At 35.0% G+C, this 72,089-nt stretch overlaps 2 protein-coding genes across 2 annotated transcripts; both read left to right on the top strand.

Moving 5' to 3' along the window:
* The first annotated feature begins 292 nt into the window (after nucleotides 1–292).
* LOC149784775 (uncharacterized) lies at nucleotides 293–21,386 on the top strand. The gene is made up of 7 exons (XM_089933050.1): nucleotides 293–440; nucleotides 8,026–8,095; nucleotides 9,161–9,293; nucleotides 10,395–10,646; nucleotides 13,895–14,016; nucleotides 18,914–19,113; nucleotides 21,319–21,386. Exons 1-7 carry the CDS (start codon nucleotides 293–295, stop codon nucleotides 21,384–21,386), a joined length of 993 nt encoding a protein of 330 aa, XP_089789176.1.
* A 1,413-nt stretch (nucleotides 21,387–22,799) lies between these two features.
* Nucleotides 22,800–50,056, top strand: LOC149784776 (uncharacterized). Its single transcript, XM_089932792.1, has 4 exons — nucleotides 22,800–22,906; nucleotides 37,054–37,566; nucleotides 42,557–43,174; nucleotides 47,889–50,056. Exons 1-3 carry the CDS (start codon nucleotides 22,850–22,852, stop codon nucleotides 43,133–43,135), a joined length of 1,149 nt encoding a protein of 382 aa, XP_089788918.1. The 5' UTR covers nucleotides 22,800–22,849; the 3' UTR covers nucleotides 43,136–43,174; nucleotides 47,889–50,056.
* The last annotated feature ends 22,033 nt before the right edge of the window (nucleotides 50,057–72,089 follow it).

Here is a 72,089-nt window from a genome sequence, read left to right on the forward strand (position 1 = left end):
GTCAGTTCCAACCATTTCTGTTATCATGCCTCTTCATCGCAAACTTATTGACAGCATTTTCCAACATAGCGATGGTGACTATCTAGTAATAGCTCAGATGAACAGGGCTTTGGTTGATGATCTTAAGGATAGATACACTCATCAAGAAGAAACTCTCACTATTGCTGCTGCCTTGGATCCACATTTTAAAGCCTTACCTTTCCTCAGCGATGCATGAAGGAATGAAATCTTTACCAAAATTTTGCAGAATACATCGGAAATCATTGTTAGAGTGAAGGCTGATCACTGATCCATGGGTGATAGTTGGCAGTCAGAACTGCCACCTTTACCACAGAAAACCAAGCAGTTTTGTGTGTCTGCCTATTCTGCTGCTAAGGATGCTCAAACAGTTTGCAAGGAGCTCAAGTCAGACATTGGTCAGAGTGATATGATAGATAAAGGTACTGTTCGGGGATGCAAGAACTTCTTGGTGATGTCTACATAACTGGTGTTGAGACTTCAAAAAACACAAATGGAAGAACTAGAAGAAGAGTTAAAGAACTATAGAGTGTTTCCATCGATTCCCTTTAATTCAAATCCTCCTCAGTAGTGGAAAAATCACTAGCAGAGATTTCCTAGATTAGCTAAGCTTGCTTAAACTTTATCTTACATGTGACCAAGCAGCAAGTGTCCCTTCTGAGAGGGTGTTATCCACTGCTAGAGATATAGTAAATGCACAGCGTTCAGCCCTAAAACAAATCATGTTTATGTTTTTATCTTCTTAAAAAAATATGAAGTAAGTTCCATCATGTGATTTTCAAGGCAGTTCAATTAAAATTAAACCACAAACTGTGAACTGTGCAGACAAAAGACTTAAATTGTAACTCTTTATTTCTGTGTTACATTGCAACTATATACTGCATTTTATTCATTTTCTATACTGTATTTTAATTATGCAATTAAATAATAAAATGCGTCATAAAAAAAAGATATAAGCCACCAAGTTTTACTATCTGCTGAAAGTGTCAGCATATATGTACATCTACCAGCTGGTGAATCATAAAATCTACTTTTGTGTGGGAACATCTCTATTCATTAACTTTATGACATGAAAAGTTGTTCTATATTTATATGGATGGCTCCAAACTGTCGATAGTCATATTTCTTTTAAAATTAAGACGAGGCTTGTTTTCATGTTTTGAAATGATATGCAAACGTTCATAAAAAAAGAAAGGTGTGTCAGTCTGAGTTGTACTCACTTTTTCATTGAAAACTATTTTTCTTTTTATGCTTTAATTGCATTGAATCAGCAACTGGAGATTTCTAAATTAATGATTAATAATAATGTCTTGATCATGCCTTTTGTATTTAAACTACCATTGGTTACTTTGTGTCAACATGTCAGGTGATAAAAATATTATTATTGAGCTTATTTTTTCTGATGGGCAACACAGACTCAAAACCATTTAAACCTGGTAACAAAGGAAAATTACAGTGGCCATGGAAATTAAACTTGAACCTTCTAACAATGAAAATAATTTTAGCAAAGATTGTAGTAAGGTCTTTACAGCTTGTATATCTCAACAGAATAAGTTATTTTATCAAATTATCATTTGCCAGAAGATGATAAAAATCCTGATGTGTGTGTGTGTGTGTGTATATATATATATATATATATATATATATACGTAGCTGTAATTAAAGTTTATAAATTGTACTTATGTTACTTTGGCAAACATTGTGTTCAAGATTATAATTTTAAATCTAATGTGCATGCCTGTAGGAATATCTCTTGCAGACCAGCTCCATTAGGGTCATACTGTTTATATTAGTCATAATGTACATGGGTTGGGTCCATTGCCAGGTTACATGTAGCCAAAGTGTTTCAATATAAATTACAAACCTAAATCTTGCTGTCAGACTGAGTTAACATATCTGGTCAGCATGTTAAATATAAATTTTGTTGCAACATTAGGCTTCGCTAAGTATGTGTATTTCTGGCTCAGAGTAAAAAAAATGGCACATTTGTGTGATGACTTGTGCTTATAAAAGTTGTCAGAGCTATGTAAAGAGTATTTAATATGCCTAGGTGTATATTGCAAAACCGTGATATGCATACAGGATTGCTAAAATGTCTACATTCTACTGTACTGTTGTATTTTTCCATAACAATGAGCACTTCTGAAATGCTATTAGCATGGACAGTCACTCCTCTGCCTTAAATGCTATTCTACAATCACTCTGTATTCCTGTTTGTAGGAAATGAAAAATGTGATGGACAAGGTCACCATATACTCATCTATTCTGCTAAATTATGCGTGATTCTGTATGCGTTATTGTTTATAGCTGGGAAGTGGTCTAAATAATAGTTCAAAACAGCATTCAATTTAACATTTTTAATTTCAAAATATATTGCCAAAATGATATCTTACATCATTGTTAAAATGTTGTGTTCTAATCTTTAACATGATAAAGAAAATAAGTTGTCCAAACTTTGCTCAAGAAATTCAAGTTTGTCAAGAATATGCATGACCACATGCAATTTGAGACCCAGTAAAGTTAACCAACAAACTTTGGACTCGATATGTTGTTCATGACAAATCCATCTGACCCGTGTATCTAAATCCACATTTATCATTTTGTACGTCACAAATACAAGCACATGTACCTGGATCATAGCAACAGGCTCGTGGCAGCAAATGTGATTTCAAAAACTGAATGCTCTGGATAATTGACATGTTGGTATTTCAGTTACATGTTTGACATTAACATGTACAACAATGACAAATGCTCAATCTGAAATTCCATAAACATCAATACATGGCATCTGTAAATGGCAGACTTTCATCTCTGAACATGTACTATGGTAATTTGAACTGCTGAAACAAAGATAACAGAAATAACAATAGAACCAATAAACCTTTTCTTCTTTCAACATTTTTCTTCTGGACAGTTTTAAGCTATTCATCATTTGTATATTCAAAGTAAGATCTTTTTAAACCTGGCAAATTTTTTAGTAAATTCCTTTCATACATCTTAATGCCTTGGGCTCAACAGATGGAGATACCTGTAAAATAAGAAAGCAACTGATAAGCATTATTAAAACTTAGAACTATATTAGATAATGCCTAAGACATACACACTTAAATCCTGAACATAGTCAATGCTTTGTAATAGCTGATAGTGTTGTAATTATGTTTCATGTTTATCTACATACAACATAATATGTCAATGTACCAAGCTAATGGCTTTTAAAACTACCTGCTGTTGAAGGAAACTCTGTCAACATCTTTGCATTATAAACATGAATCCCCTCACCAACTGGATTGGTAGTGCAACCATAGTAATATCATACGGACTTGTAGAGATGCATTCACATACCAATTTTATCGTAACATTTTTAACAGGAAATTCTTCAAAAGAAAATTTATGATATTTTGTACAATGTGGTAACATCACCTAAATAAAACAACTACTGTTTGACTTTGTACCTGTTGGCTACTTTCTGGATGATTCCATTCTGCATCAAGTACTGAACTGTATTTGGTAACCTTTTTTGAAAAGCTGCACTTGCATCGTTGATGGCAGTTTCTTTCTCGGTAACCTTAAGTTCATCTTTCGTATCATTTTTGTCAACATGAATAGAAGTTGGTTTGTAGTGGAGTCACCAGTTGGTCCACCACAGTGTTGCTTGATATAACAATACTGACACTTTCTAGGATTTCTGTCTGGGAAAAAGGCAATAATATGACATTTCGGCTACGGTACAAGGAGCAGCTATATTTTGAAACTTTAAAAAAAGTCTTTCAAAGGGAAGCACAATCTACTGACCAATACAAACTTCTAAGAATTTAAGATAAAACCATTTATTCTATTTCACTTTTGAGTGCTGAAACTACTTGTTTATTTAGTGATTTCGCACCAGGGCATTGGAATAAAGTGCCTTGTCCATGTTGGAATTGATTGGGTGGGTTGGGGATTAAAGTACTTTTAAGCTCAAGTGTGTGCATGTGTGTGTGTGTACCAGAGATATAACAGTTTAATGCGAGGACATGTCCATTTATTAAATAATTTGTGCAAGGGATTATCCATTATCAAATTTCTATTGTTACAAATGGGGCAAAATTCCTATTCAGTATTTGACAGTAGCATTTTGTACTACCTAAAATAAAATAAACTATAATAATTTGGTTACAAAATATAACTAAAATTTCATGCGGCCATTCCAATTTTGACATTAAAAAGAAGACCAAAAGATTAAAACTACTTTGTTTCATAATCATTACTGGCATAATAACAGTTATTATTTTAGGTGAGGATAAGGGGCTCTTCATTTAGTACATATGAAAACAGTAATTTCTTACTCTCCAACTTTGCAGAGTGTATTTTTTCCTAACCTCTCCCTAGTGTGTACATATGCATTTGCTTAGTACCCCCCCCCCTTCAAACACTCTCAGTTTGTTTGCATTTCAAATCAAACAGGAGTTTCTTTTGTAAATGGTCTCTATATTTGCACAAGCAGGTCCTTGTTTTCAAGCAACAGATGTGGTCATTCACTGTTTGATATTCTTACCACTTCCGTAAATTTTGGAGTTACATTTTTATTTACTCATTATTTTAAAAAATATTGAAACTGTACATTTCAAATATTGAATGCAGATGCCACAGTTTTGACGCCCATGCACCATTCATCCTGGAAACCAGTAATGGGCTTAGGGCCTAATCTACCAGTTGTTGCTTACAATTTACTTCTCAGTTATATATGTACTATGACAAAAACTACTAGGGAAGACACTTCTCACTCTTTTTGCACAACTTGTATGGCCATGATCAGACCCACTTAATATGCATGTGCAGAACAATGAATGATTGACTGCCCTTTAATTGGCCAATTGGAAATGTTGTACTGCACTCATTTATAACTTCTTTTCTTTTGTTGTTGGCTAAGGCAGATATGTTTTATTGTAACTTTAATAAAGTTCTTGTCATTACATGTGCATGTACTACGTAGTCTTATCCCCACCCACTTGCACAAATATTCAAACTTCACCCCCACCCCCACCCAGTGTGTGCATACAGAATGGACAGTCCTCAACAAAAAAAAAGTTTAATTCAAAGACAACATAAGATTCACACTGAAACTAACACATGTGAACTCAAAAAATGACCGCTAGTGCATTCATTATGAAAATTTTCAAGTGAATAAGAAATAGGCATGAAGTGTAAAGCAGCAGTTAAGTTATATGCTAGGTATATTTTGGAGATGATAAACATGCCAAACAATGTTTTACTGTCCAAATGTTTAACAACTTGACATGCACATGGACAAAATCTAAACATAAAGTCAACAATGCTTAATTCAACCTGCTACGATAGTATCATTGTGCTTAAATTTTGTGGAGAAAATGAGATGGCTGGAGACTAAGCAGAAAGTTGTAATAATCATCTACTTGTATACAAGCCACATCTGACCCATGTTAATAAATACTTGCATGGTTATGACCACTACCAATGAAAATAAGAACTGTTATCTGTTAAGAATCTGAAGCATCAATGAACCCTCCCCAACACATTTTGACTTAGATTACCCAAAAATACTTTTTAATTGGGAATGGATAGTATCATTTTTATGCAGAAATAACTGCAAGATGGATGAACAATAATTTATTACTCACCAAAGTATTTGTTTCAAAATAATATTCTTATTTTTGTTCTATAACTTTACCTTCCTTTCCATACATTACATTTCTTACAATAGTTCTGAGATTTCTTTTAAACTATCACAGTTATTAAATAATTAATGGAACTGAATTCATGAAACTAGTTAATTTAAAGTGTCACATAAGATACTTCATACCAACATACAACGGCAATGCCACTGTTATTATGCTCTGCACTTCTTCCATTCAGAATTCAGAGTGCCATCAATCAGAATTTTCCTCTGATAACCGTTAAATAGTCAAATTTTGTGAAGCTGCATTTCAAAACATCAGAATTGTCTATTCAAACTGGACTTGGAATGATTAGATGTTGGAGTTAAAATCTCCAATGTGACTCCATTACACACAAGCATTCGTTTAATTCCTTTCAACCAGTTAACACAAAGTAATGCAAAATCTGCCCCATGCCGATTCTTTGCATGTTGGTCATCTTGAGTTAATCGGATGAAGATAAATATGCATTGTTATAATGGCTTTTAAGCAACAGAAATGTGTCTATGACAACAATGTTCATAATGATCGAATGCACGGAATTTCACTAGCCTTTTAACACTTTGAGTAGCTTGCTGAAAAAATAGCAGAACTTATCTCTAAGGCTGTTAATTATTTCTCTAGGCTTTGCTTTCTCAACCAGATACCAACATCTTCCCTGGTCAAAAACATGTCTCACCTCCATTACTGTCACAATATGGCTACATTCAGTTCTTTTCACAGCGCACATTGTATCAGATCAAAACACCTATAGTGCCTCATGAGAACAATATAAACTTGTTCGATTTGGACCCAGACTAAAATATTGAGGATCTCAGAAAAGGTTGGCCTCCAGAGATGCGACATGCAAGCTCACCAGCATGTTGGCATGCCCTGACAACCAGCAACAAAGCCTCAACTATGTTTCAAATAAAACACATTGACTTAAGGATTTGGCTTGGGAGAACCGGTGACTAAGAGAATTCACACAGACAGGAACACTGACGCAGAATGCCATTAGATGGCTGGTGAACACTTTATGCATATTCCTGTAACATCCACAATAAAAAAGTCTCTAGACTCAAAACATATTTTACTTGTTTCTTTGCTGGACTCAGCCTTTGAGGTCAAGAGAGAGGCATAAATGCTAACCATCTTTGAACCTTCATACCTTTGCCCTGTCAGTGCAATAAAACATGGAGAGGACACTTAATCTTCCTTCTTACCAGGGAGGGTAGAACAAGGGACACATGAGTATTTTTTTGTTATAAATCTATCTCTATGAGCGTCTGAACTGCCTCTGATGGTTGGAACTATCATTACAACCAGGGATGGCGCTTGGCTTTGCCAGTGTCGCAAATTTTGATTATTGGCTACAAAATATAGCATCTGGAGTTTTTTTGGCAACATTTATTGGCAATTTAAACTTGTACATGTATATGGAATCTTGCGTTTGGGGTGGAGAAATTGAAAGGCACCATGAAAGAAAGCTGCAAACTTGGATATAAAATGCACTGTTACATAAGCAAATCATTTGTTCATATCGACCAACACATCTTAACAGCGCTTTTTAGATCATAATCCAATTATGCAGTCACCTGGCCTAGGTACTGTAAAAGCTCTTATAGTCTGATGTAGTCATGCTACTGGATTAGTTACAATCGATTAACCTTTGAGGACAGGAACAGGAACTACTGCAATCGACCAAGTGAGGTTATTTTTTTTTAATGTACCCTAAAAATAGTTTTGCTGAAACTTTCAAAAAAACTGATTGCCTTTGAAGCACTGATTGTTCTGTATAAATACTAAGCAAATGACACCCCCCCCGCAAAAAGAAAAAAATCGATCTCAATCAATGCTTTGCATAAAAATTTAGAATCATTTAATGTTACCGCTGAAATAACAAACCAGCATTTGTTTGGTCCTCAAACGTTTGCATTTAGTGGTTACTTCAATAACCCTTCATCAAATTAAGCCAACTAGGATCTTCAATAAAAACAAAGCACCTTCATGAAATGAAGTCAGCACGAAACTTAAATAAAAGCAATGGAAGCAGATCGATTGTTGCATTTTCTAAAGTGATTTGAATACTTGCGAGATAGATGGGAGAGTATTATTGTGACAGGAATTATGTGCGGTAGGGGTGGAATGCGAGAGAGATTATTTTGCTGTGAAAGATTTTACTTTGCTGGAAAAAATACTGAGGCTTATGATCACTACGACAGGCAGCATAAATTGGAAATTAAAGTTAGAATCTTTTGAAAGCATATATATTAGGTCACAATGATGTCTGTTAAACTTTTTATTTTGTTCACATGTTTTCATTTCACTATTAATAGCCTCATCCACTTTGCAGCCTCGGCAATATGTCAGCTGTCTCCAGCTGACCAAAATCTAGGCCATGTTGATGTGACAGGTAAACAACTGTAAAGCTACCTGCTACTGGCAACTATGAAAATCTCACTGAATTGTTTAGTTACCTATGTTTACAGTGGGATAGATCAAACAAGGACCAATTTTTTTTTTTTTTACATGTGAGCTAACATGATGTGAATGATATGTAAGCTTTCTAACATGTAATCCTGGAACAGCCTTAGCAAACGTGGGGTCGATTTGGATCATTTTGTTGGGAGCCCCTTCACTTATGTGTGGGGATCCCTGTTTGCATGGCATTAGGAAATAAACTTTTAACTTTTCAAAGTTTTATATAATATTGAACTAAAAATTTCTTCTATCACTTTAAAATTACTTTCTTTATATATACTTACAAAAATTGCTAATGCACAGGGCCCCTATGAGTGTGGGGCCTGAATGGGCCAAATTGGCGTAAAGCCAGCCCTGATGTCATTTATGCTAGAGTTTATGGATTTTTTTCATATTAAATGTACAGTACTTTATGCATTATGGATACTTCTACACAATATTAAGTTGCCAATACACATGTGTATTCAGATTAGTTTTGTCTTCAATTATTCAAAATTTGAATTATTTTCTCTCAGTGTAAAGCCTACTCACTGATGTCAGGTCACCTCTTATAAATTTCACTTGTATGTGAAATTTGACTTGTGATGCCCTCCCCCACTAATCTCTTCATCCACTTACGTCCACAATATTACCTTGGTAACAGTGATATTGAGATAAATGTGTAGTACTGTATTATGAAAACGTTGACTTTGTTTGAAAATTGGTGACAAAATATTGAAGTTGGTGATTTTTTTGGGAAACAACTTTATTAATGCCAGCAACTTCCCAGCATCCTACTGGTCAGTTATTGCCTGCCACAAAGCTGGTTAGCCTATAGCCTGCAATGTACTGGCTTACCTCGGGATGAGTGCCTCATTGTGTGCAGGATGTTGAGAGTTTCTTCTTGACAGCAGATGTCAAGAGTGTACGCAGCGAAAAGAGGTGGGACGTTTTCAGGCTCTGAATCCAGACATGAAAGCCTACTTCAAACGAATATATTTAGCATGAAAGACAATTTCAATTCTCAGCCCACTGAGCAGATTATGCCACAAGAAGGCTGATGAAGTCTCAAGTGCACTGAACTCTGTCAGGTATGAGTCAACTATCACCACAGTTTTTAAAAACAGAATGGAAAATAAAGACTGGCTTGAGACCAATTCAGTAAGAATGGTGCCAGTGATTGAGGCAAATAATGCAGCCTGCCTAGAACATAACTTTAAACTCAAGATTATACATCTGGCTCTCAGATTGGCAAAAAGTGCAGTGCTTATGAAAGCCAGTTTATGGTTAAATGTGTTTGCATAAAAAAATTCTCTACGTTTAATATTTTAACAGAAATTATAAATTGGGAGTGGAAGTGGATGTATCTTAAGTGTCTCGTCCAACCATTATGCGTGATATTTTAACATTGCATCTAATTGTAATGTATTTGTTTTATCATCATGATTTGGGAGGTATGGACTGGGAAGTGGGGCTGGGTATAATAATTTTTTACTGACCAAATATTGTACATATATATTTGAATACTGTTTATAAGTTTAGGGTGTAAATTGATTTATCTGCATTGATTTGTTTAGTAGAACTTTTGATTTACAGGGCTGGATTGGAAGGGTTTGTTTTATTTTTAGCATAGAAACAATGCTTATAACTATCTGGAAGATTTTTGTTTGTATATATATCTGTCCAGTTATTTCACTTAATTCATACAAAATTGTTGATATTAGGTAAAATCATTCTCATAAGCTAATGTTTTTTTCCACCTCTAAATATAGTTTGTCTTTATCTACATGTTTATACATGTATCATGACCTTGTCTGAGAAAGTATTCTTGATTTTTATCCATGATGTCAGGTCCATGCTGAATGGCCATGGTAGTGAATTTAGCCTTGAACGTATTGGGTCTTATGTGAAAGGACTAACAGTACAACCACCCAAACAAAATGTAGAGACTGAATCAATCAAGTTCAGTATATTCTTATTAAAGCATGTTGACACAGAAACATATTATTATTATAATTAAGAAGTATCAGTGTTTGGAAATGAATGAGACATTTTTGGTAGCTTGTAAGGTAAACAAGAAAATTGTCCAAAAGCAATGCATGTTTTTATCATCGGACAACATTCAGAAATATTTGGACAAAATGTCTTTTCGCCAATCAGGAGTTTATCATTGTATAAATGCATTATATGTAATGCTACCTGCCATTCTTATAAAGGAGATTTATTGTCTCACACTTAATGTGAATTGTCTTATATTTCTAGTATTCTTGTCGTAAACGTGGTGAGAAATACTTAAGGAAAATCCGATCTTATCTAAGAGACAAACCAGCCATCATTCACTTGGTTGATAAGGACTTTGCCATTGACAACTCAGTTGTTGACAGAACATTAGAGAAGTTGAAGAGGAAAATTGTTGATGTGGCCTCACAGCAGCCCTACTGGGGAGAGGAGATACCCACTCGGTGGTTTCTCTTGGAACACCAGCTGATAAGGCTCAGGGATGCTGGAAAGAAGGTATACATTTAAATGCATGATTACCATTTATATGAAACCCTTGGATTATATTTCCTTAACAAATGATTTTGAATTGTCATATTGTTCAAGACAACTGTAATATAATTTTGAATCAGTGTAATTGGTATCCCATTAGTCCAGTGTGGCAAGTGGCTTTAAAGTCTTGAAATATAAACCTTATTAGAGATAATCTGTCCATAACATCAGCTTTTCTAAAGCTGTTACTTCGTTATCACCACCAACAACAACAAATATATTGCCAGTTTCATCGGAGAAGTGGCAACTCTTAGGTTAATGAAATTTTGTTTTGGCTGAATGGATAAGTATTTTTAGAAGTAGGTGTCCACCCTTGTGCGTGCATACATTAAAATGTCCAGCACAGTCTTTGGTATATATGATCACTGTTCTGTCAAGCAATCTTAATTTCAAATTGGTTTGAAATGAGTATGGTTTTCCTAATGTTAATTGATTAGCAGATTTTTCTAAATAGCTGATTGCTGATCTTAGTTAATAGTATCCCAGTTCCATTATTTTCTCTATTAATTACATTTTTTAACTGAAACATATGCAGCTGTCATGTTATCCTCATATATAGGCCAAATGAATGTAACATTTTTTTGTTCATACTGTATATTCAGAAACTTACAATAATTTGTCTTCAACTTTTTCATTGTGTTGAGATGTGTGTCTGTGTCTGAAATGTTAAATCAGATGCCTTCTTCAGACATTGTTGAAACATGTAAACAAGATAAGCTCTTTCGGTATTTATTTTTTGTTTCATTTTAAGATTTAGGGTATTATAGATTCTTTGCTGCCTCTTAACACATCATATAATTCACGTTTCATCAGTTGTTTTTACCTCCATACCTCCCAACTCCAAATTTTTTATAATCTATTCTTGGACATTATGCACTTTAAGTCTTAGCTCTCCACATTATATGCTAGAAGTGCTTCTGGAATGACATATTATCTATCATCCATATGCACAAATTATCAAAATTCCTAAACTAAACAGAGGTTATACTTAAATATTCATCCCATGGTTTAGTTGGCCACAGGTGAAAATGCTACTAATTGGACATTCATTATGTCCACGACAGCCCACATCCTGAAAATATTATAACAATGGCTAAATGGATGTTCATATCACCATCAGGTTATCACCACAAGATTGTCCCTACATGAAATTGTTGGCACTTGGCCAGACAGTGGACATATTAAACATCTTGGTAACGGTATTCCTGAATGGTAGTTAGGGTCACATTAGTGAAAGAGTTTTCACTTAGAATTACTAAGTCTAGTTGGTCCTGAATGAAAATTGTGTTGATGTGACATAGGATATAGCCAGCAAAACTTTCGTTTTGAAAATCTTGTCACTACTTCTATATATACAAAGTCATATCAATATGGAGTTTTCAAAAGAAAACTTCATATGATATCTAGTTTTTGTCCAAAATGAAAATGGTGTTGCCTGGAAAGCCATTATGACAACATCATGTAAAAAGTGTGATTATTTCAGATCCTTTTGAATTGTGATATATTGTTGTTCATAATGAAAAGTCATGCTGATACTATATCAAATATGACCGTCAGAGTGACCATCTTGAAAATCTTGTTATGACTAATTATGTCCATCTAGATGAAAAATGATATCAACAAGGGTTCCTGTGGTAGACTTTGTCTGGAATCTAGTTGGTCTTGAGTGAATATTGTGCCGATCTGACATCCAGAATGGTCCCCAGTACCCGTCTAAAGAATATTATTATTGTTGCTCCTCCTAGATGGAAAGTCGTATCAACATTTTATGATGTCTTATTGCATCAAAATAAAATGGTGTCACTCTAACACTCAATATGGGCACCATGGAATCCATCTTGAAAATCATGGTATTGCTACTTCTAAAAAGAAAGTCGGTTTGATCTTGCATTGCACCAGAAGACGACTGGTAATAGTCATAAATAGTTGGTCTTACTGGTGCCAATCTGACCTCAAATGTGTATCCCTTGGCAGCAAGCTTGTTGCTACTCATTAATGGAGTATTTGCCAGAGACTACTGGCAGGAATTAATGGTGATATCAACATGGGGTATTTACCAAACAAGGGGCCAGGTTTCCATGGGGCAGGGAAAACACAAGGCTCAATGTTCATTGCATATTTTATAGTTGTTTCATTCCAAGAAATTCGATATGACATTTTAAACTTTAAAAAAAAATTTGTTTTGTCAAACAACTTATCAGTATTTTCTGTCAGAAATGTACATGAAAATTTCATTCAGTGTCAAAAGACATAAAAACTACAGGTCTTGGGAACCGAATCATGCATCCAACATTATGATATCCATCAACTCATAGAGCAAACTATGCATTTTAATAAATGTAATTTGCCACTGCTGTTTGTCATGTGTTGGCTATTCAATTTCTGTCTTATAGAAAACGCAAGTATATTTTAAAAAAAAAAAAAAAAAACACCTTCAAATGTGAAGCAACATGTTTTGACCAGCAGCTAAGTGGTGCAAGCTCTCTTTCCACTCTATGGTTTCAATGCATGAATAACTAAAATTTTGTGAATTAACTATGCTTTCTGCCATGTTATGGGGCCCCGGGTGGCCGAGTGGTCTAAAGCGCTCACCGTTCTGGATCACTGCCATCTCACCTCTGTCTGCGTGGATTTGAGTCCAAGGATTGTCTAGCATGGGTACGTGGGAAAGCCTGCCAGTAGCTTCTCGTGGGTCTGTGGTTCTTCCTTGGGTTTTCCATGGTTCTTCCTCTACCAATTATACTGGCCGCAATGTATAGCCTATCCTGTGCTCAAAAATGGCATTAAACCCGAGAACAACAACAACAACTGCCATGTTATTGCTTACATGAGTTAGGTTATCAGGCCATGTTGTAAGTTCACGTAGGTATTGGCAAGGTCATTTATGTAACCTGCAGTGTACGCATACGGTTGTTGCAGAACAAATTATTGAAGTGATAAAGCAAAGTGATCAAGCAAGCTGTAATCTCACTTGGATATAGGCAAGGTTGAATAAGAAAATCAACTTGAATATTGGCTAGGTAAAATTTTGGATATCTATGTCTTCACAATTATTGGCAAGGTCAAAATAAGATACCTTTATCTATTTGAATATTGGCAAGATCAAATTAGATTACATGCCATAATGGCAGTTTAAAGCAGATAAAAAAGAAACTATTCATAAATTCAGTAAAATTAGTCACATTAAGAGCTTTGACAACTTGTAATTGCAGGTGATTTCTCGCAGTACTGTGGAAGAGTTAAACAAGGAAGGAACTGTACAAATAAAAGACGGTGAAGAATTGGATCTGTTTCTTAAATATCTGCATGAAACAGGAACAATCATCTACTTCAGGTGAGATTATAAGAAAGGTAACAGTCTTGTAGAATTGTATTATACTTTTATGTCGTGATGGTAGTTTCAATCTTGCAGGTGCTGTGTTGACAAGTTGCAAGTATCAAACCTGCTGACCTATACAGTTACTAAAATTACCCTTGACCTATGGACTTGATGAAAAATGGCAAATTATATGAAAGTAAAATTGTTATGTAATCTGATATTTTCTTGTTTGGATTTAATCTGTATTTAGATTTTATTCGATTTTATGTGGAGTTTGCCAGGGTACCAAGTTTAATTTATAGGAATATCTAAGAAACATTTCATCGCTCCATGTTTTTCATACAAAATGTCATACAAAATGTTTGTATGATCAAACTGTTGCTTATAGCATTTTTCAAGATTTGGAATTTAATGAAAATATATTGTAAGTGAAAGGGACAATTGGACTTACAGAAAAAGATTCAAACAATCAGCACAGACTTGTAAAAGGAATACTCCAATTTCATGGGAAAACATGCAGGAAGGTCAACACTTATGTATATTGGGCATCATGCTATGTTGCCTTGAGTATGCCATATGGCAGGAGATAGAATTGTCTCTGCCATGTGAAATTTACATAACAAAACTGATTACATGAGGATGAGAGATCTAGGAAAAAACACTGAGCTTCATGGGGTTTGGAACTGCAGATTTAGAAAATATAGTGGAAGTAGCTATGGTCAAATTGTATTTTAAAAGCTTTTTTAGTTGAACATATTGTTTACCATTTCTGCATCAAATTACACTTAATGTTTCAAATATAGCTGAAAATTGATCTGACTTGTGGAGAAATGCAGAACGTCTTACAGAGTAGGTTTTGTTAGGGTTAGCAGATCTCCACAGTGCATTGATTATTTTAAACACCATTCATGTACTCAAGTGCTCTGATTGAAGAATTTAATCCCATAACACCAACATAACATCCTTAATGAGTGTTGTAACTTAAAACCTCACAAGATGTTGTGATGTCACAATGGACCTTAAAAGAATACTATAACACCATACATAATTAGATTTAATACATCCACTGTAATTGCAGGAAGAGCATATTTTTGTTGCTGTCAATCTATATATCTGCAAATCTTTTTGAGGAAAAGCATAAATCTTATGAATTTAGAGTTGTACTCTATGCCTCAGAGTTCAGACATCTATTTCAAACTCTTTTACCAATGCATACATGCTATACAATTTAGAGTCGTATTACCCAATGGTTCTGTACATCAGTTCTAAATCCATGTATGAGAAAAAGCATAAAAGCTGTCCAGTTTAGAGCTCTACTGTATACCTCAGAGTTATATACATCCAGTGCCATGATTAAGGCCTTCCAGGGCTCAAAAAATTTAAAATGTTATGGTGCTCCCCACTCCAATAAAATGTGAAACCCCAAAAACACACTATGAAAAGCTAAAAAGGTGGGAAAATACCAGTGTTGCCATCATTCCAATTCAAAATACTTATACATGCAGATCAAATTGGTCATATATTATTCATTCAATTTTATCATGAACAGTTAATTTAAATTTGTTCTGGTGCTCTATGCATGTGCTTAGTGTACTTAATGGGTAATCCGGCCTTTGCTTGTCAACTTGTGATCAAAATTTAGAGCTGTACTATATACCTTAGAGTTCTGTTCCAAATCCCATTTTGAGTAAAAGCATAAAAGCTATCTAATTTAGAGCTGCACTGTATATATTGTAGTTTTGTCCTAAATCCCATTTTTTATCAAAAGTACATAGCTCTCTAGTTTAAAGCCATGTAATCTTACCCACTTTCTCATGGTAATACGTAAAGGACCTGATTCAATTCTCAGTCCATTTTAACAATTTTTAGTGTTTTTTTTAATCCTTTTTTATATAAACTTCTGATCTGCCAACCCTTATAATTTTGCTGTAAGTCTTACAGAAATGGTCCTTAAGATACTGACCTACTGAATAAAAGCACACCTTACGGAAATATGATCGACTGCAGTAAAATTCGGATACTGGTCTCTCCATGTTTAAATCAGACCAAGGTTTTAATATTAGATTCAGTGGAATTATTCAGGGAGCCAAACCAACTTTAGCAAAGTACCCAGATGCTTTAAACCATGCATGTTTTGTGATGCAAATCATGTGCATAATCAAGCTGCTTATTTTATTTTCTAAAATTGGCATCCAGCAAGCAACATGTCTTGAGGAAATGGACAATAAACCTCTTATAAGATTTAATAGAACAGAAGAATACAAGGGAAACATTCAGATTCGGGGGGGGGGAGTCAGGAATGGCAACAATTATGTTTAGTGGACAACATGTGTTGAGTTGAGTATGTCACATGGCAGGAAATATGACTGCCATCGTCATGGCCCATAACATTTTGTTTTAAAGGTTTACATCAAATTGAGAGATATCAAGAGCTTTGTAAGGTTTGGAATTTCAGTTTATGAAACTGTACTGGATGTAATAAATGTTCAAATAAACTTTACTAATGTTTGAGTTCAACACAATGTTAACTATCACTACGTCAATCTTGAATCAAATTTCTAGACCTTTAAATGCATGTTTTCCAGCTTTGCAATAGCCGTTCATGATACTTTGTTATGCCTTTCTGAAAACTGATCCAACTTAGGGGAAAAAAAATTGACTGTCTTACTGAGAAGTTTTTATTAGGGTTTGCAGATCTGAGATGTTTGACAAAGACTAGCAGGATTAAATGTAAGCTTTGTGCTTTATACTATTTTTGGTATATATGTATTAATATGCCAGTTACCTAATTAAAATTTTTGGCTATTTCAGCAGCTTGTCAATGTGCTTACACATTTTACAGTAATTTGAGTCATTGACATTGTTTGACAATTATCACACAAAAGCTACACACTTCCTAATGAAAAGCCTGGATAGTCCAAGGAACTTGCTCACTTTCCAGCAGTTCATGGCTCATCCTTTGGTTCCTGATGGTGTCGAACTAAACCTCTTTTAGCAAGTTTGGTTGGGAATTCCGGTTGATAGTTGGATCTTTTCTATCATAAGATAGGGTTACTGGCTTCTATTCCAGGATCACTCTTCTCTAGTAAAGGTCACTTCACCAGGTAAATCATGCCAAATTAAAGTAAGAGCTATATTTCCTTCTCCAAAAGGGTGCAGTAAAAAGGGCTTCACTTACATCCTTTCCAGTTTATACTCTTAGCAGCTTGGAAACCTCACAGGGACCCTTTGAAGGCTCCAGATTCTCTGAGTTGGGAATTCCACCATGATCTAAATTGGTGGGCTAATCATGACTGGCATCTGGCCGAAGTACCCATGCACCCCTGGAACTCACTTCTTACCAGTTCCCTGATGTATCAGATTCAGGGTGGATTGCTCACCTAGAGCTGGAGGGTCTGATTCTTCAAGGTGTAGGGTCTCAGGAAAAGAATATCCTCCACATCAACAGTTTGGAAATGAGGGTAGTGTTTTTATCCCTGCATGTGTGTATCCAGCTCATGAGAGGTCGCTGTGTGATGGTCTCTTCCCAAAACAGCTTCAGATGGGATATTCATTTGAGTGTACTACATTCCAGGCAAGATGTACCTTTTGACAGACAGTCTGTCAAGAAAAGGGTCTCTCCATCAATTCCAAATTAATGTGTACTACCTCCCGTAATAAGCAATGAAACTATATATATATATATATATATATATATATATATATATATATGACGCTTCCATGTACCAATTTTGATAATGAGTTCAAAATGCTAAGCATACAGAGGCCTTTTTGCTTACAATTGCAGTTAATTAGAACTCCATTTTGAATGAAAAGCCCACAATATGCCCATATAACCAACAAGTATACAAATTCTTAGACTTCTCCTTATGCATGGTGCACCTGAAATATGCATGTTTGTAATAATGAACCCTGTCTGTTTGGGGTCAAATTGGCAGATGCTACAGTGACTGAAAGAAAAAGCAAATTTGTTCTGCTCAATAACTTGAGTTCTTTATACTGCAGATAACAATCTTTGTGCTTGACTTTCTCTTGACATAAGGCTGATACCTATAATAAACAATTTTCATGGCAAAAGGTCAAACGTATGGGTTTCTTTGACTTCAAGAATAGTATGGTTTATGCACAAAGACATGAGTACATAAGTTCTACACCAGTATCTGGACCAGATTTTGTGGATCTCTGCAGGTGTTTTAAGGATGAAGCCTCAACATTTGGGGTCAAAAGGTCAAATATCAAATCTCTGCACAATGATACAGCTAATTATGGACATATAGGACAACTAAGTGCTTGCCGTAGATAGAATATTAAGTTCATGTTTATGTATGACATGTGATTTAATAATTTTATGGAATTGTGTATTCAAAAGTAGCTGCAATGAATTGAAATTATTTTTACTCAGACAATAAAGCATAAAAAGCATTTAAAGTTTTGAATATTTTATTTTGTATTTATCAGAAAAAATCACACACATTTAGTTACTTGCTCCAAAATAAACAATTGTCAGAACTGAAAACTATATTCAAGTATGTATGTATGTATGTATACATGCATGTATGTATGTACATACATAAGTATGAATGTATGCACATGTGTATGTATGTATGTGTGTATGTACGTATATTTAGATGGCTGTATTATGGATGGATGTATGTATGGTTGATTATTATTTATTTTCTTTCAGAAAAATGCAAGGCAGAAACAAAAGAGCAAAAATTAACTAGCTTACTGTCTTAAGCATGAATCTTATAAAAAAGAAATTAATCATTACTTAATTTCAAATCAAGTGATATACTGCTATTTTTCTACAACAGAAATGAGTTAGTACTTCATTTTAAATAATGTAAAATGCTTCAGTTTTTAACCAGTAGAAAAGAGTCATTACCTAATTCCAAATACTACTATCTTTCAGCATGGAAGTATTGCGGGAGAATATTGTTTTGGACCCAAAGTGGTTGATTGATGCCCTGAAACTCCTCATTAATGCTCATCCTAACCTACCAGAAAGTACCCTGGACAATGGCACCCAATCAAACGGCCCCGCTGATAGTTCCATCACGCAGAAATGGTTTGACTTCAAGGAGAAAGGAATTCTTACCCCAGAGCTTGTCGGTTTGTCTTGCTTTCTTGTTGACTGGTTTAAAGTATGTGTCTCCTTTTTATCCCCTCACCAATGAAGTTGTGAGGGGAAGATAACATTTGTTATGTATTTGTTCATTCTCAATGTCTCAAATTACTTGTCACGTACACTCATTAAAATTGGCATGTGTAAGACAGCCATACTTGAACATGTACAAAATGTATGGTGTTCTGGGTAGAATGGTTCTACCAGTATCATTTAATATCAATATATCTTAATATCACCTCATTTAAAAATACATGAAATAAAAAAGATTTGAAGGCCAAATCAGTTATAAGTAATTTTTAACAGATGAATAAGGTAGTGAGCTTGCCAGATAAGAAGCATATGACTGTTGTTTTAATGAAGAAATGGGTACTAGAGAATACCCACTCTTCCACCAAATTTGCGAAAGGTGAGTCGGTAATCTGAATGTGTACTTGGGCCCATACTCACTGAAAATCCCGACACAGCTCACCTGATCACAACTGGTTACAGATGCATTTCTGTAATCTATTCCAATAAGTTTATGTTGTTCGAGAGCACAGTTGTTCATGCACCTGTGGAAAACTCATAAAACTGTTTGTAATTTAACCTGTCACGTTTTCAAAAAATTATGTCCTATAAAGAAGTTCAGGTTGATTTCAGCCCAAAGCAGATTGCAAAAATCAAAAGTGTGACATGAAACTAATACTGGGTTACAATAAGGCTTTCACCAATGAAGTTAACTGAAAATGTCCCTGTTTGATGGATGAAAACACAACTTGATCAGCTTTATCCGGCCAAACATTACAACAACTCCGTGACATTGAACATTTTTTAAGTCAAATGTAATTCAGCTACAGAAGATCCATGGGATATTTCCATTTGTCACAACAATTCAGCCATTGTTAGAAGCTGTAGATTCGGCAGTTGTAAAAGCAGTTACGTTAAGGGCTGTCAGATATGCATCTAAGACGACTCTTTTAAAAGCGGCGAGAGGTTGCAATAAAAAAGGGAAGATCTTCGATTATTAAGAATGACTTGTAAAATACCTTCAGGCTGAGGTTTGTGATATTCAATAAGATTTGCAAAAGACCACACCATTAGCAACTTTTAATTTGCTTGCTAGAGGAAAATATATAATTTCCTACTTGTCTTTATGAACGATGAATTTTGAGCCAACCATTCTGGAGTCAAGATTCCCCTCCATTAGGAAACCAGCAATATTAGCCTGGATTCACCAACAGGACCTGGAAGTCACTGGGTTGCATGCGTGATAACTGCTCAACATTTTTTACATTTTGACTCCTAAGGGCTTGCACCACCACTTAAAGTTCTTGATCATTTACCCATGGCGGCAGATGGAAACCGCTGTTTTATTTAGCTCTGACATTACAAACTTGGTTAGACAGACAAATTTGTACTCATCTTGTTTTTGAAGCATTGCATGCACTCAAGTATTCACAAACATCACATGCATCTTTGAATTGTCAATTAGAAAGTGTGCTTAATAGTATAAAAATTGTATTTACCAATGTTACTGAGCCAAACTTGGTGCTGATGTAGATTTGCCACAAAAGCATATTTGACTGAGTTTACACGTTATTGCTGATTTTGACCCAGCAGAGATTTTGTTGTTTGAGCATGAAACTGGAAACGTTAAAACAGCTAACATGGAGATTCAAGCAGGTGTTTTAAAGCTACAAGGCAATATTGCGAGAAGCCAGCCTGAAATCAATGAAAACGGGGATTAGGAAACTCTGGTATATTAATTGTGTTTATTAAGAATTACATTGATCTGGCAGAGGAAACCAATATTTGGATGCAGAAATTGCATAGTTGCGCATCATTATGGATTGCCAGTAATCAGTGAAATATTAGCCACAGCAGTCAGCTTCGAGACATTTAAAATTGAAGTTGTTGTATATATTTAAGAACTGAATGTCTTAACGATGCACAAGATTGGATCACATCTTATTCATTTCATCATGGATGAGGTACGATACAAATATTAGTAAATAATATTCCACTCTACCAGCACACATACCAAATACCAGTGAACGTGTTACAAAATTCTAGAATATCTTCAACATATTTATGCAGTATCAGTACAATTACTTACTGGAGATGAAATTCAGTATGCAGTATTTATCCAGAAGCTCACGTAACCATCTCTGATGTTTCTGTTCAAGATTATATTAATTATTACTTGTCAGTGATGAAATTTGACTTTGGTGATGAAGTTGCAGAATTTATCAACTGTGATGGATCAGCTAACCAGTGACACTAGCATTGATAGCAATATTGTTCCACTTGCCAATGAACCAGACCCTTGTATACACTTAATAAATCATTTTAAAGGCCAAACAAGAAATTGACTGCTGGAGCCACCCTGATGTACAGATACCAACTCAGATCCAGCTTGGAACCATCGCTTACAAGTCCATACTCATGCTAAGGACTTTTTCAGTGAGCGATGTTAACAGATTGTCCCAGATATGCGACAGGTTCTAATGGGCCCCATCCCTATTCAGCATCTGTTTGTGAGCATAGATGTAAATCTATTCTTTAAAAAACAACCATTCAAACCAGGCTTGTTGATCTTTATTTCATGAACATAGAAGACCAAGTTCAAGCTCATCCGAAGTATCAAGGCACATCTAATAGCTTTGATCTAGATATTAAATTCACCATTGAAAAGGAAGAAAATAGCGAAGTATCTTTCTAGGACACAGTCAGAAACATTGACGGCACTTTGAAAATTAGGGTTTATCATAAACCTGTATATACCAACCAGTATATTGGCTTTGTCTAGCACTGTCCATTAGATCAAAAACTTGGGTTGGTCAGACTATTATATCATAAAGCCAAAATTGTTGCATCTGACCAAAAAGATTTAAAACAAGAAATAGATCATGACAATGCTGCCTCCAGAGGTGTCTTTATCTGGAATGGGCAATTAAGTTTTCCAACGGGCTGAACGCTAGCCCTAATTACAATACCAGGAAGAGTAGACCAACTGGGAGAATATATTCAAAAGGTAACATCATCCTACCATATGTAAAAGGGACTTCGGAATGTTTGAAATGCATTTTTCAATGACACAAAATTAATGTTTGTTTTAATCCTACTGGAACCTAAAGCAACTGTTAGTTCACAGTTAAGTTTTCACCAAAGTGTATGAAATGCAAGACCGTATTGGCATAAATGAAACCACCAGCAACTTTTGAGTACAAATATGGAATTATTTGTAGTAAATTTGCAATCAGCAAAAACCAAGTAAATGTTTGCCAGTGTGTGTGCATATCTAGGTGCATTTATGATTGTAATTGTCATATTATAATATGATTGATGTGTGTACAAGTAGAGTTAAAAAAGTGGTTTCTTTGATTACTGATCTAGGTCCAAGTCTTCTGTTTCACATGACTCCTTGTATGGGTGCCTATGAGTAACTTTAACACCCAGACATGTGAGCATGATGTGAGGACAAATTCATGGAAGGTAGAAGGTTGTGACCTTTAGCAGTAGTAAAAATACAAAATTCTGTCTTAATTGCTTTAAATGAATATATTTTCAAATGTGTCTCACAACTTACATGTTATTTGACAGATGGATGTAATATTAGTTTATTGTTCATGTTATTAGAAGGATGCATGTAAAATTAGTTTCTTTCTTTTCACAGATGTTTTATGGACTAAGGATAAGCATCCAGAACTACATGCCCATAGAAATCACATCTTGTTAATAATGGAACAATTAAATATCATTGCTAAGCCGAGGTCATTTAGTGAGATTGGGGAGAAGGTCAGTTCATATGAATATTAGAGTTTTCTTCTTTTGTGCAAATTTTCCATGTAAATGTTAAATATGCATTTCAAAAAGATTTTTGTCTTTCTATAAATAAACATTATAAATATTTTTTTTAATCAAACTCAACTGAAAATCGGTAAAGCATGTAAACGCAATTTTAAATGAATTACTTGGCAAATATATTATTCAATATTTATATATACAACCTTGCTTTTCGTGAATAATGTACATCTTGTACCATGACTTTTCTCTTCCATTTACTAATAGATGCATTTACTGTAATCTCTTCATAAAATGTGCCATTTTCAAATCCTGCTGGAACAGACTTTCTGTTAATTCCAAATCCATGTATACTGGTATGTAGCTCTTCTGGTCTTTTGACCTTAAAAGGCGCATGAAGACATGTAAAGGATCATAACTCTCTATCTGTTTCTGGGAGTAAAATTAAAGCAGTTACCTCCCATTATACGGTTTGCTGGCTTCTAAGTAGCTCTTCAACAATACTAAATCATTTACTTTTAAAATCAGTAAAATTATACCAAGAATAGCATTGATGGAGACTGAATTCCAGCTGGCACAATGCCATCCCCGACCCCCTGAGGTGAGAAATAAATGACAGAAAAGAATACTGACACTTAAGAATCTGACAACATTATCAGATTTGGAATAAAGTGGCAATACATTCTTCTTAAGCACGACTCAACAGAATTTGACCAAATTTGACAAAAAGCGGCCAAACATGAAGAATTTTATAACTTGTTACAATGACGCTGTTCTCTTTACAATTTCAAAGCTATTACAAGACAAAACACATGTTTGACATCTCAAAATCTGCAAATATGATGTGATAGAAAATACTCTAGCTAGAAGAATATTTAAACTGATACCAATGATTTTGTCCCCAATAAAATATGTTTACCATTACATTAGAATGGAAAAACATTTTGCAAAAATCACTTAAATAATTTTACTACAAGAATACAGGTAGAAAAGGCTTGCGTATTTATATAAAAAATGTAGATTAAACATTTAATATGGTTGTCAGAAATTGTTCATAAAAACACACAGAACAGAATTTCAGCCAGAAAAGAACACCGGCAGAAAGGATGTTTCATAAAATGCTGCCATGTGCATATCAGTTATGGCTGTGATTCGTAAATGGTTTGAAAACTTTAAACAACATCTCAAAACTACTTCAAAGATTTTAAGTAAATTTGACACCAAAGATGCAGGCATTGCTTTAATCGCTTTAGTTCATCTTCTCTTAAGGCCACATGAGCTTGTGTTATGGCCCAACCAATTTCCTGTGTGAGTTGTGTTTAATCTGTCTGCCATCAGTTGATATAGTAAACTTCTTATCAAAAACACCAGACCAGTTTTGACCTAATTTGGTACAAAGTATCCTGGAATGAGGAAATTTCATATTTTTGCAAGTGATGCCATTCTACCATAAAAAATATGGCTGCCATTTCTAAAGATATTTTCAAAAACCGGAAATGGTATTTTCAAAACCTTGAAATGACCTGTCCTAAAAACTGCAAAGACACACGTTTGATCAAATCTGATGTTTAAAATGTCTACAAAGGATGCCAATTTTTCTTCAGATATTCTAGTGTTAAAAAAGTACAAAGGCCTCTGTCAGTGTTCATTCCACAAATGGAAAAGTGGGCCTGATTGGTCCTACCAGGTTGATAGATGAGGTCATCTAGAAAATATGGTGTCACTTATATCATTACCTGACAATATTAACACTTATTGCAAAAATTAATAAATCGATGACTCTAGCACCTTTAATTATTATCAGCTCTTGTCGTGATTCTTCCATATTGATATTGAAAATCCTCATGCAAGAGAAACTGTTTTTCTCCTTAAAGAATTTATTTTGGACATTTAAGACTACTTTTTTCTTCCCAGTATGTTACTTCGCAAATAAACGAAACAGTGTTTTCAAAGACGATTTCATCATTTCCTCTTTATATATCTTGTTAATGATTACAAAACTTGTGTTAACATTTCGTGCCAAGGATGATATCTCCAGAAGTATGGCCACCATTTGTAAACGTGTAAATTCCTTTCAGTGAATACTTTACAGAATCAAACATATTTTAACCAAATATTTTATAGAAAACATTCCGATTTGAAAAGTATTTAAATTTATACAGATTGTACCCTACTGCCATCAAAAAAAGACATTGGAAGAACCTTAAACGGAAAGCATCCAGCTGATCCAAATTTAATGGACAACTAGTCTTGCATTTGGCTCTTATGTCAGTCATGTGAGCAGTCTTTGACTTTTAAGTCAGTCATGTGAGCAGTCTTTTACTCTTATGTCAGTCATGTGAGCAGCCTTTGGCTCTTGAGTCAGTCTTGTGAGCAGTCTTTGGCTCTTATGTCAGTCATGTGAGCAGTCTTTGGCTCTTATGTCAGTCATGTGAGCAGTCTTTGACTATTATGTCAGTCTTGTGAGCAGTCTTTGACTCGTATGTCAGTCATGTGAGCAGTCTTTGACTCTTAGTCAGGCATGTGAGCAGTCTTTGACTCTTATGTCAGTCTTGTGAGCAGTCTTTGGCTCTTATGTCAGTCATGTGAGCAGTCTTTGACTCTTATGTCAGTCGTATGAGCAGTCTTTGGCTCTCATGTCAGTCCTGTGAGCAGTCTTTGACTCTTATGCCAGTCTTGTGAGCAGTCTTTGACTCTTATGTCAGTCATGTGAGAAGTCTTTGATTCTTATGTCAGTCTTGTGAATAGTCTTTGACTCTTATGTCAGTCTTGTGAACAGTCTTTGGCTCTTATGTCAGTCTTGTGAGCAGTGTTTGGCTCTTATGTCAGTCATGTGAGCAGTCTTTGACTATTATGTCAGTCTTGTGAGCAGTCTTTGACTTGTATGTCAGTCATATGAGCAGTCTTTGACTCTTATGTCAGTCTTGTGAATAGTCTTTAACTCTTATGTCAGTCTTGTGAACAGTCTTTGGCTCTTATGTCAGTCTTGTGAACAGTCTTTGGCTCTTATGTCAGTCTTGTGAGCAGTCTTTGACTCTTATCTCAGTCATGTGAGCAGTCTTTGGCTCTTGTGTCAGTCTTGTGAGCAGACTTTGGCTCTTATGTCAGTCATATAAGCAATCTTTGGCTCTTATGTCAGTCATGTGAGCAGTCTTTGTCTCTTATGTCAGTCATGTGAGCAGTCTTTGACTTGTATGTCAGTCATGTGAGCAGTCTTTGACTCTTCTGTCAGTCATCTGAGAAGTCTTTGACTCTTATGTCAGTCTTGTGAACAGTCTTTGGCTCTTATGTCAGTCTTGTGAACAGTCTTTGGCTCTGATGTCAGTCTTGTGAGCGGTCTTTGACTCTTATCTCAGTCATGTGAGCAGTCTTTGGCTCTTGTGTCAGTCTTGTGAGCAGACTTTGGCTCTTATGTCAGTCATGTAAGCAATCTTTGGCTCTTATGTCAGTCATGTGAGCAGTCTTTGACTCATATGTCAGTCATGTGAGCAGTCTTTGGCTCTTATGTCAGTCTTGTGAGCAGTCTTTGGCTCTTATGTCATTCATGTAAGCAATCTTTGGCTCTTATGTCAGCCATGTGAGCAGTCTTTTACTCTTATGTCAGTCTTATGAGCAGTCTTTGGCTCTTATGTCAGTCATGTGAGCAGTCTTTGTCTCTTATGTCAGTCATGTGAGCAGTCTTTGTCTCTTATGTCAGTCATGTGAGCAGTCTTTGACTCATATGTCAGTCATGTGAGCAGTCTTTGACTCTTATGTCAGTCATGTGAGCAGTCTTTGGCTCTTGTGTCAGTCTTGTGAGCAGTGTTTGGCTCTTATGTCATTCATGTAGGCAATCTTTGGCTCTTATGTCAGCCATGTGAGCAGTCATTTACTCTTATGTCAGTGTTGTGAGCAGTCTTTGGCTCTTATGTCAGTCATGTGAGCAGTCTTTGACTCATATGTCAGTCATGTGAGCAGTCTTTGGCTCTTGTGTCAGTCTTGTGAGCAGTCTTTGGCTCTTATGTCAGTCATCTGAGAAGTCTTTGACTCTTATGTCAGTCTTGTGAACAGTCTTTGGCTCTTATGTCAGTCTTGTGAACAGTCTTTGGCTCTGATGTCAGTCTTGTGAGCGGTCTTTGACTCTTATCTCAGTCATGTGAGCAGTCTTTGGCTCTTGTGTCAGTCTTGTGAGCAGACTTTGGCTCTTATGTCAGTCTTGTGAATAGTCTTTAACTCTTATGTCAGTCTTGTGAACAGTCTTTGGCTCTTATGTCAGTCTTGTGAACAGTCTTTGGCTCTTATATCAGTCTTGTGAGCAGTCTTTGACTCTTATCTCAGTCATGTGAGCAGTCTTTGGCTCTTGTGTCAGTCTTGTGAGCAGACTTTGGCTCTTATGTCAGTCATATAAGCAATCTTTGGCTCTTATGTCAGTCATGTGAGCAGTCTTTGTCTCTTATGTCAGTCATGTGAGCAGTCTTTGACTTGTATGTCAGTCATGTGAGCAGTCTTTGACTCTTCTGTCAGTCATCTGAGAAGTCTTTGACTCTTATGTCAGTCTTGTGAACAGTCTTTGGCTCTTATGTCAGTCTTGTGAACAGTCTTTGGCTCTGATGTCCGTCTTGTGAGCGGTCTTTGACTCTTATCTCAGTCATGTGAGCAGTCTTTGGCTCTTGTGTCAGTCTTGTGAGCAGACTTTGGCTCTTATGTCAGTCATGTAAGCAATCTTTGGCTCTTATGTCAGTCATGTGAGCAGTCTTTGTCTCTTATGTCAGTCATGTGAGCAGTCTTTGACTCATATGTCAGTCATGTGAGCAGTCTTTGGCTCTTATGTCAGTCTTGTGAGCAGTCTTTGGCTCTTATGTCATTCATGTAAGCAATCTTTGGCTCTTATGTCAGCCATGTGAGCAGTCTTTTACTCTTATGTCAGTCTTATGAGCAGTCTTTGGCTCTTATGTCAGTCATGTGAGCAGTCTTTGTCTCTTATGTCAGTCATGTGAGCAGTCTTTGTCTCTTATGTCAGTCATGTGAGCAGTCTTTGACTCATATGTCAGTCATGTGAGCAGTCTTTGACTCTTATGTCAGTCATGTGAGCAGTCTTTGGCTCTTGTGTCAGTCTTGTGAGCAGTCTTTGGCTCTTATGTCATTCATGTAGGCAATCTTTGGCTCTTATGTCAGCCATGTGAGCAGTCATTTACTCTTATGTCAGTGTTGTGAGCAGTCTTTGGCTCTTATGTCAGTCATGTGAGCAGTCTTTGACTCATATGTCAGTCATGTGAGCAGTCTTTGGCTCTTGTGTCAGTCTTGTGAGCAGTCTTTGGCTCTTATGTCAGTCATGTAAGCAGTCTTTGGCTCTCATGTCAGTCATGTGAGCAGTCTTTGATTTTTATGTCAGTATTGTGAGCAGTCTTTGACTCATATGTCAGTCATGTAATCATCTAAGGTCTGTTTCAGACTCGTTGCTATATATATATATATATATATATATATATAGTGGCAACCTGTAATCAACCATGGCTGAATTGTTAATTAACATAAAAACTTTATAAATGTCTCAATAAAAAAAGAATCCAACAAAATTATACAAAGTAGTTAGGCAGGAAGGGATTTCAATTTCATATATTAATAATCCTGATTTTTGCATCAAATGCCGATGCAGTAATACATATCTTTAAAAAATATTTAAAACGAATTTTCTTCAGAAACCTACAACATCAATATCTTCAGAAACCACAGACTGTGATAAATTTTATAGCATAAATCACTTTAAAAGTTGATGCAAATGATGACATTTTGACATCAAATATAGCCACTATCACTAAAAGTATATAACCATGTTTGCTGTAATTTTATCCCTTTAAAACTGTGCAAGAAAATATAATAAAATGTCAAAAAGTATCCTGGCTTAAAAGGCCTTGCTAAAAGTAATCTTGTAAGTAAGCATTTTCCAGATTCATTGGGCATATTATTCATATTACATACACTTTATCCTGTGTTAAACTGGATTATCCTGTTTTGATGCTGTGTTGTAGTTTAGTAAGTTACAGTATTGATTAAACATTGCTATGTAATGGTTTTTTGGTCTATTTTATGAGGTACCATTGTAGGATTCATTCTATGTTTTAAGAGATACCAATGCAAAATCAACTGAATGTGCAAAAAGCTTGCATGAAAATTTAAATCCTATCATTATTTCTTCAATAAATCACTTATTTATTCAGAATGTTCCCCATTTGTTTTCAGTATTTTCGTTTATATAACCAAAGACCAGTGACTGTATAGTATATGGTTTTTCTCTGTCTGTCTGTCTGTCAATTGATACTTGTTTGTGAACACTGTAGTCTTAATTTATAATCAGATTTGATATGTAAGCCTAACGGATCAATAATTTGAATGCCCTTGGTTATAGGCACCATCTGTGTGTATTAATGAAGTGACCTTATTTTTGAGTTTCTTATTGGCTGAGCATGTGAACAATCTATAAGCCATATTTCTGATTAGAATATGACCACATTTGGCATGTAAGCTTATATAATTGCTGGGTGAGTTTAATTATCAGCAACATCCACGCATATAATGAGGTAATCCTGTATCTTATTGGCAGAGCTTGTGTTCTGGTAACTCATGAAAACATTAACATGTTTTAATATCTCGCTAACCTGAAATATGAGATGTACTATGAAATAAGTACAGCTCTTCATACAAACACATTCCCAGACAGAATCTGTCGTCATGTCGGCACCACACATGAATTTAAAAGTAGGATTCAACCCAAAAGAAAAGTTTTCTACGAAGCTGTTTCTCACAGCCTGATAACCATTCTACTACATCTGGTAAATTAATGCTGTCTCAAATTCAATGATTAACCTGTGAATACTAGAATATCTGTGTATCTGGAATGATGCTGGTTAGCAAAAAGAGCAAATCAAACAACAATGATGGGAAACAAGTTTGTGTAGCATAATGCCATTGATGCGGACCACCATAATTTAAATAGTGGTAAACAGAGGAATTACACAAATGTTATTGGAGTGTGTGTTGAATTTAATAGCAGCAGCATCATTCATGTTACTATTGCCTTGGAATAATCCTCATACAAATAAGAATATTTCATTTAATGGAAAGTTCCAGAAAGTCTAGAACTAAAAATAACATGTCAGAGGCCTATGTGCAGTAACACTTGTCTTTCCCTCAGATGGCACTTTTCAGTTGATGTTTTAATCAATGCCAGAAAAATTGCCTTTTAACATGTTTTAGGATGATCTCCAGCAATTGGATATGTTTTCATATTTTATTTATTTAATTTGGTTATTGTAAATTGAGGAATTGTACAATCTTATTTTGGACTGTACTGTTTTAATCAATGCCATTATTCCATTACCCTTCTGGCATTGTTAGGAAAAGTGTATGTGATTTATAATTTTAACATAGCTTTAAACAATTTGCCAGTTATATCACTATGATGTCTGCAGTATGGCAGTTTATAGTGATGTCTAGCACTGGGGCATTATGCCACAGACATGTAGAATCATGTCCTACCCAGTCACATTATCCACACACCAGGCTGACAGTCCTAACACTAACCTCTTAATGGCCCACGGAGGCAGCTGCTCGATGTATCATTTTGTATAAGCCTTTGGTATGACTTGGCTGGGTTTTGAACCGGCGATCTTTCGCATCCGAAGCAGATGCTCGAACCACTAAGTCAACTGGATCACTGAATATTCTCTTTACCTTCACATTCTCCCATCAACATATCTGTGTAGTATGATAATATAATATGATGGTGCATTGAACAATATTAAATGATAACTCTATAAGTCAGTCTGGAGAGAAAGAAAGGCCTTCTTTCCACTTGTCTTCTTGTTCCGAGGTTGGTATGGGATCATTCTCTAATCCCTTTGACCTCAAAACAAGAAAACTCCTCTTTGTCAGGAGGGTATGGAATCCTTATGGCCCTTAAGGGCTCGGAGGAGGAAGATTTCTTGATTGACCATTGATCCAGCATGGGTCTTCATGTAACTGCCACTGGTCAGTGGGAGTCCCATCAGCAGTACAGGCCAGTGTATGGCTTGATGCACCTCCTAAGTCAGGCGTGTTTGAATTAGATATTGACATTCATGCATTTGAGTAGTACTGTATATACTCGCGTATAAGGTTAAAGATTTAGGAAGAATTAAAGGCCTGGAAGTAAGGGGGTCGACTTATCCACGGGGCAATGTCTAAACTTGACAGTTTTTATACATTTTTGGTGACTACTGTAATGGCTGTAAATTCTGGGGCGCGAAACAGTAAAAAATTTCCGTGTCCTAAGATACAGGCATGTAAAAAATAACTTTCATATCCCGACATTTTTTAAACTGTTATAAAGTACTTTGATTGATTTTGTTATTATTTTGCAAGTGCATATTTTCTAATTTCTCTAACATGAAAGTAAATAAAGGTAAATCGAGACTTCATAATTCGCAGGACGTTTGAGTTTATATGGGAGACCAGGCTGAACTATAATGTACAGTACTTAGTGCAAAGCATGCATAGCACCACTTAAATCCTTATTTGTTCACATACATATTAGATGCAGATTTTGCTTTATTCATTGTTTCGACCAAATTGCATTCTTCCAGATAACATTTCGGCTAGTCCTTAATAGCTGTTTCATTTACGTTGAATCACGCGCTCACGAGTTACTCTCTTTAGTGATATAAGTGATCCTGCAAACTGAGGTAATATTTTAAAAAAGGTAACACAAGGCACATAACCAGCATAATTTACATGTTTGGGAAGAGTGGTAATAATAAAGGCTAAAATTCTCATATAGTTCAACTAAGATCAACATCAATCAGTTTTAGTTTTATGTTTTAGCTGAACAAACATCATAACTTTCCACACAGTGGAAAGCTTGATGTATCAGCGTCTCCTATGCTGATAGTTGGCGAATGTTTCTTTCATTTTGTGACAGCAGTACAGGCCTGTTAATCATTAAAACCCTGAAACTGGCTTGTGTTAAGAGGGAATTTTGACTGGCAACTATACTGATACATTGATGTGTAATTGCCTTTTTTCCATAATATTAGCACGAGTACCGTAATTTTGTAAAATGGGGTGTAATGAACTTTTCAAAAGCCAAGGATGGACAGCTGTGATCAAACTGCACAATAGCTAAAGATTATATTAAAATAAACAAGTAAGAAGGCTAGTGTTGATAATTAAAAGTTAATCCTTATCAATGCAATTATGTTGTGAAAACGACTTGACCTCCATTGAAATTCAAAGAAACCATGTCCTACAATATTGTGAGTTACACAAGCACCAACAATTGATTGGCAAATAAAGGATTCCCAGTTTTGTTAAACTAAAGGTACCAAAATAGCCAGCCACTTGGAACCTTATATATGGCAACTATTTTCCCCTCTTTGTATATCTGACCTTATTTCCTTATTATCAACTCGTAAAGTATTTAGTACTTATAAAACATGTATTTCGAATTGGTTTCTTGATGACACATTTGCTGTTTAGTATATATTTTCATTCCTTCTTTTAATTTAACCAGTGTAATTTTCTTTTGTGGGAATGGCGCTTTAGCATATGGAGTTGCAGTATTCATAGTGATCACTCTTGGGGCTGAAATTAATTGTGGACAATTTTATATATGTTGTGGTTTATTTTTTGTTCTAGTTTAAATTTTTTTATTGTTGTAAAATTAAAAAAAAATATAATTTACATGAATAATGTTTAAACTTAACATTCTGTTTAGTGAAGAAGCGAATTCTTTCTTGTAAAGTAATTATTTTGTCACAACAGTAATTCACAGGTGATACCACAGAACATGTAGGACTTTTCTTGTTTAGAAGAAATGAAAATTGAAGACATAATGTAATAATCGGGAGTTCTCTTTGCAAAAATTGGAAGGTATAAAATCGGGAGGTAGGCATAGAGCGACTCCAAAAATTAGGAGCTTTTTTTTCCTCCTGGCTTGAAAGTTGACAGGTGCGGTGTAAGTTCGCTTACATCAAAGCAAACTACAACTCATCTTTTGCGATATTACCATAATTTTCGAAGCATTATTTCTGAAACTGCATTGTTGTATTTTGGAAATATCATTAAAGTTTAGCGCAATGGTGCCCATGATTCGACTCCATGGGATGTGCTTAATTTAGCACGCAATCAAATCTACAATGTACATGCGGTGGCGCCATTATATAAATACGTACAGTAGCCTAATTGCGAGCGTTGAATCGAACCATATTGATGTTCGTTGTATTGTTTTACTGGGATTATATTTTAAAGACTTGGGTATTTACAATTTCAAAGCAAAGAGAAAAGGTAATTACCAGTGCACTGATATAAAATGTCCAATGCAATAATGCATAAACAAAATATAATCGAGTCAAAAGGGAGAGGTAGTGTTACAGTAACTCCCAGCTGCTAAATTCTTGCCATGATTCGACTAGATTATACACAAATCTAACTTACACAGAAACAATAAGAAAACAGAAAATTAAATAAATTACTTAAGTATACATGTAATTTTTGTTAATTACAAGTTTGCTTAAATAAACACATTTAGAACTAACCTTGTACATCTTGATATGTCTCGGAGTTGTGGGTCTGTTTTTACGCGGGTCACGCACTTTAAGTGTTTATACCTGTTCAGTTTGGGGGTCGGCTTATACACGAATGGGCTTATACGCGAATATACGGTAATCAGATTGGCAATCCCCACTTTTGTGTGGATCTTTTCAATCATCAGATTTGAGGCCATCCATTCCTAGAAAGTAAGCCATCCTTCACATGTCACAGTGGATGACAGTGCCATGATATCAGAACAGTTCAGATGTTGCATGTCACAAACCTTAACATTCTGCTCTTCTGGAGCCAAACAAAAAGGAGGTTGGCTGGTTGTCTCCCGATGTTGATATAAGAATTATGCTAAGTGTGAAATGCCTGTAGGTGGGGACATTTTCTCCTCATGTTACAGTTAGGGTACAGGATTCCCCTAGAAACATTTCCCATCTTCCTAAAATCCTGCTAGCAGGAGCAGCTTCACCATGGCCTATGAGAAATTCTGGGAAGAAGTTATCCTTACTTAAGTGTCTCACTTGCGTAGGAGAGAAATTTGGTTGTAAAGACCTGTCTCCCTCCAGGAGCAAGAGCAGGAGAGCAGCATTATTTCTGCTGTGATCAGCTCAAGCCAATTCATGAAGGTTCCATTAGAGATGGTCCCCCCACCAATGGTTCCCTCTCCCCACCAACCTATTGACTCGGGCAGTAGAGGATGGAAAAGATCAGGTCTTTTGATAAGACAGTGATCAAGGTTTACCACCATTTTCTCCCTGATTTTTGTCCCGAGCCTTTGGTTGTAGAAGACAAAAAAATTATGTGGACTTTGTAACGACATAAAAACCAGATATTCTTTTACTCTTTGAGCCAGCTATGCTAATTTTTGGTAAGGCACTTTCCCAGAAGTTATTTAATGCCAGGATTTCGCCAGGCAACAAAGGTAGTCTGTTCCCCCATTTGTGATCTGACAGCTGGTTTTATACTGTTCACTCTACTTCCTAACCTCTTGAGCCCTCCTTTTGGGCCACCACAAGTGGGTATGTTGATCATGACATCGGTTTGCTTTCTAATCAAGATGTTGCAGTTAATGGAGCTTAATGCTTATCACCATAGCATTGCTTGCCAATTTTGTTTGGCCACCTCCTTAAGTCATCTGAAGGAGGACTCTGTCTCATGCAGCACTTCAGTGCTTGCTGGATGCAGTTGTAACACTCAAGAGATGCTTTTTCCATATGGCACAGCTGCTTCACCTCCACATTGATGTTGCCCTGGACACTCAAACGTCTTACTGGACCACAGTAAGAACCTTCATAGGGCTGCTTCATTGGAGGCAGAGATGCTTTCTAAGAGATTTGATTCTCTGTGAAGTCCCAGCACCTTAAGGACCAACAACAACAGTTCCTCCCATCAGCTCTTGTCCAGCAAACCTGGCTTGAAAGCATGGTCATCAGTATTATTTCTTGGGGCCCTTATCAAACTTATTTAAAGAGATACATCCTCAGACCAGGTGCACCCTATTATAAGTACCAGTCTTGCTTATCACAAGTTGGAAAATGCAGTCAGTCTTATCAGGGGAGGAAACAACTGGGCTTGTTCCCCTTTGCCCTGTAGGCAGTTAGAACTGGGATTATTTCTGTAATAAAGAAAACATACCAATTTCAGATCCAGGGTCAGCCTTTTCTAGCAGAGATCCCATTGTTTTGTACCAGTCAGTTATGGTGTAATTAAGGAAACCCATACACACCCTTTTGACACATTTTCCAGCATTATTTCTAACTGCATTGTTCAGCCCAGGAGGCATTCCACATCCAAATCCTCTCAATATAACATGGAGAATCATTTGCATTTCATGCAGTAGGAAAAGGAATAATCCTAGCTGTCTCCCTCAGTGTGCAGTCACAGACTTGCTGATTTGAAGGGATGAAAAATATTTAGTTCCTACTGTTAAGAGCTACCAAAAATCCTCAACGAAATGCTTAAGTTTGCTAAGTGTCCTGATGTTAGTTCGGACCTACATTTGATTGATCCTATCAAATAATCAGGTATTTTGAGCTGAGACTGGTATTATGCAGTCTAAATGGAATCGCTTTTGTGTGTTGTGATCTTTGTGAGAACTCCCTTAAGTACTGTTGTGTGAAGCTTCTTTCGGGATCATTACCTTTAAAAATATTATTTCTGCTGTCATTAACATCCGCAAGATGAAGGAGCAAACTTCAAGTATAGAATAGCTCATCTGTGGTACTCATGGGTAATCTAATTTCAACGAAGTAACACTTATCTGTCACTGTTGCTAGGTTCCTTTATGTCCTGCAAGTCGGATGCATTCATGATACGAGGACAGCTAGTGGTCATGGTTCTATGACATGGGAGACATATTATTTTGGTTCTTTCTAGTTTTAGACTTTCTGGAACTTTTAATCTAATGGAAACATGGAAATTTCTAATTTGGATGAGTGGAATCCCATCCATGAAAAGGGTAACAAAGACAATACCAACAGGTAAATATAAGATTATTAAAATTAGTTTTAAGCATTGACCTGTCAGAAAATGTAACTACTGCCTATTTAATGTTTTCACGCAAATTTATGGATGCAACATAATTAAATGGGATGTATGAAACTAATAATCCAATAAACTTTAGAGATATTGCCAAATTAAAAACTAAACACAATTGCTTAGATTTAAATGAAAATGTCATAAAAATTGCTTAATCAAAATTAAATAATGGATATTAATAACTGAGTGAAAAAAGATAAATAACTGCTGATCCTGAAGTATCAATTCTACTGAGGTTGGCTTGATAAATATTATTATATCGGTGTCATGTAAGTGAAGTAAAATTTAAGTACAGTCAGAGTTCACAACATTAAAATACTTGTGCATAAGACAATACAGAAAAAAGAAAATGCAATCCAGAATGCAAAGATTTAAAGATCTTATGGTAAGATTAGTGCGTATTCCAAATAGACCAACTTCATGTACCTTCATAAAATTTTAAGACATATATAAAGAATACAAATTGTATGGCAAATACCAATCCTTTCAAGTGCACTGTGTCCAGCAAGGGATCACATGTGTCAGGGATAGATTAAAATAAATGTAATTCACTGACAAAGTACAATGCAAAACTAGTTTCTAACTAGCCTGAGCTCTGTCGACTCTAAATAATGAGTCTTTTTCAAAGTCAATCACAAGACAAAGACAAGACAAACAGAAAAATTGTTGAGGTTACACAATTTTACATAACTGTTTCTCACAGAATAAAAGCTAGAAATCTTTTGTGTTTCAACTGGTTTACTTCAATTTGCAGATGTTGAAATATATATACACACACACTCATATATATAAACTCTCTATATATATTTTTGTGTATGTGTGTGTGTGTGTGTGTTGTTTAAGGTGGATAACTATTTCTTTGCCCCTTGTATGCCTCATGATGGTAAAAGTTTTGCATATTCCAGATAGACAAATTTTGTGTACCTTCATACATTTTAAGACATGTACAGTGTATGCTTGTATGTATGTATATACATATATATATATGTATGTATGTATGTATATATATATATATATATATATATATATATATATATATATTGTTTTAGGTTGAGAACTATTTCCTAGCCCCTTGTATGCTTCGTCAAGAATCTCCCAGAGTAGTTATCTCCGTTGAACAAGATCCCAACATGGTGAGCACGCCGGTCTTATGCTGTGTCTTTAGAGGGAAGTATTTACCACCTCCCATCTTTCACAGGCTTATTGCTGCCTGTGTAACTCGCTGGCCAGTCGCAAAGAAGAAGGAGACATCAGAAAATCTCATTTTCTGTGGCTGCTGCGTTTTTGACATTGACCTTTTTCATCGATTGACCTTGCACTGTAGGAGCCACATCGTTTATGCAAGAATAACAAGGATGGTGATTGATGAAGTCAGGAACCTGGATGCAAAGTTGTGTACCAGAGTTAGAAGGTTCATCACTCTGAATCTCTCCAAGATTACTTCTTACCTTGGTCAGAACTTACAATACGAGTTGCGTATACAGTTCCCACTGTCGCAATGTGTCTCTGAGGATGGCATGTCTTATTTGTCACCAGCTTTTGAGACATGGTTTGCAGATGAGGTGAGTTTCTTGTTCATCATTAGTGGAAGGATGGGGCATACTATTATACTATTGCCTTCTCCAAATGTAGTGTTCTACTGTCACCGTTATCTGGGTGTGTAACCAAGTGCCCAGGCCAAAGATGAAGTCACATTACCTAATAAAATCACATGTGATTCCCATTAGAGAAGGTAGTAATAGATTTAATATATCACTTAATGTGAAATCATGTCATGTTTTACCTGTGACCAGAACAGGTGTATTGACTGTTGTTAGGGACTGATCCCATAGTCTAGGAGAAATATGTAATGACGTGATGAAATAAATACCTGTTTTGAGACATGAGAATTTTTCCTAATGCTATTGTCCTTACAAAAATCAAACTTGTCAATAGGCTTTCTGAAATATATCTTCTAATCTACCTGATGTATATTGAATTTAAATTCATGTAGTTAGCAATATGTGAATTTGTCACGTGATCTACTGTATGTGCATTGACTTGAAATACAATTTATCATGTGTTCTAGTTGACAATAATCTATATTGGCCTAAATTAATTCCTATTGTTAGGCAATCTCTGAACTAGATAATGTATCATGTACTTTACGGAAATTCAGTCAACATGTTTTGAGTGTTCATTTGCAGTGAAGCCGTTATTTATAACATATCAGGGGCCCCGAGTGGTCGTGTGGTCTAAAGCGCTCTCCGTCACGGATTACTGCCATCTCACTTGTCTGCGTAGGTTCGAATCTCGGGCTCGGCCAATGTGGATATGTGAGAAAGCTTGCTGGTAGCTTCTCGTGGGTCAGTGGTTCTTTCCGGGGATTTCCCGGGTTCTTCCTCCACCATTAATGCTGGCCGCCATGTATAGCCTATATTGTGCTGAAAAATGACGTTAAACTCTATAACAACAACAACAACAACATTTTTAACATATCAGAGATTTGGTGGGAAAGGTAATAAAACTTACATTTTGGAGATCAATTTCTCATTAACTGTAAAATGCACATTTTAACAAATATTATGGTATATTTCCATGCACTGACTATTCATTCAAGACACAAATTAAAATATTAGGGCTTGCTTTCACTTTAATCATGAACTTTGAATGAAATGAGCCAAAAATATAAAACCACAGCTATATCTTCGAATTTATCATTTAACCGTAGCTGTAACATTTCTCAGGAACTTTACATTAAAGTTAGAAATGCACATATCTTCTTTAATTTATTAATAAGGTTTTTTAAAACTTTTCGCATTGACATTTCTGCAATAAAATTGTGTAGAAATAACAGCATTATAGCATTGCATATTGTATTGAAATTCATTCACAGTGGTATGTAGCTATTACAAGCATATTTTACTAGACTTTGTATTTAGGTGCATTAAAGTCTACAAGCTGATGGTCAGAACTCTGACAGTTATTCTAAGTTCGAAGAGTTTTACTTGGTGTTTTGGCTATGAGCATGGTAACACCATCAGGTATGAATATATGTTTTTCTTCAGTTTGTGGTTAAAAACCTATAATGGTGTTTTGATATTTTATCCATGATATCATGTTCAAGCCCAAATAATTTTGTCCTGTACTTTTTAGTAATATTCTGAACATGCTAGCTCGCCCCTGTAAATTGCAACATTATATGCTGGAGATAAATTCATAAAATGTCACTCAACACAATTATTAAAAATGTATTGACTTCGTTTTATCATTGTAGTCACACAGCCATTACTCACAATGTCGTATAATGAAAATAAACATCCAGGTCTATGTAATGTCGAATCACTGATATACTGGAAGCAAGGGATGCCGTGGTGTCCATTTTGACGTGTTTTTTATTAAAAGACTTATGTTATCCAATTTGTCCTAAATGAAAATGTTTCTAATCCAACACCCATTATATCCACCATGTCAGTCATTTTGAAAACACTTACGATGACAAACCTATCTGCTCATATGAAAACAGTTTTTACTAAAAGACTTACAATTTGGTCTAGTTATACACTATATGAATATGGCCTTGATCTGACATCTAATATAATTTTACCATGCTATCATCATTCCACCTGAACAGATAGTCATATTGACATGAAATTTTCACTAAAACACTTCGTATGATGTCATATTGATCCTATAAAATGATGCTGATCTGACCTCTACTATTGTTGTCACAGTGGCTGTATTCAGAAACATAGTGTATCTCTACTCACCCTAGATGGATGGTCAAATCGACATGGGGTTTTCAGCAAAATACTAATTATGATGATGGCCCTGAATGAGAATGTTCATTTGAAGGAAGATGCTAATACAGTATGAGGGATGTCAGTGCCACAGAAATGCAAAAGTACATATGCCATGAACAATGAAATTATGGCTGATTCTAGTGCTATAACCTAGCATAATTTTCAGAGTGTGGTAATGCGCCTTCATCTGAACATAGAATTACTATATTGCTAATGCTTACTGAGAAATAAAATTGAAATTGACTCAGTCTTTCGGTCTTGCAGAGCAGATTCACAGTGCATACACACCATCAGTAGTGAACACATTATAGTCCCTATCTGGTATAGTTGACACCTAAAGTCACAGAAATCAGATTGAACAGATTGTTGGAATCTTAAATAAGCATAAGAATCCCTTTCCTGACATCATCCTAGTGGCAAATTAGTGTCATGGATACTTAGAGCACTGTTTTCAGTGCAATACATATAGAATGAAATGAGCTGAAAATTGGAAACGTTAATCATTAAACCTTAGATCTTACATCAGAGAAGGGAAACTAATAACTTTTTAAAATTAAACAAAAGGATAAAATTGACTATGTTTTAAAGTACAGACTTTATGGTACCTAGAAAATCAATTCAAGAGATCATAATTTGAGTATACAATATTGGTAAGTATTAGTAGGTTTTCTTTAAAGGCTGTTTAGTGCTGACTGTAAAGTGGATTTTGATGACTATATCACAGAGTCACTTACGTAACTATAGGCCTGATTTTCCTTAAATCTGTAGGTGTGATTTTCTTTAAGGTAAAGTGTCTGCAGGACTGACACTCCTTAAGGAAAAATGGCTGCAGAAGTGATTTGTCAGTCACAGTGTGTCTGTATAACTAATTTTACTTAAGGAAAACTGTGTTTCTACAGCAGAATTTCCTTTAGTCACAGTGTCCATATGTCTCATTTTCCTTAAGGCACACTGTGGCATTAGGTGTGATTTTCCTTACAACACACTGTTTGGGGGAGTGATTTTCGATTTAGTTTCAATTAAACTTGGAACATGAGCTTATATTATCAAGCTGTTAGATGAGTTCCATAATGAGCAAGCATCAAAGATACAGTGTATTGCATGGGATTGGTTGAGCTTGTTTCCACTCAGGAAGCCATATTTCTGATCCAGATTTTGTCAAACATGGCATTCATGCTGGTATTATCAAGGTGTTTTAGTGAGTTCAAGGAAGTGCAAAGATGAACAGATGTTAATTAGTGACCATAGCCCCTATAATTATTTGTACATGCACAAACACACAATTACATACACTATCTTACATTTATACTTTCACACACATACATATACTATCATGCATCTAATGACATGATCACACACCTAGAAGCACTATCACATACAAATATATGCATACACTATCACAGCTAAGAAATAACATTTTACCCATACAGTCACACATATACAATATCACATACATGTAGATACATGCACATACAAGTGCTATTACATGCATACATACATACATAAATACATACATACATAAATACATACATACATACACTATCACAACTAAGATATGGCATTTTGCAGAGACATCAGTCCCAGTTCAGTATATATTTATTCTTTAAGGAAAAATGGTGTTGTCACAATAATACCAAATAATAATACATGTATGTCATTTACCATAAGGACTGCTCCGGTGACCTAAGTGGCAAGAGCATCTGCCTCGGATGTGGAAGCGCACAGTTCAAACATCGGCTGAGGCATAGCAAAAGACTTATAAAAATGGCACTAACAGCTGCCACGCAAGGTGATCAGCATTATGAAGTTAATGTTAGGACTGGTCAGCCTGGTGTCAGGATAATTTGACTGGGTTGGACATGATGTCCCATACTTGACATCACTATGAACTACCACACTGCATACATCACAGTTATATGACTGAACAAGTGTTAAAGCTAAGTTAAAAATCCAAATCACACACACACACACATTTACCATATGATTGTATTGCTTGTTCTGTCCCTTTTTGGGGTGAGAGCGAGGTCAAGTGGTGTAGCATGTTAGTTTATGTTCATGGGAGTTAGGTGACAGAGTCTATTACTCAAAGCACAAGTTCAAAAACTGCTTTTAATGATTTATAACTCTAACCTGTTTGATTATATTGGTACAATTTGATCATAGTTAAATATATAATATGGAATCTAGAGACGTTCCTCTCAGTTTGTGTGTGTGTGTGTATTTATTCCATTAATAAAAAAAAATATAGATGTACCTGTCTTCATGTGAGTTTAGGAAAAATGTAATGTGCACAAAAAAATCATTTTTCCTAGTGTCTTTCTCACTGCTACCAAAATTGATTTTCCGTATTGGAAATGGTAGGTGAAAAGCAGAGGACACATCATTTCAGACATCGGACTGTAGTTTAAGAGTGTCTTTTGGGGGGGAAAAGTCCATCCTCATTATAAGTAAATAGTCAATATAATATCATGAACCTTTGCTGCAAATATTTTTTTGGATTTTTAGCAGCGAGATCCCCATAACTATCCATCCTGATGCTATTTACTTACATAGCACTGTTGAAAAATCTGATTTGCAAACATTTCCTAAAGTCAAGCACGCTACATATGCAAAGAGATTCCCCACTTTTTTCTTCATCTTCAGAAACTAGAGCCAACATTTGATTTTACACTTTTTACATAATTGTCATGATCACCTGAGTTGTCATTGTTACTGTATATTTAGTCATTGATTGAATCTTTTAGTAACATTAACCTTCCTCTTTCTTTAGGGGCTTGATCCTGATACACCCATAACACCAGAGCACATGAATCATTCTCGTCTGTGTGTTGCTCTTGTAACTGTTTGTGGAAATGCTATGAGAGACATTATCCTTACCTACTTTCCTGTGCCATACAAAGACATCTACCAAGCAATCCTAGCCAATAGAGCCAACCTGACCAGGAGACAGGGAAGACCCCTTCTTAACTCTGATCAAATTCAATTGGTTTTCCCGGATCCACAGGGACAAACAACAGGAACAGTGGACCAGTTTGACCTTTCTTTACTGTATATTCTTATCAGAAATATCAGCACAGTTCCTGCTCCAATAACAGGTTGGGGAAATGATCCACAAGATCAACCAAGGGACAGCTCTCTAGGAGCAAGTGTGGAGCGAATTCGCTCATATAGGAATCATATCAGTGGTCATTCACCGGATGGAAAGATTAGTCGACAAAACTTAGAGGATTACTGGAACAAATTTGAAGCTGTGCTTCATGACATTGAAGCTGTAATTAATGGACAGGTATACAGCCAAGAGTTGGAGAAGCAAAGGAAACAGGTGATCTCCATCTATGAAGCCTGTTAGGTACAAATGAAATCATGAAGCAAGAGCAACAGATACAAGGTATAAGTACAGTGTGTGTGTGATATAATGGCAGCAACAGATCAAATGTGTAGGTACAGTGGACGTCATATGATGTCAGCAACATATTCAAAACATAAATAGAGTGAGTGTGATGTGATAGCAACAACAGGTAAAACATATAAGGACATCATATGATGGCAGCAACAAGTACAAAGTACAGTGTGCATCATATGATGGCAGTAACAGGTATAAAGTACAGTGTGCATCATATGATGGCAGTAACAGGTACAAGTATCAGTACAGTGTGCATCATATGATGACAGTAACAGGTACAAAGTACAGTGTGCATGATATGATGGCAGTAACATGTACAAAGTATAAGTACAGTGTGCATGATATGATGGCAGTAACAGGTACAAGTATCAGTACATTGTGCATGATATGATGGCAGTAACAGGTACAAAGTATAAACACAGTGTGCATCATATGATGGCAGTACCAGGTACAAAGTATAAGCACAGTGTGCATGATATGATGGCAGTAACAGGTACAAAGTATCAATACAGTGTGCATCATATGATGGCAGTAACATCAGTACAGTGTGCATCATATGATGGCAGTAACAGGTACAGAGTATAAGTACAGTGTGCATGATATGATGGCAGTTACAGGTACAAAGTATCAATACAGTGTGCATGATATGATGGCAGTTACAGGTACAAAATATCAATACACTGTGCATGATATGATGGCAGTTACAGGTACAAAGTATCAATACAGTGTGCATCATATGATGGCAGTAACAGGTACAAAGTATAAGCACAGTGTGCATGATATGATGGCAGTAACAGGTACAAGGTATCAGTACAGTGTGCATGATATGATGGCAGTAACAGGTACAAAGTATAAGTAGTGTATGATATGATGGCAGTAACAGGTACAAGGTATCAGTACAGTGTGCATGATGTGATGGCAGTAACAGGTACAAGGTATCAGTACAGTGTGCATGATATGTTGGCAGTAACAGGTACAAGGTAGAAGTACAGTGTGCATGATATGATGGCAGCAACAGGTACAAGGTATCAGTACAGTGTGCATGATATGTTGGCAGTAACAGGTACAAGGTAGAAGTACAGTGTGCATGATATGATGGCAGCAACAGGTACAAAGTATAAGTACAGTGTGCATGATATGATGGCAGTTACAGGTACAAAGTATCAATACAGTGTGCATGATATGATGGCAGTTACAGGTACAAAATATCAATACAGTGTGCATGATATGATGGCAGTTACAGGTACAAAGTATCAATACAGTGTGCATCATATGATGGCAGTAACAGGTACAAAGTATAAGCACAGTGTGCATGATATGGCAGTAACAGGTACAAGGTATCAGTACAGTGTGCATGATATGATGGCAGCAACAGGTACAAAGTATAAGTAGTGTATGATATGATGGCAGTAACAGGTACAAGGTATCAGTACAGTGTGCATGATATGATGGCAGTAACAGGTACAAGGTATCAGTACAGTGTGCATGATATGTTGGCAGTAACAGGTACAAGGTAGAAGTACAGTGTGCATGATATGATGGCAGCAACAGGTACAAAGTATAAGTACAGTGTGCATGATATGATGGCAGTAACAGGTACAAGGTATCAGTACAGTGTGCATGATATGATGGCAGTAACAGGTACAAAGTATAAGTAGTGTATGATATGATGGCAGTAACAGGTACAAAATATAAATACAGTTGTGCATGATATGATGGTAGTAACAGGTACAAAATATAAATACATATGTGCATGATATGATGGCAGTAACAGGTACAAAGTAGAAGTACAGTGTGAATGATATGATGGCAGTACAAAGCATGGTGTGCATAATAGGATGGCAGTAACAGGTACAAAGTATAAGTACAGTGTGCATGATATGATGGCAGTAACAGGTACAGAGTATAAGTACAGTGTGCATGATATGTTGGCAGTAACAGGTACAAGGTATCAGTACAGTGTGTATGATATGATGGCAGTAACAGGTACAAAATATAAATACAGATGTGCATGATATGATGGTAGTAACAGGTACAAAATATAAATACATATGTGCATGATATGATGGCAGTAACAGGTACAAAGTATCAATACAGTGTGCATGATATGATGGCAGTTACAGGTACAAAATATCAATACACTGTGCATGATATGATGGCAGTTACAGGTACAAAGTATCAATACAGTGTGCATCATATGATGGCAGTAACAGGTACAAAGTATAAGCACAGTGTGCATGATATGATGGCAGTAACAGGTACAAGGTATCAGTACAGTGTGCATGATATGATGGCAGTAACAGGTACAAAGTATAAGTAGTGTATGATATGATGGCAGTAACAGGTACAAAATATAAATACAGTTGTGCATGATATGATGGTAGTAACAGGTACAAAATATAAATACATATGTGCATGATATGATGGCAGTAACAGGTACAAAGTAGAAGTACAGTGTGAATGATATGATGGCAGTACAAAGCATGGTGTGCATAATAGGATGGCAGTAACAGGTACAAAGTATAAGTACAGTGTGCATGATATGATGGCAGTAACAGGTACAGAGTATAAGTACAGTGTGCATGATATGTTGGCAGTAACAGGTACAAGGTATCAGTACAGTGTGTATGATATGATGGCAGTAACAGGTACAAAATATAAATACAGATGTGCATGATATGATGGCAGTAACAGGTACAAAGTAGAAGTACAGTGTGCATGATATGATGGCAATAACAGGTACAAAGCACGGTGTGCATAATAGGATGGCAGTAACAGGTACAAAGTATAAGTACAGTGTGCATGATATGATGGCAGTAACAGGTACAGAGTATAAGTACAGTGTGCATGATATGATGGCAGTAACAGGTACAAGGTATCAGTACAGTGTGCATGATATGATGGCAGTAACAGGTACAAAATATAAATACAGATGTGCATGATATGATGGCAGTAAGAGGTACAAAGTAGAAGTACAGTGTGCATGATATGATGGCAATAACAGGTACAAAGCACGGTGTGCATAATAGGATGGCAGTAACAGGTACAGAGTATAAGTACAGTGTGCATGATACGATGTTAGTAACAGGTACAAGATATCAGTACAGTGTGCGTGATGTGATGGCAGTAACAGGTACAGAGTATAAATAGTGTGCATAATATAATGGCAGATTATGAATACATTTTATGTAAAATGTATTTCAATGGCTGGTTTCAACTTAACCATGCTATTTGAATAAGGTTTAAAATTCAAAGCTTTTCTGGATACTGAATGGGTACTATTTAACATCAGAATATCAATATTGAGTGTGAAACACATGTATACATAACAGGAGTATTTAAAAGTAGAATGACAATAATGAATGTGAAACGCATGGATACTTAATGGGAGTTTTTGACATTAGAATATCATTATTATGTTTGAAATTCATGAAAACATATGGAAGTATTTAACAGTGGAATATCGATAATGAGTGTGAAACTCGTAGCAGTATTTGTTGTCAAGCACACAAAATATTACATCACATTTTTATCCAGTGGTAATCCTAATCTATTCTACTGGATGATAAAATCATTCATTATTTATCATTAGAGTGTGAATATTCCTACTTAAAACTGCTAATTTTACCTCACTTAAAACAACTGATGATATTGTTGTTACAAGAATATTTTTATTTAAAATGTTATGCATTTTTTCTACCAGTTCTCTCAGAAGTGATTACGGGAACAACTACTTCTTTTACAAAAGGCTTACTTCTGACCATAAAGGCTTTTCCAATGTGTATATTTTTTATCTATATACCTATGATGTCTGGAAGTGGATGCTTTGCCAAATGGTACAATGACATATACATGATGTTAATATCTGTGGAAGTGGATGTTTTACCAAATGATGTTACGACATCTACAATAGCTTCATGTCTGTGGAAGACAATATTATATCAACTGTTACTTAGTTCTACATTACTTTAATGTCTGTGGAAGTCAATATTATATTAACTGGTACTTACATGTACATTACTGTGATGTCTGTGGAAGTCAGTGCTACATTAACTGGTACTTACATGTACATTACTGTGATGTCTGTGGAAGTCAATATTATATTAACTGGTACTTACATGTACATTACTGTGATGTCTGTGGAAGTCAATACTATATTAACTGGTACTTACATGTACATTACTGTGATGTCCGTGGAAGTCAATATTATATTAACTGGTACTTACATGTACATTACTGTGATGTCTGTGGAAGACAATATTATATTAACTGGTACTTAGATGTACATTACTGTGATGTAGGTGGAAGATGATGTTGTGTCAAATGGTATTATGACATCTACAATATGTGTTAATGACTGGAAGTTGTAATTATGTTAAACGGGCTTATGATATCTGTAAGTGAATTTTATTTTTGATGGACTAAATAATAGATTTTTTTCTGTTATAGTTTAAAATGAATGTTTACATAATGAGACTGTTTACATATCTTATTGAACATTAGCTTGACGTAAAACAACTTTTATTTTCATACATCATATAACTTTATGGACTTGGTTTACATACTTATAAGATGCATTGTAACAAAGGTCTAGTGTTTAGCTGATGTGGAACATTCAATCTATTTTTTTCATAAGTTCTAGCAGTCCATAGTTTTTTTTAAACAGGTATCTATGTGAAGAACTGTTTGCTTTTTTCAGATTTGTCCTGTAAGAGTTATTACAGTTGTGGAAGCGGAATGCTTGATCCCAGGCACCAGAACAAATGCACACAAGATACATGATCCTATGTCAAGAGTCACTACAGTATGTGGCTATATTTAGGACCCAGCATTACCCACAATCCAACAACAAGAGACACTAATATGCGTGACCAAGGACCAAGCATCATGATGATCCCATGCCAATATATAATGCTGTATCTGGCCATAATTAGGACCAAACAACATGTATAATCCCATGCTAATAATACTACTGTATTTAGCCATAATTCAGGCCCAGCATCATGCTTGATTCCATGCCTAGAGTTACTACTGTGTGTTGTAATAATTTGGATCCAGCATTGTGATAGAGCATCTCTGTTGAGTTCATTGAGAAATACATTACATTGTCTTGTGACGTTTTAATTGGATGTATAAGCGGTGGACATGTGACTTGTAGTTTGGATATGCAAGTATTGAGCAAAAATACAAACAATTATAGTCTTGTCTATGAGAATGTTCCTGTTATTTTTGAGAAATAGTGAATAATGGTGGTGCTTTCACTGAGGGCAGCAAAAGTACTTCCATTCAAAATGTTACTTAATGTAGACTGGGCAATTTCATTTCATGTTATGATATCTTTTTGTCTATCTTATAGCTACTTTTGTCAAATATATAGTCATAGTAGCATGAGGTTTTAAATAAAATACTTATGTTTGGTCTTAAATGAAAATGGTGCCAATTATACAACAACTATACTTCCCTTCAAAATATAAAGTACTTCAGATTAGACAATTTCATTATATGTTATGATATATATTTCGGCCATCTTATAGTTACTGTTGGTAAATATATAGTCATAGTAACACGAGGTGTCAATTAAAATACTTATGTTTGGTCATAAATGAAAATGGTGCCAATTAGAGAAGTATCTTTTGAAGATGTTAGATAAAACATAAATGATTTTGTTACCAACGTTGATCTGTCGAAGTTTTCAAAAGAATGTCAGAAATAGTTTAATATCCCGTGGTTAATAATAATTATTGTGGTGGTTTCACTGAGGATAACACATTAAGACTGTTCATGTTATTTTTGAGAAATAGTGAATAATGGTGGTGCACTTACTGAGGGCAGCACAAATACTACCATTCAAAATATAAAGTATTGCAGATTGGACAATTTCATTACATGTTATGATATCTATTTGGTCCATTGTATAGCTGCTTTTGGTAAATATATAGTCATAGTAACATAAGGTTATAATTGAAATACTTATTTTGGTCCCAAAAGAAAATGGAGGCAATTAGAGAGGTGTCTTTTGAAGATGTTAGCTCATATAAAATTGGTTTTGTTACCAATGTTGAGTCATCAGCTTTCAGATGAATAAGAGAAATACTGTTAATATCCAGCAGTTAAAAATGAATAAGCTGACCTGTATGTAATTTTTTAATTCCTTTTGTAATGTAGAGCATCGATCTATTATAGGAACTTTTTTCTCGCAATATCTGATTAAATTGTTGTTTCTGATATTGTCTAATTTGTATCTGATGTACTTGATTTGTTTAAATATTAGCAAGTTATTCTCTATACATTTAATGATGTGCCCGACAACATCCTTGTGAAACCCAGTTACCTAAAAAAATCCATATAATTGAGACCCTGTGCTCTACAAAAGTTATATCATATTTGTTAAAAATTATGCTGGGCAACTAGCAAATATATTTAGACATGTTATTATTGTTATACTGTATATTGTATCACTAAAATGATACATATATTGAGCATTTCTACCTTGGGGTTTATGCTTGCTCTTTAGCACACAAAAAAGAAATTGTGTTAGCCAAAAGAAAACCTCCAACATGGCTCAGTGTAAAATTAAAATTGCTTTGTTTCAAAGACATCCAATTTAAATTCTTTGATCAAATTTCCTAAAATTGTTCTACACTAAATTAACTATATATGTTTTATTTTGTGTTGTCAGATTTGTGTAATAGGCTGTATTTATACATGCATTTGTATAATAGAGTATTGATATGTTTGTTTAGCAGACTATATTTATATTTATTTTTATTTCATGGACTATAAAAAAATAGTTGTTTTCATACACTATATGTATATTTGTATAATAGACTGTAGGTATATTTGTATAATAAACTATAGGTATATTTGTATAACAGACAATAGGTATATTTGTATAATAGACTATAGGTATGCTGGTATAATAGACTATAGGTATATTTGTATAATAGACTATAAATATTTTTATATATCAGACTATAGTTATGCTGGTATAATAGACTATCTATATGTATATTTGTATAATAGGCTATAGGTATGTTGGTAAAATAGACTATAGATATGTTGGTATAATAGACTATCTATAGGTATATGTGTATAATAGACTATAGGTATATTGGTATAATAGACTATATATAGGTATATTTGTATAATAGACTATAGGTATGATGGTATAATAGACTATCTATAGGTATATTAGTATAATTGACTATATGTATATTTGTGTATTAGACTATCGGTATGATGGTATAATAGACTATCTATAGGTATATTTGTATAATAGACTGTGGATATATTTGTTAATAGACTATACATATATTTGTAAAATAGACTTTTGATCACTGGTAATGTTACTCCAGTAGGCATTGTGCTGATATTTTGAATGTATATTCACAAAATGTGCTGTGTAGAAATATCTTGCTTGGAGGAAAGGAAAGAGAAAATAGTTTTCATTCGATGTTTCTTCATAAAATGTTCATTACTTTTTAATTGGTTTTTAAAGGGTATAGTTCTTGATTAATTTTTCTCAAGTGGTCACAACACCAAATGAGCCAATGATATGGCCCAGTTTCTGTTACATGTATTTGTGTTTTATCTGTAACATGTCCATCCATCAGCAAATGTTTTAGTGCCACTTAGGGACTATATTTCTGATCCATTTTAAATAAAACATGGAATATTGATTTTATAATCAAAATCATTAATGATTTCAGTAATGAGGGCTGTTCCATTAAAACATACATGGGATGGGGGGAAGTCAGTTTTGAAACTGGTTAGCCACACTTAGATGTGACTTTGGCCTTTCAGGACCCACCGATAGAAATTAATGATAAAATCACCCACCGATAGAATTGGGGGGGGGGATATATTATGGAAAATATTTAACTCGTAGAGAGAATAGTCTTAATATTATTTTATTCAAGACATAGCACAAAAATACAATTATGTTACTGCTTGACACTAGCCTTTTTAAGTAGAGAAGCCCGCAGGAGTTCATACTTTTGAAAACTGGTGGTCCTTCTGACTCATAGAAAGTCCATCTCATTTATTGATCTAATAACTGAAGAAAATGTGTAATTTATATGACAAAATAAAACACACATACAGAGTTGTTATTTTACCACAGTTTACGTTAAATTCCTTAACAATTTATATGCTTTATTTTGTAATGCTGACAAATATTGGCGTGGTATTTGTTATCGTCATTATAATCATCATCATCATCATCATAAGCAGCATCAGCATCACTGTCAGATGCACCATCCGTTCCCATTGTAACATTCTTTTTCATCCATTCATTCCCATATCTCTCTGACACAAGGCCCATTATAGCACAAATTATGGTTTGACTTATCTGCCTTGGGTACATTTTTTTATACTCAAAAAAATAAATTTAAACCTAAGAAGAAATACTAAATTATTGAATTAAGACAACTAAATAAACTAGAATGGATCTAATGTTAAATTGGTGGTTTAAGAGCTTACAGTACTATAAAGGAATGGATCTAAATCTAAATTTCTGTTTAATAGTTTAAATTCAATAGTATAAAATGAAAGTTTATAATATTTACTTTCACTCAAAAGAATGTATACAATTTTGGCCGCTTTGTTAAACGTGTCAGTGGAGCAGTCACTAATAACTGAAGAAAAAAAAACCTGACTGGAGGAAATGATATGGTTCTGTTCTGACCCTACAATTATCGGCAATAGCCCCGATAAATTTCTGACAATATTTGTCCATCAGGCAGGTACTGCCAATTTCCAAATCTTCTCAAACTCACATAATTTCACATAGCATATGAGCCTCCATGTTTCGCGACAAAATTAGTATTTCTTAACATTGCACATAGTTTTGCAAAGGCTGCCTTATTCAGCAAACTAACAGACTCCTCACTTTCAGAACAGCTAGGGGCTGCCATCTCAGCTCATGGGTTCTAATTGTACCAATTCTAAATTTATTGCTATCAACAACAAATGTTCCCAAGCGTATTATATGCAGAACAAACTGAACATGTCATCTAATCCTTCTTTTTGCTGTGGGTTACCACGGAACTTCCTGCTTACAGGTACCTTGGAATTTTCATTTTCTTTTGGTTTGATGGTACACACGCATTTTTTGTTTTAACTTCATTTCACTTTCAACTTTCACCGTGTTTGACATGTTTATAATTAAAAGAAAGATTTATACAATCCTATAACATGGGATAGATATGTTTGTTATATCCACAGTTTAAAATTGGAGCACCCACAGACCACCCAGCTTTAGGAAAGTGGTAGACCTTCTGAAAACCAGGTGGCCTCAGGCCAGTTGACCTGTGTTAGCGTCAGACCCTGTATGTAGGTCCCAACATATAGGACAATGTTTATTGTAGAGTTCGAACAATGCTGTCAGATCAAAATTGTTTTCACTCATTTTTGTGAAAATATGGAATACTCTTTAACCAATGTCTGATGTTACTACACGTGCGTAGACAAATAATAAAACCATACATCTGCAATCATATCAATTAACTGTTGTGATTAGTTACGTTAAAAAGCCCCTTTCTGAAAATAGATGCACTCATGTTGATGGTTAGAAAGTAGGTTTTAGTTCATTCATGTACCAACTTTAATGCTTCATTGTGTTACTGAGTATTTAGTAATGGTAGTGTTTTATCTGCAAAAAGGAAGTTTAGACGAACAAAATGGAATTAATGCATGTGTGTATTTGCTCTCATCTACATGTTACACGGTTTGTGTCAACCAAGTTTAAAATATTTCACCTGCCATTTTGTAGTGTACTTTCATAAATTAAGAAAAAATAATTATTCTTTAAGGGTAGTATTCAGGGCTGTTCCATTTAAACATACGTGGTACCCAGGGAAGGCAGTTTTTAAGAAATATATGCCAGGGTAGTTCAATTTCAGAGTTCATATTAGAATGACAAGAAAATTCTAAATTGCATCTATTGGGGAGTACCCCAATTAAAAGTGGCTTCCCTGGGTCCCATGTATGTTTTAATGGAACAACCCTCAGCATTTTTACTAACTTGTTGCAATTACAATATTGTAATCTTGTTAGTCCTATCAGTTAAAATTCATTACAATGTATAGCTTCTATATTACTCTCAAGTCATGTCACCAGAATACACTGAAAAAGAATATGATAATGTTTATACACATACATTTTTATAACATACATAGAATTCAGTTTCTACTTGAAAATAAAATATTGCTTAAAACCAGTGGTAAATGCATATATGCATACTGACAAATAGAGAGCATGATTGAAATAAGAGAATGAAAACACAGACACACACACACATACATATATATATATATATATATATATATATATATATATATATATATATATATATATTGTTTTGCTTCTACTTTTCCCTGTTTAGCTCACATTTCCCTGTTCTGTCCAAAAAGAAGTCATTTCTCTCTAAAATTCAAGTCTGGCTTAAACCCTGTTATATATGCGTATATATATATATATATATATATATATATATATATATATATATATATATATATATATATAAAGAATACAAATCATATGGCGAATAACAATCCTTTTAATTTTTAATTCAACTTGTTAACTCTATTATGTGGTAACTAGTTTATTTCAGCTTGTTGCTGATACCGGAAAATAGTTAAAGGTTGAATTCCTGTAGATACAGCCATGTAAAGTTTCGCAAACATAACCGGTTTTCTGTTTCATTTGTTTGTCTGGTCTATGTTTTGTATTTGCCTTTGAAAAAGACTCATTAAAAGAGTTGAAAGCGTTCAGGCTAGCTAGATACTAGTTTTGCACTGTTTGTTGTCAGTTTATTGTGTATATATATATATATATATATATATATATATATATATATATATAATGAAAATGGGGATTGTTTTATCACATAACATTGCAACCACAGAGAAGAGATTACCAGATTATATTAAACTTTATTGTTTATGTTTAACAGGTTGTTGTACATGTCTGTGTTGTGAATGTTATACATCATGGAGTAAACAATTTATACTGGTATGATTACTCAGAGATATTTATTTTTAAATTTGTAATTTAATTTTCAAACATTTTTCGTGACAACTAAACTTGTAAACCACAACGATTTACTCTCTGTTGAAAGTGTTAATAAAGATGTACATGTACCAGCTGGTGAATCATAAAAATCACTTTTGTGTGAAAACATCTCTGTTCATTAAGGGCTATTCCATTTAAACATGCATGCTACCCTGGGAAGGCAGTTTTAAAAATATATATATATATATAACAGGGTATTTTGATTTCACAGAGTTCATATTAAAACGTTAAGAAATTTCTAAACTGCATCTATGGGTGAGTACCCCACTTTAAAAGTGCCTTCCCTGGGTCCCATGTATGTTTAAATAGAACATGCCCTAACTTCATGACAAGAACATTTGTCATTTATTTGTTGGGATGGATCAAACTGTTGATAGCCACGTTTTTCTTTTATTAACCTGAGACCTGTTTTCATGTTTTTGAATGACATGCAAAAGTTCATAAAGAAAGTCAGGTGTGTCAGTCTGAGATGTACTCATTTTTTCATACAAAACAATTTTTCTTTTCATGCTTAAATTGCAATGCGTCAGCAACCAGAGATTTCCAAAATAATAATTTTGAATAAGGTATTGGTCATGCCTTTGGTATTTAAACTGCCATTGTTTACCTGGCTTCGACATGTCAGGTGATAAAAATATTATAACTGATGTTATTTTCTCTGATGGACAAACACAAACTCAAAACCAGTTAAACCTGGTGTGTGTGTGTGTGTGATGAGGATTTTTAACATAGCTTTAACATTTTTTTAGTCATATCGCTACGATGTCTGCAGTATGGCAGTTTATAGTGATGTCTAGCACTGGGGCATCATGCCGCAGACATGTAGTATGATGTCCCACCCAGTCACATTATCCTGACACCGGGCCGACCAGTCCTAACACTAACCTCTTAATGCTGAGCGCCTAGCAAGGCAGCTGTTATTACCATTTTTGTAAGTCTTTGGTATGACTCGGCTGGGGTTCGAACCCATGACCTTCCGCTTCTGAGGCGGACTCTCTAACCACTAGGCTACCTGAGCAGTATTAATTAAATATGGTAACAAAAGAAAATTATAGCAAAGTCTTTGGAATATATTAAACATTAAGAAGCGTGAAAGACAAATGAAAAGCTACCTGCAAACTCTGTGTGCAAGGCATGTATTGATAATTTCACACTGATGTCATCAATGGCATTCAACCAATTAAACAAATCTATCTCGCTCATTCGACTTGATGATTGACTCTGTTTTTATCCTTTCAGACCTTTGTTTTTGATAGTGCATAAAACCTTTCCAGACTGCTATGTTTGTTTTAAAGATAAATATTTATTACGAATAACATGGTGAAATGTATTCGCATGATTTTCCAGATTTATTTTGAGAAATTCTTTGATGATGCAATTAGACTCTTGTAAGGCAAGATGAAGGATAAGACCTGAGTAAATCAAATGTTTTAACCCACCGGATACGGGAGCCCAGCCTGTTGCAGCCCCATTGTAGAAATCATCCACACATTTCAAAGATAACAAACAATTGTCGAATGGTAGCACTCACACAGACGTGAGTTGAGTGGTGGCAATATTTGAATGTTGCTTTGAGTATAGTTTATTTCACACCATTATATCCTCACCCTCTTTTTGATGCCACTCTATGTACTCGTTGGACGATGATACTTGACTTCAGTGTTACATTTACCCTGACAAAATGTAATGCTAATTGCATCTTGAGTAGTCCTCATGCAATAAGATAATTACAATCCAATAAGTCGACACTATCTCAATGTTGTGATCAGTTGTGCACAAAATGCAATATTAAATTACTCATTTTATATCATATAAATACATTTTCTGTAAACCAGATTGTTCATGAACATTTAAATGACAGTTTTTAAGTTATATAACTTTTAAACTCATTATGTACTATATGTGATGTCTGACTCTACTACAACAAGCCACCAATATCCCTTATATCACACTTATATAGAAATCTAGAAAAGGCCCCATTCCTTTACTATCAACGTCAGAGTTTAGCCCAAAATATGCAGTCATGTTTGTAGAGTAATAAGTGATGATTATTTTTTTAAAAGTTAATTTAGCAATGCAAATAAATAAGAAACGTTTTTGAAAGCTTTACCAAGATCACAAAATACCCCTCTTTCAGCTAAAGGCTTTTAGGTGTTACCACACCACCAACTGCCATATGAATAGCATACCATTGTCCTCCAGCTTAAATGATCCTTATATATATATATATATATATATATATATATATATATATATATATCACGTAGTACATGCTAGAATATTAATGGCAAGTAGGTAAGGTTAATTTACTGTTTTATAATAACTATCATTGCATGCCACGTTATCACTGTATTTTATTGATGAATGAAATACTGCGGCCACATGGATGATAATTATGCAAACACACAGCTGATAATTATATTGAACACGTACTATGTTATTACTACTTTAGTGCTTAATTTCTTAGTTTAAATTCCAAATTAAACCTCTGACTAATTCATAATACCAGAACATGTTTAAAATTTCTACCCCGAATACCCAAACCATCCATATTGGGATCAGCTGAGACCACCATAACAATAATATAGATATTTGAGATTGCATCTTCAGGATCCTGTTGCTAATTTAAAAAATCGTGATCAGGATGATATATTGTGGGCTGAGTAGTGTAAATGTAATTGACAAGTTTGTTTTGGAAATTTCTATTAAATGAATTTGTTTTGTTAGGACCAGAGTATAAATATTGGTTATAGGGTGTCGTTTTATTTGTGGGAGCTCCTTCGACCTTTAGCTATGATAAGCCATTCACCTCAGGTGTGGTCTCGCAATGTCTTTTTCCGAAACATTCAAAGGATTTTATGTGCTCATGTTCACAGCCTCCGATAGTATGTGTTGTTTCTTAAGTATAAAAAAAAATCACCAAAAAAAGTTGGAAAGAAAATGCATTTATATGATCATTTTTTGTTGTAGGGGTTTCTCTTTATTTTGTTATCTTCTTGAATGAGTATTACTTTGATGTTCCGTGGATACAGGCCCTTATTTCCTCCTTACTCGCATCTTCTATCTTTAGAAATGTGGTGGCTATATTCCACCAAACATTTGAATCAGTATTTGGCATCTCGAAGCTTGTTAGCTAATAAAAACTCGATGCATGTAAGTAACGTTCGGATTTATCAATCGTATATATTCATCTACATGTTTGCAGGAGGTCGGGAAATACAGTCCATTTGTTGACACAGATTTAGTTCAAACGAAGCACAATGAGGCAAAGTAGCGAATCGTTATATCTACTGATTTTATTCTGGTCAATTCTGGGATGTCCTTTCAATCTAATAATTTACGTTGTCGAATATAATATATTATGCTTTATTCATCATCATTTCGCTACGTAACATACTGGAATTTATGATACAAATTTTTTTTAATACCTTAATAAATCAGGTGTTTAAGATAAGGATTTTTTTTTTTAAAAATTTGGCTCAAACTTGACATTAGAAGTCATGACAGGTAGAGCAAAGGCATGGTGGGCGGGATTTTTAATGAAAATTTTAGTACTAGTCGGAGATGGTTTTAATAAACTTTGCCAGTGGTTTTTCCCAAAAATTTGAATGACAGTGGCCGATATATTTTTCTTCATAACACTTTGGGTTTTGAGGCCGTTGGGTTTTGACAAGATATGTTTGTAGGAGAAGGGGTAGTGTCCTGTTATATTTCATAACATTTTTAGTCACAGTGATGGATGTTTTTTACTAAACTTTTAACGATTAATGGTCTGCTGTACTTGTGGAACTTGTTATTAATAATGGCTACTCATTTATCGTAAATATTTAGCAGTTAGTGGCTTTTGGGAAATAGTTGTGTTCAAATGTTTAATGATGTTGGAGAAAGAGGTAAAATGCCCATATTTTAGGGTTACAATTATAATTTTACTCAGATGGTGCATTTAAACGGAGCTTGTAGCCAACTGTTCGAAAAACGACCCAAAAAGCCAGAATGGGTAAAAAAATTAGTTCAGTATACAGCTGTCCCATGACACACGTTTTTGTATACTCCTTACTCTCAGTTTGTCGGGATTAATGTAAACAAAATGCAAAGTGATCATGTAGCGACTTATGCGCACGTGCATTTACCGCCGCTAATCTGTCTGAGAGAAACGTTCTGCATCGACAATAATCAGTATCAGGTAAGCAATGCTCTTCAGACAAGAAGGCGTTTCAAAATCATGCAACAAGAAAGTATGTCAGATTCATGCGATGTGAAGGTGTAAGCCAGGTAATGATAATGTAATAAAATTTGGAGTATGCGCATCTGGTTATAGCGCCCCGTTTTAAGGAATTCTTGCATATTTTGTGATTACTTGTCTGAGCAAACTTCACGGAGAAAAGTGTTAGTGAGTTTTCATGATGCTATTGTTCACTAGTAGTGGATTCAGGTCCAAACCGAATGAGTGTCGATGGAATCATAACGTCCCTGCTAAAATATAGTGGTGTACATTGGTGGTGTGATTGCAATGGCAGTATTTACGGTAGGAAACCGGTAAATTACACAATGAAATCTATAAGAGGGGACTCGACAGACACCGTTTATGTCGCCATGGTGGCAAATATAACGCAGTTATACTGGCGAAATGTGCCTGGAAACCATGGATTGACTGGCCTAGGGTGGCGGAGTTAAAATAGTACCATGTGTTAGGGGAGAGTTGTATAGTTTCTACAGCGAGAACTGCATGCGGGACGGAAACCTAATAAAGTGAAATCATGCAGATGTGCGGTTGATAGATATTTGGCAGGTTGTGAGATATGTGATCTTGCATTGACTAGAGTAAAATTTATGTATAGAATGGACACGTCTGGCTTTCTAATTTACAACTGAAGTTGTATGGAAGTCTTTGTAAATTTGAGGTAAACTTGTGACTTATAGCGGGAATCGCGCCAGGGTTTGACACCGCTCGGTCAGGTAAAGACCCCTGGCTTGTAACAATAACAATAAAAAGGTAGGTTCAAGGAGAACAAAAGTAGAACAGGAAAGAGAAAAAACATTAAGATGTAAGAAAAGGAAAAAAAATAACATGTTTAAGCGTGAGAGAGAGAAGAGAAGAAAAGAGAAAATATCCCAGTAGTTAAACAAATTTAGTACAAATGGAAACAAAGTTTGCACAATTTTTACAATGTATTCATTGGATTAGTTCAAGGTAATGTCCCACCAAGTTGTTTTTATTTATTTTAATTTTTGGGGTGGGTGGGTGGGGTGTTTATAAGTTTTCATTTTCATGTATGATTTCTATCAATATAAACGCTCGAGTGGCCTAAGTGGTTGGAGGGTCCGCCTCAGATTCGGAAAGTCGAGGGTTCATATCAAAGACTTATAAAAATGGTATTGCAGCCGCCTCACTAGGCGCTCAAACTTAAGAGGTTAATGTTAGGACTGGTCAGCCTGGTGTCGGGATAATGTAACTGGGTGGGACATGATGTTACATGTCAACGGCATGATGTCCCAATTCTAGACATCACTATAAACTGCCACAATACAACTGTTTCTACCTGTCCCTGTGAGCTGAAGCTATTATTAGAACATATATGTTCGAATAAATCATTGGTTAAGCTACCCCATTTGGTTCAAAATAGGGTATGTTAAACTAGGTCCACCGGACAACCAACATAATATTGCGAAGGAATTTTATGTTGATCCTGATTCAGAGAATTTTTACGATTTTGAATAGATGGGTTACTTATTATTTCAATCGATAACGTGTTCCACAGTTGAATTGTGGAAGGCAGATATGAAATATTTTTTCTTAACAAAATGTAGTTTCTCACAAATCAGGTTGACTGGTATTCGATGATTGACTAGAGTACGTCTCATTGTTAGCATTGAGTACTGTATGTCTCATTGTTAGCATTGAGTACTGTATGTCTCATTGTTAGAACTGAGTAGTGTATGTCTCATTGTTGACATTGAGTACTGTACGTCTCATTGTTAGCACTGAGTACTGTATGTCTCATTGTTAGTACTGAGTACTGCATGTCTCATTGTTAGCACCGATTACTGTATGTCACATTGTTAGCATTGAGTACTGTATGTCTTATTATCACTGAGTACTGTACGTCTCATTGTTAGCACTGATTACTGTATGTCTCATTGTTAGCATTGAGTACTGTATGTCTCGTTGTTAACACTGAGTAGCGTATGTCTCATTGTTGACATTGAGTAGTGTACGTCTCATTGTTAGCACTGAGTACTGTATGTCTCATTGTTAGCACTGAGTACTGTATGTCTCATTGTTAGCACTGAGTACTGTATGTCTCATTGTTAGTACTGAGTACTGTATGTCTCATTGTTAGCACTGATTACTGTATGTCTCATTGTTAGCATTGAGTACTGTATGTCTTATTATCACTGAGCACTGTATGTCTCATTGTTACCATTGAGTACTGTATGTCTCATTGTTAACACTGAGTAGTGTATGTCTCATTGTGAACAAGAGGTTGAATTAAATCATGCAAATACTTTAAGGTAAAAGCCGGTATATTTTAAAATGAATGCTTATAACGGCGAAATTCAAGCTATCTCGTACGGTTTCCTCATTAATATTGCACGAGCCGCACCCTTTATTAGCCCCTGTTACAGTTCTCATAGTGGTCCAGAAATGTTGGACTGCTTTATCATAGAGTGCTTTTAATTGGTATTTATTGATCAATTCAGTTATTATTATATCCACGCAACTGCCAAAAAAAAAAATCAACACAAAATAACGTTTTAGATTCAACTAATGTCATACGGTTTAATTTATACACTGCTTTAGAGAGATGAAATACGTTTTCAAAATTTTGCAGAAGAATAGGGCGGGGCGCTGTCTACATTCTAAATCGTTCCGCCTACTCAATGATGTATTCCAAATGGCCATTCAGTAATTTATAAACAAAGGGGTTGGTGGAGTTTGGTCCTAAAACAATATAAAGTTGACACATTTCACAGCCATACTTCTGAGTTCATTACTCTGTGTGCGTGTGTATGTTTTGAGAGAAATGTGGGATAGAGGGAGCGGGGCTAATAAGATGCAGTGGAAAGTGACTAAAATGTAGAAAACACAAACAACATTGGCTAGCAGGGGCACCAGCTGAATTATGGGGGAGGGGCAAACATTTAATGGTGAGCTATTTTTTTTACGGATGTAGGCCAAAACATGTTTCGATGTGAACTCGGGGGGAGGGGAGATGGGGCAAGTGCCAAACCCACCCACCCACCATTTGCTACATTTTGCGGGCGACCATGTTCGCTATGTATGAAATATCATTACGAAGTATGTTTGAAAACAAATATAGCATACTCATTGGGCCTCCAGTACTCCCCATAAATACTGGTTTGTACACTCAAAGGGTAATTAGGCCGCTGGTAACAGACCCTAGAGGGACCCAATACCCTATTCATCTCAGCGAACTGTTGTTTATTTGGGAACGTTGTCACCCGATGGGTATGTTTAATTTATTATATTCTACCCACCTGGAAAATTTGTCTTCATGGTTAAATATAGATATAGCACTCGTTGCTTATTAGAAAAATCTATCCGAAATTACACGGCTATCAAAATCCTATCTGAACCGCTAATGCGTGGGTGCCGACTTTTTACCATTGAATTTACTGACATACGGTTCTTCGGCACAGTACTGTTAGAAAATAAGATAAAAGTGGCAGAGAACTGCTTATTATTCATACGTATGGAGAACTGCCAAGCCAGTAGATGAACTATATCAGTCTGTATGACTGAAGCGTTCGCTTCTCATAGGATTAGATTATTTCTATTATACTGATAACATCAGACTGAAATGCCAGTCAAAGGTGCCTGGGGCTTTTCTGTTAATGCAAGGAAAAGGCTGAAGGTAACCCGCTTTAATTTACAATGTGAATAGTCTTGACCTGCCGAAGGGAGCGTTATGGCGATGTGTACAGAAAATTGGTTGATCTTTAACTTGTTCAACAACTATATTGGTAACATTGGTTATGATTAAAAGAAACATTTATAATGAATATGACCCATAGTAACAAAGGAATCTGAGTGGTGATCCAGGCCTGACTACAGTTCGTCACCAGCGATATAACAACCTCTGGCAAAAACATATGTTCTAAACAAAATTTCATTACCTAATGCACCTGTGTACAGATAAAACAGCTTTAGAAACAGACACACAAAAATATTTCACAAATTTATTTCTAAATTAAACTGTTTATTTCGCTTCTAAATGGAATCATCTTCTTAAGAAATATATATCTAATGGTTTCATTTCTCTTTGGCAACATACACGTGCGTGTGCATCGAAACAGATTATCCACCTTAGTACTATGCATTCGCAACAAGACAAGGTGTGGATACTATTTGGTCGGAAGACATTCACATATCAACAACAAAAGTCTACAAACCGACAAGGATCAATGTATATGTTCGTAATCAGAAATCGACCAAACGCAGCTCAGACTACATCTGCATAATAAATCGATAAGCGTAACACCATGTACAGACATATGTAATGTTTCTATTGAGTAAGCCTTCAGATGATTATGCAAAATTACTTTGACATATTAAGAACTGGGGACACGTGGTCCCACCAAATTTAATAGATGGATGGATGGATTCTAACTTACTAATGTTTGGCTACTATATAAAATAATATGAAATAAAATAATCAAATATAGGCAAATAAAAATAAAATTGTATAGAATTATCATATGGATAATATATCATCACCTCTGCTCAAGCTAAAATCACCTTTGCCTTAGAAACTGTAGCCACGTTCCATGTGTATGTGTCTTCTTCAAATTAAAATCCAATATTACCAAGCAAGAACTTTTCAATCCTGAAAATGAATGAGCATTCGGGCCATTGGGAATTATCCGGCTTCAAAATGGTTACTTAAGGAAGAATAAATATTATCATGCAGGGTTCTAAAAGTCAGAAAAAGAAAACATACAAACAGTCAAGATAATCAAAGACAGTTATAGTAAAATAAAAAGCTCAGGACTGCAGTGATAGTACTCAATGTTATTACTTATATCTTTAATAGTAAACTGTTTAACAAAGGTATAACTCGAGGACGATATGGTCTTTATACATGCTAAACTTGGTGCGACTCAATGATTTAATTCAGGTGTGTATACTGACCTTTGTTCTATGAAGGTAAGTCGAACACCTCTATATTCGATTTAATGTCATGTTTAAGAGCAGGGAAAAGCATATTTTGTATTAACTTTATTCGTTTATTTAATTGGTTAATTTCTCTTTGGCGATATATTATATGCCTGTGCACAAGGACACTTTTCCCACCATCTTGCCACGTTAACATAACTGATGTTACGGTCTGGGCAGACTTTGGTCGGAACAATTGTCACGTGACAAAACAACAAAAAACTCTACGAAACGACCAAGAAGCGTCAGAGTAACATATGTTCGAGATTTCAGCATACACAGGTCAGGTTGTATCTGTATACTTAGGACATTCGCTATATGCAACCGTAAGCATAAGCATATATCATGTTTCTGCATGGTTTGCCTGTAGCTGATTACATAAAACTGATTGAAGACGGAGAACAATTGCGGAAAACGTTGCCTCACACAAAGAGAAGAAAAGTCGAACGGGTAACTGCGATTCTAATATACTCTGAAACCTGATTTCAGTATGAAAATAAATGCAGTAAAATATGTAATATTACTATGGAAATGACAGTGTTCACATCCTATTCAAGACGTGTATTCATTCTACCATTGGTCAGTGAAGACTGATATTATTAAACTACCAATTAAATAAACGATCTGTGTGGCCGTACAGTAAAACCCCAAGCCCCAAACCTACACTGAGATCTAATTTATGTTTAGACATAATGTCTTGTTTTCTTTGTTTGAAGCGGGAAAAGAATAGGCACAAAAAACACCTAGGAAAGAAAATAACCAGCACGTAGAATTGTGAAGTCATTGAATAAGCCGGAAAATCTCCTTGAAAAAATAAAATTTAGGTAGAATTTTGAAACCACTGAATAAACAGCACATAAACTGTATTCATTATTGTGACACATTTGATGGCACAAGTCTTTTAGTACTTTTCATATTAATAATGCATCAACAACATGCTCCAGTTGGATGGAACAATCATACCCTTACAAATACCGACACATCCTACCCTTACAAATAAATCATATCTCAAATAATGCAAGTACCAAATGCTTTCACTAATAACATGCTGACCGCTTGAAACCTGGGACTCAATTTAAGTTAATGACGTTTTATTCATTTACAATTTCAACACTGAAACATTTGTGAAATTTAGACATGGATGATACTTAAACGAAAATAAACATAACCCTAATCCCATACTGCATGTAGATCTCACTAGCATTTCAATTGATTGGGCGTGATTTTCCTCAACGCCTAGTAAATATCCAAATTTTTAGCATACCTTACCGAATGCCATACTTCGTTATTGGTATTCCATTCTTCATTTCCAACTGTTTTTATTATACTTAAATTTTCATTTTCGAAAAAGGTATTATTTTTTGTTCATTTTAAATGATCTTTTATTACCATATACTTTCGTGAAACTCTGTTTTATATTTGGTTTATATCTTATAAGGATCAAAGTTTGCTTAGTCGGAGTAATTCTCCATGGCGAAAAGAATTTTCCATAGCAAAAGGAATTTTTATTTCCTGGTATTTGTATATATACTTCACTTTCTTTCATAATATAATACAATCTTAGATTACAGGCAGAATTACAGAACACTCGTCATTCTTTCTTATCCATTGTGCTGTCAGCATTTGAACAATATATCTCAAAATGTATATCATTTTATATAATCCGCCCGAGGTAACACCAAATACAAACATGTCATGTTTTGTCGCAAAAAGATTTTTGGGGAGTTTTGTAACAATTATTTTTTTTCGGTTTACTGTTAATGAGACCATTTATTCAGCGGCCATACTTAACTGCATAAACATAATTAAACCCTTTTATTAAAGCAATCCAATTAAACTACCCATATCGGCTCATGAATAATCTCTCCAGTAAACCTTATTCGGCCTTTTTCTTTAAATTTCAATCGCCAATTAGGCTAAATCAAAGGCATTCAGCTAGTATATTAAGTCTATTGAAATGAACTTAACTCTATACAATTAACCTGAAATAAACACTGATTATAACTTTATTGTTTGAATCACCACAAGAGCAATTTCGCTGAAAGACAAAGCCCCCCCCCCCCGTAAGTTATTGTATTAACTCGTCATAAACCCTCCCAGAATTAATAATGACTGCTCCGATTGTTTGCACGTGCATTTTCCATCGCATTTAGATAAGTATCGTTTGTTAGTGTAGAGTGGTAGCACTCCAGTATAAAATTCAGCAGAATGCCAAATTGGACACATTTTCTTCAACCCTTGTTGGGGCAACCTTCATAATCAATAACTTGGCTATTTCTGGTGGTTTTGTGATGTAAGTGAATTTTTTTTCATTTTCCTCAGAATTGTTAACTTGCGTTCACACGTTTCGCAACAAGGAATTATATATATATATATATATATATATATATATATATATATATATATATATATATATATATATATATATGTATATATATGGATCATCGTTAATCATGTTACCTTCGTTCCCAGTGAATATGAGTTGGTCAATTTTGGATATTTGAATCCTGCACAATTTTAATTTAGGATGTAGTCATATCGTATAAATGTATATGTATTTCCTATCTATACATGTATATTCAACAGCGGTTGAAATATATTAATAAATGCATCCATTTCAATTCATTAGAACATGTATTTTGCATAAATATAAGTTTAAATAATTACTGGCAATTTTTTTATGCTGGCCGGTATCTTTACTCGTCTATGCCTGTTTATGGTGTCACCATAATACTCGCAATGTAAAAAGTACACCGAATACAAACTGATATCTAGCATTTAAATGTCTTATAGTAAAGTAATAAATTACGTCATTTTTGTAAGTTTTATTTTACAGCCGTTACGACTGATAATGAGCTTTTTATTTTGAAAGAAGCACTATACTGACCAAAGCTTAAATGAATCAACCTCATTTGTACAGCCATCAAGAAACTGTGGTTGTTGCATACAAATGGTAAAACAAACCCACATAGACTTAATGACACATACTTTATTAACCATATGCAATGTAAAATGTGTGGACGATATCATCACAGAGTGTTTATTTAATTATTAACACACCTGTCAGCGAAACCGACATTGTTAATACAATCGCTGCTTACAATATTGCCATCCAACCTAAAGGTATATGCACACACACACACACACACACCAGTACGTGATCAATTTATAACGTTAATGTGCTACTAGAAATAGAGAGCACAGCTCCAAATTTGAGTAGGTGAATATGTGTTAACCTGACTGACTTCGATGATTCAAATTTTCTTGTATTTGGACATATTATTTTTGGATTATCGAGTCAAGTTTTTAAAGTACTTTTACACACAGGTCCCCAATTTTGATTTAGTGGTCAGAAACACAGATTTCTTGCCTAACGGAGCAAATAAAATTTAGAAATTCTGATCCCGTTGCAGTATGTCCGGATAGCGAGATTTCTGGATAAACAGAATTTTCCGCATGTACAAAAATCTTGTGTGGCTTTTTATTTGGGTTGATACTAAATTTATACAAGTCAAATATTTAATTTCGTTTAATGTTGAGAGAAGGAATAAGACAGGGCAAAGACGGGAAGACGGTCAAAGACACAAATTTGTATACTAAAAAAATAAATACACAAGAATTTAACAATTTTGCTTTGCTTCTGTGATAACCGTTCTTTAAAAATAATATCAATTAAACTCAATTGACGTAGCGTTCTTACAAGGAAAGATACGTTTTAAACTTATAATACTGGAAAATATTTACTTTTGATACAAAACATACGGTATGCGAGAAGTGTGACTGTAATTATATTACACGTGTCATCACATAATTACAATCAGAGTGATTACAATCATCAGTAGGAGACTAGACACCTTCAACTAAGTTAACAATCAACAGCGGCAAGACTAGGACGGTTTCAAATAGTTGATTACGCAGTATGTAATCTGTGATTATGATTTTTCCATAATATTTCTATTGTAAAATAAATGACCCTTGACAGAAATTTACAACGAAATAGAAATTATATAAAATGACCGTTGAGAAAAGAACATTACATCCACATTACTGTTATATAAATAGTGGACCGAACGGCCGAGCATATAATGTAATGAGTGGGCCGAGAACGCCGATGAACAGACTCTGATATGGTCCCAGGAGTCCCGGAACCCATTCGACAGTGTTTGTATTGGATCTTACCAGTATATTTATGAATTTTCCAATAGTCCATTGGCCTTCTGAAGCACACTGTCTGTTTTCCGGAAAAGTGTTAGAATCCTCTCTAGTCGGTTGACTTACGCACAGTACGCCATAACAGATAAACATTACAATACTTTCCTTTCCAAGAATGACTTTCCAATGGATACAGTATACCATGAATGTGCAAGTGCTGAAACACCGAGGAAGGATTTGATGCAAAGGTTTAAAGTGTGTAGTGATGTTTATGTAAGTGAGGTGTCAAAAGACAGGAGCGTACAATTAGGTCTTAGATGAAACGGATCATTCGGCATTTTAATATCCATGTATGTTAAGATCTAACATCTTACCAACATGCTCTACGTAATTTCTCTACTCGAGGTAATGCATCACAACGCTTCATAGTGTCCAAGCCGACATACAAAGATGTATAATGGTGTGGTTCAAAAAGTTTAAAAAGGGCTAAACTTAGATTGGGGAAAGGGATCGTGTCATGTCTTTCATTTTGTACTGGGGTGGGGGTTGTTTTAAGCGGGCATAGCTTAGGCCCCATCGATGGACTCTTGTTTAAATTAAATTAGGAACACTCAGGATTATCTCATTGTCGATAAAGGCAAATAGAACTCGTGCATATAATCAGACAATTCCTTGTTAAACAGACATCGTATAAATGCTTACGCCTTTTATAAATATTATTCATTTCTATTTGCCCAAAATTATATCCAAATTTCGTCGACATAAAACTGGTCCTACATTTGCCATCTGCTTCTGAATTACTGACGTAGCGATCTTTTCAAGAGTGGTTCTTCATACATGGATGTTCTGCTGTGATCAACCCTGATATGTCCCAAGCCCTCCCATTTCAGGTGCACATTACATACACACGGAGTCGCGTTTATGTGAACTTCTGAAGTATTTGACACTTACCGTGAAAAAATTAAAAGTAGGGATTGTAAAGAAAGTGAGGTTTTTATAACCAAGTAACTTATTACACCATGTATTTGGGCCAAATGACTTCAAATGGGAATAGTAAAAAAGCCTCTACATGCTAATTAATTTACACTAGTAATTGCTAATTGGCAAATATTTAATAAACTGATACTAGTAATTCATTGACAGTAGAGCCGACCAGTTTAATTTTACTAGTTCTGAAACTTCGCTAAGCAATGACAAGTCCACGACATTTCAAACTGTTGAAACATCTATAAAAAGAGAACACGAATAACGAATAATGCGTTCATACCATTGTGGCCGTACATTCAAACAATACTGGGTTTTGATTTCGTGGATTACTGCACAGCAGAGGAAGTGGGTTATTTAGTTCCGAAGCGACTGGAGTGAAGTGCTTGTAATAAGAACACACCATGGTAACTGACACTGGCAGCTCCGATGGTAGGATTCGAATCCGAATGCTTTCGGCCGTGAGTTTGGCACACTGACCACACTTCCAACGCAGCTCATTAACAATATTGGGAGTGTCGGATATATCTCTTTCAATTGCAAGTGACGTTAGAATGCGATTTAACTCTTATAATTCCTTTCATACGTTAATAGATTAAGGCCTAGAAATATTTTTTAATAAATAAATTTATAGATGTTTGTTGTCTAGAAAACTATGTTTTATTAGTTTAAAAATTATCCAAATGTCGCAATAGTCATGAGCTGGTTTTGACAATCAGTTGCCATCTGTCATATGAATGGGTTTGTTCTTTGATATAAACATTATTACATTGAAGAGATTGTCTAAGAAACTGAAAGCAAGAAAAATGGAAGTCTGACACATCTGACAACACTTAAGCATACAAATAACTTCCCAAAATAATGATGATGACGACGACGACGACGCAGTACCATGTCAGTATAAATGAGGCAACCAATAAACTTAAGTGTAAAGCTGTTAAAGGAAACTGAATGACAAAGCAATTACAAGATATGATATACTTAATGACTGAAATGCTTTATGGCTTTACGATAATTAATTTATTTTTCAAATCTTTATTATAGGCACATCATGCAGTCAGAAGAATCTATTGATAGAAACACCAACTTGGCTATCCCAGTACGCAACATAGCTGAACGATACATTAAAATATTAATGGAATTGAAACTCACTGACATCAGGGAATTCGTTTCTAATAACAAAGAAAATCATATAGAATCATTAAGTACCTCTTTGAGCATAATATTGACGACCAGTTGATAAAGTCGGGCATTGCATTAAATAATATATATCACATTAATGAAGTAATTGGTGAAATTTAAAGGAACTCCTTAGGGATAGTTACGGGTGGGAATACCATTTAAAGGAAAGAAATCTTTTTAATTTAGCTGTTGCAAATATTATAAAGAATGAAATCTTTTGGACCGGGGATAAAAGTACAATTGATCAAATTCCAAAATGTCTTCAGTTCGATATCTTTTATTCGGATTTATTGGTAGAATATTATACAAAAACTCCTTTATATCTGTAAACCAGTGTCGCTTGACCATCCAATCGAAACTGTTGGCCTAGGCCTATTTCAGTAGAAGTATTGTTAGAATTATGATGTTAATAATATCAGTATTACTAATAATCCTACATTAATGAAACAAAAAGGCATTGTTTGGCTAAGATGGAACTTGGTTGGTAGGTTGGTTGGTTGGTTGAATTGCATGGTTTCTTAAATCCGTGATCATGTTAGTCACATATGTATGTGAGGCTGATGTACTCAGAAGCATACGTATTGGTTGTACTAATAAAGAAACTTCTTGATGTCAATGAAGAATAAACTGGCATTATGAGAATCTTTCCCACAACAAAGAGATGATTTTATCACCAAAAGATAAGAGTTCTCAAATTGCACGCATGCCTGAGATTGCCGGAACGAGGCTTACAGAGAAAACCGTAACAGAAGCTGCTGAAAATGAGGATGCCACTAGCTAGCTATACTAGTAGAAACATCGTCACAGCGATGGCAAATGTATGTACAACCAATGGGAGCATTTTTTAACATTTCTGAAACGGTTCATGAGGAGTTAATAAACTGGAATTGCAGTAGATAACAAACATAAGAAGACACGAAGGCATGCTCTTTCAAGTCAATTACATCCATTTTTGCTCTTGTTCAAATTAAATTTTGCAACTTAATATTTATATTTTACAAACTTAGAAATATTGATTCATTTTATTTAAAATTTTCAGCTGTTACTTTTGTTCAGGACTTAAAAGTTCTTAATTTCAAAGATTTTGTCTCGTTCACTTTATCCATTCTAATAAGTTTTTCATTTATTAGCAAATAGTAATCACATTTAGTAAAAGCCATTTCTTCTTGCTTGAGGTACTCTTTCAGAAGAGTTTAGTATTGCGCACTAGACTTTTTATTTAATATATATCATTCGCGTTGACAGTTCGACATATTTTACAAGTCAAGGACACTAGTTAGAAAACTACTATACCCTGATGCAGTGCCATCAATCATTGAATCAAGCAGCGCGAAAGACCAAGGTAACCCTTAAAGAGAAAATTACACGCAGTTCCTAAAAGTAATTGCTAGCTCTAGTGTATCATTAAAATTTAATATTTTCTTAATACGAAACTATTTTTTCACATGCTGATAACCACGAGTTTATTACAACATCCATTAAGACTATAATGCGTAAAAACTGGGTGAAACGGTTTGATGACATATTTATTTTGAAAACCACATTTTAGTCCGATAATTTAATAGCAACATTATTTTCACTTTATGAGTAATTACATATAAAGCATTCTCTCTATGGGTAATTATAGATACAGCATACTCTATACTGTAAGTAATTATAGGTACAGCATACTTTATACTGTAAATAATTATAGATACAGCATACTCTATACTGTGAATAATTATAGATATAATATACCTATATTATAATTAATTTTAGATACAGCATACGCTATATTATAAGTAATTATATATACATCATAATATATAGGTAATTATAAATACAGCATACTCTGTACTATAAGTCATTATAACTACAGAATACTCCTAAAAATTGGATAACATATGTTATTGTTTTGCTATCATTATAATCAAATCAAAATTGTCGGATTGTACAATGATATTATGTTTTTCGTTTAACAGAACATATACTGATTTAACTGGGACAGGTACGTTGGTTCATACAGAATGGACACTTGCATTCAGCAATCATCTCCAAACATGCAGATTGCATACTATAAAATTAGTCAAAGTGTTAGTCTAGCAGGTAGAAACCCTAGTATGTTTCTTTTACACGAATTGATGTTTCCTTCCGGCTTAAAAACGGGTCTTTTTTAAAAAGGATCTCTGTTTGAGAATTAAATGTTCTTTGGCAACTGTAAGTTGTAAATTTTGTTTGAAGCATAGTGGTGGAAGGGAATTCCAATGATGGTAAGATTAAGATGGAACTGTCAGTCTTTTATAGGATTGAATTAGTGTTCACAGACCACATTATCTCCACGAATAGGGTTGT

This window comes from Sinohyriopsis cumingii, chromosome 14 (genome assembly GCF_028554795.1).
Source record: "Sinohyriopsis cumingii isolate HCF-2022 chromosome 14, ASM2855479v2, whole genome shotgun sequence".
Lineage (NCBI taxonomy): Eukaryota > Metazoa > Mollusca > Bivalvia > Unionida > Unionidae > Sinohyriopsis > Sinohyriopsis cumingii.

What these genes read in the sequence shown, in the direction of transcription:
- LOC149784776 (XM_089932792.1), top strand. Translation starts at nt 22,850, where the DNA reads ATGGAACAATTAAATATCATTGCTAAGCCGAGGTCATTTAGTGAGATT. An exon ending in TTAGTGAGATTGGGGAGAAG is followed by an intron (nt 22,907 to 37,053) that starts GTCAGTTCATAT and finishes ATATTGTTTTAG; the next exon opens with GTTGAGAACTATTTCCTAGC. An exon ending in AGACATGGTTTGCAGATGAG is followed by an intron (nt 37,567 to 42,556) that starts GTGAGTTTCTTG and finishes CTCTTTCTTTAG; the next exon opens with GGGCTTGATCCTGATACACC.
- LOC149784775 (XM_089933050.1), top strand. Translation starts at nt 293, where the DNA reads ATGGGTGATAGTTGGCAGTCAGAACTGCCACCTTTACCACAGAAAACC. An exon ending in TCAGGGATGCTGGAAAGAAG is followed by an intron (nt 10,647 to 13,894) that starts GTATACATTTAA and finishes TTGTAATTGCAG; the next exon opens with GTGATTTCTCGCAGTACTGT. An exon ending in TCTTACCCCAGAGCTTGTCG is followed by an intron (nt 19,114 to 21,318) that starts GTTTGTCTTGCT and finishes ATTACTTGTCAG; the next exon opens with TGATGAAATTTGACTTTGGT.